Genomic DNA, 72,089 nt, shown 5'->3' on the forward strand with positions numbered 1-72,089 from the left:
TGTTCACTGTTTGTATTTGGATCTTCTATGGAACCTCTTTTGTGTTCCATTCATCTGTCTGTGTTTATGTATGACAACAGCACACTTTAGATTAGTATAAATTTATAACACTACTTTGCAATAAATATCTACTTTTTTCCACCAAAAAAAATCATTCTTTTGATTTTATTATTTTCTCAGAGTTATTTTGGCTATCCCAGATTCTTTGCATTTTCATTTGCACTTATATCAGCTTGTTACTTTAAAAATAACCAGGTTGCTAAATGAAAGATCTCTGTGAGTGAGATCCTAACGGAAAGAACAGACCATCAAAGAAGGAGATACCTTCCTCTGAAGGGAGGAGAGAACTTACCCTTCGATTATGGCCTTATCTAAATAAGGTCAGAATTTGTGAACTCAAGAGGCTTCCATAGCCTTGGCAGCTCATGACAAGAGCCTTGGGTGATTACTGACATCATAAATAAGACTGTCAAATTGTTAACAATGGGAATCACTGTACACCTGCTCCCCATGTAGGATCTCTGTCCTCAATGTGTTGTACTATGCGAATTAATGGTAAAACTACTACTCAGTCTGGTGTCGTGGTTTACTGGGCTGATCCTCTGCCTACGGCACCAGCAAACCAGGTTCTAATCCCAATTGGGGTGCTGGTTCTGTCCAGATTGCTCCTCTTCCAGTGCAGCTCCCTGCTGTGACCTGGGAGGGTGGTGGAGGATGGCCCATGTGCTGGGGCCCTGCACACTTGTGGGAGACCAGGGTGGGCACCTGGCTCCTGGCTTTGGATCAGCCCAGTGCACTGGCTGTAGCAGCCATTTGGGGGATGAACCAATGGAGGGAAGACCTTTCTCTCTCTCTCTCTCTCTCTCTCTCTCTCTCTCTCTCTCTCTGTCTAACCCCCCTGTCAAAAAAATAAAAAAAACTAAATTACTTTCTACTTTGTGTATCTGTGTGTGTGCAAACTGTTAAAATCTCTAATTATTATATACCAAGTTGATCTTATGTATATAAAGATAACTGAAAATAAATCATGATGAAGAATGGGTTGGGAAATTGAGTGGGAGATTGGATGGTCGCAGATGGGTGGGAGGGTATGGGGGGGAAAAGCCACTATAAAACAAAAGTTGTACTTTCAAAATTTATATTTATTAAATAAAAGTTTAAAAAAAGAAAAAAAAAGTACATCTCCTCCCTCTCTTATTCCCACTTTTATATTCAACATAGATCACTTTTCAGTTAAATTTAAACACCAAATAATAATTGTGTGTTAATTACAGAGTTCAACCAATAGTATTAAGTAGAACAAAAAAAATACTAAAAGAGATAAAGTATTAAGTTGTACATCAACATTCAGGGCAAGGGCCAATCAAGTCACTCTTTCTCATAGTGTCCATTTCATTTCAACATACAATTTGGGACATGCTCAAGCTGACTTGCCCCAAATGGTAGGGTAAGAAACATGCCAGGGGATTCCAATTCAATCCCATCAAGTTGGCATGTACCAATGCTATCTCACTAATCCAAGTGATCAATTTCAGTTCACAATTGATCTAAAAGTCAAAGGGATCACCTAAACAAGACTAGTGTCTGTTAATATTGACTGATAGAATCATAAAGGGAAAAAACAATCCAACATGGGAAGCGGGATACACAGCAGACTCATAGAATGGCAGATATCCTTAAGAGCACTCTGAACTCAAAATCAGCCCTTAAGGCATTCGGATCGGGCTGAAGAGCCCATAAGAGTATTTTAGGCATGGAAAGCTAAGACGCTCTGGAAAAAAAAAGAAGAAGACCTAAATGAAAGATCTCGGCGAGTGAGATCCCAGTGGAAAGAACAGGGCCATCAAAGAAGGAGGTACCTTTCTCCGAAGGGAGGAGAGAACTTCCACTTTGACTATGACCCTGTTGGAATAAGATCAAAGCCGGCAAACTCAAAAGGCTTCCATAGCCTTGGCAACTCATGACTAGAGCCTAGGGAGATTACCGACACCATAAACAAGAGGGTCAACTTGTTAAATCAACAACAGGAGTCTCATGTGAGATCTGTCCTTAATGTGTTGTCCAATGTGAAGTGAAGCTATAACTAGTACTAAAAAGTATTTTTATACTTTGTGTGTCTGTGTGCGTGCAAACTGATGAAATCTTTACTTAGCATATACTGAATCGATCTTCTGTATATAAAGATAATTGAAAATGAAAAAATAAAACTGGTGTTAAATTGGGAATTGCTTACAAAATTCATTAATTTTTTAAAAATATCATGTAGGATCTCTGTCTTTAATGTGCTGTACACTCTTATTTGAAGCTATAACTACTACTCCAACAGTATTTTTTCACTTTGTGTTGCTATATGGGGGCAAAGTGTTGAAATCTTTACTTAATATATACTAAATTGATCTTCTGTACAAAAAGAGAACTGAAAATGAATCTTGATGTGAATGGAAGGGGAGAGGGAGTGGGAAAGGGGAGGGTTGCGGGTGGGAGGGAAGTTATGGGGGGGCATTGTAATCCATAAGCTGTACTTTGGAAATTTATATTCATTAAATAAAAGTTTAAAAAAAAGAAAACTGTCCAATACTTACTAAGGTGTGATTCCACCAAAGAATTCTTCCAGACAAATTATATTTCAGGGACTTCTCACTATAATCTTGCTATGTTTTGTGGAAGTTTGCCTAATAATACAGGTATTTCCCTTAAATACAGTCATAGGATATTTTTTCTTACTGTGAGTTGTCAGGTAACCACTGAGAGGTAATGTATGGTACATGACTTTTCTATTCATGTAGGTTTTCTCATTTCTGAATCTCTTCATGTAAATTGACATTTTACTGTATGAATTCTCTGGTGTTTGTTGATGTTTAATTTCTTATTTTTTAAGATTTTTATTTATTTATTTGACACATAGAGTTACAGTGAGAGAGACAGAGAAAGGTCTTCCTTCTGTTGGTTCACTCCTCAAATGGCCACAATAGCCAGAGCTGCACTGATCTAAAGCCAGGAGCCAGGTGCGTCTTCCTGGTCTCCCATGTGGGTGCAGGGGCCAAGAACATGGGCTGTCTTCTACTGCTTTCCCAGGACACAGTAGAGAGCTGGATTGGAAGAGGGGCAGCTGGGACTAGAACTGGCACCCATATGGGATGCCAGCATCACAGGAGGAGGATTAACCTATTGTTCCACAGCAACAGCCTGATGTTTAATTTCTGGCTATGGTCTTTTCAGATCTACTGCACTTGAAGGATATCACCTTTTTTGAGTAGCATATTTATGCAAGCCTGAATTCCATGAAAATATACTTCCACATTCATTATACTCCTAAGAAACCCCTTGTGTGAATTCTGTGATGTATAATGATCGATTTCTGACAAATGGCTTTTTGTCACACTAATAATATTTCTGAACTTCTTCATTTTTTAATAATTTACTTTATTTATTTTAAAGAGTTACAGAGAGCCAGAGAAGCAGATAGAGGTCTTCCATCCACTGGTTCACTCCCTGGATGGATGCAATGGCTGGAGCTGCCACGATCCAAAGCCAGGAGTCAGGAACTTCTTCTGCGTCTCACACATGGGTGCAGAGCCATCTTCTACTGCTTTCCCAGTCCATAGCAGAGAGTTGGATCAGAAGAGGAGCAGCCGGGATTAGAACCAGTGCCCACATAGTATGTCAGCACATCAGGCCAGGGCTTTAACCTACTATGTCACAGTGCTGGTCCCAACCTTTCTTCCTTATGGGAGTGCCTATTATATGGGATGTAACTTCCAGCAAAAGGCTCTGTCACATGGTTATGTTAATTTTGGGAAATGTCCTTCACATTCATTATATTCTTAAATTCTCTCCCTTGTTTGAATTATGAGGTATTCTTTTTGACAAAAGGCTTTCCCACATTTATTACAAGATTTCCACCATGTAACAAATTCTCTGATGTTATATTGTGTGATTTTGGCAGAGTTTTCCAACACTCATTCCATTCATAAGGTTTCTCCCCCATGTGAATTCTGATGTTTTATGAGGTGTTACTTATGGATAAAGGCTTTTCCATATGCATTATATCCAAAGTGTTTTCCCCCATATGAATTAGATGATGTGCAATAAGGGCTAAATTATGGGAAAAAGCTTTCCAAGTCATTATGCTCAAAAGGTTTCTCTTCATGTGAATTTTCTGTTGCATTCTGAGATGTGTCTTATTGCCAAGGGCTTGTCTACAGTTATTGCATTCATGAAGTTTCTCTCCGGTATGGATTCTCTGGTGTGATATGAGCTATGATTTATGACATATGATTTATAAAGGCTTTTCCACACTCATTAGATTCATAAGGTTTTTGCCCTGTGTGAATTCTGTTTTGATATGAGGTATAACTTATAGAAAAAGGCTTTTCCGCAGTCATTACATTTATGATATTATTTCCCTGTGTGAATCCTCTGATGCATTTTGAGTTGGAACTTAAAATCAAAAGCTTTTCCACAGTCATTACACTCATGAAGTTTCAACACTGTGTGCATTCTCTGGGGCATTATGAGGTTTGACTTTTGTCCAAAGGATTTTCCACAGTCATTACATTCATAAGGTTTCTGCCCTGTGTGAATTCTCTGATGCACAATGAAGGTTGACTTATGGCTAAATGCTTTCCACAGTTATCACAATCATGAGTTTTTTACCCTTGTGAATTTTCTGCTGTGATAAGAGGTTTGTTTTTTGTCCAAAGGCTTTTCCAAAGTCCTTACATTCATGGGGTTTCTCCCCTGTGAGAATTCTCTAGTGTGATATGAGATGTGACTTTTATACAAAGGCTTTTCCACAGTCATTACATTCATGAGGTTTCTGCCCTGTGATTTCGCTGATGTATCATGAGGCCTAACTTATAGCCAAAGGCTTTTCCACAGTCATTACAATCATGAGGTTTCTGCCCCATGTGAATTCTCTGGTGTAATATGAGGCATGAATTTTGTCCAAAGGCTTTTCCACAGTCATTACACTTAAGAGGTTTATCTCCTGTGTGATTTCTCTGGTGTACGATGAGGTGTGACTTTTATGTAAAGGCTTTTCCACAGTCATTACATTCATAAGGTTTATGCCCTGTGTGAATTCTCTGGTGTACGATGAGGTGTGACTTTTGTGTAAAGGCTTTTCCACAGTCATTACATTCATGAGGTTTATGCCCTGTGTGAATTCTCTGGTGTATGAGGAGGTGTGACTTTCGTCCAAAGGCTTTTCCACAGTCATTACATTTATGAGGTTTCTCCCCTGTGTGAATTCTCTGGTGTACAATGAGATGTGACTTTTGTCCAAAGGTTTTTCCACAGTCATTACATTCAAAGAGTCTCTCCCCTGTGTGAATTCTCTGGTGCATTATGAGATCTGACTTTCGTCCAAAGGCTTTTCCACAGTCATTACATTTATGAGGTTTCTCTCCTGTGTGAATTCTCTGGTGCATTACAAGGTTTGACTTTCGTCCAAAGGCTTTTCCACAGTCATTACATTCAAAGGGTCTCTCCCCTGTGTGACTTCTCTGGTGTACTATGAGGCAAGACTTTCGTCCAAAGGCTTTTCCACAGTCATTACATTCAAAGGGTCTCTCCCCTGTGTGACTTCTCTGGTGTACTATGAGGCATGACTTTCTTCCAAAGGCTTTTCCACAGTCATTACATTTATGAGGTTTCTGCCCCATGTGAATTCTCTGGTGTACGATGAGGTGTGACTTTTGTGTAAAGGCTTTTCCACAGTCATTACATTCATGAGGTTTATGCCCTGTGTGAATTCTCTGGTGTATGAGGAGGTGTGACTTTCGTCCAAAGGCTTTTCCACAGTCATTACATTTATGAGGTTTCTCCCCTGTGTGAATTCTCTGGTGTACTATCAGCACTGACTTCCACAGAAAGCCTTTTCCACAATGAAGGCATTTATAAAGTTTCTCTTCTGTGTGAATTGGCTGATAGTTTATGAGGTGTGACTTTTGTCCAAAGGCTTTTTCACAGTCATTACATTCATAAGGTGAATTAAAACTGAGTGATTTTCCACAAGGTTTACATGTGTAGAGTTTTCCCCTAGTATTTACTCTGTCCTTTATTGCAATATGTGACTGGTGAATGACAGGTTCAACATACCTAATGTACTTATAAAATTTCTTTCTTGTGTGAGTTTGTTGATGCATATTGAGGTTAGAATTTTCATGGATAGCTTTTTCTATTTGAGTTACTTTTCCAAAAGTGACAGTTGATTTATTATGGTTTTCTGCCATATGAACCCTCTCAGATTTACAGAACATCTTCCTTGTGAAGACTTTTGCTTGTGCAGTGGGTCCAAATGGCTGCTTCGTGATGTGGATATTGTCATGCTGAGCAAGAGGCTCACAGAACTGGAGAGAATTTCCAAGTATCTTAGTGTTATGAAATTTCTCTCCAGCCTGTAGTTGATCAGGCCCACTGGGGGGATACACAGTGTGACATTTATTACATTCCTCAGGCTTCAATCCTGAATAGGTTCTCTTTTCAATAATCAGTGTTGGAATATGGCTTGAATTTAAACTAAGTGTTTTTCTTAATTCAACTCTCTTGAGAGCTGATGTCTTGTTATTTTTCATAGAATCCTGATTCAGATTTTTGTCCTGACTTTCCTGGTTGATCCTAATCAGGTCATCCCTTTTCATGACTACTGAAATGAGAAAAAAACAATCATGTCATGGAATCAAATGTAACTGTTTCTCCTGGCATACTCATGTAAAGGGAATGAAGTTATTTGTTATCCAAGTGGCATAAGATTTTCACAAAATCAGTATGTGTTACTTATTTATAACCATTATATGGTTTTTCTCCTTAATACATTAATATACCATGAGGTTTCCCAATGTTCAAACATGATCTTTTTTACTATGGTAATTTGTCAAGGATGGTAGAATGACATTTGTGCTATGATGTATGGGATGCCTGCATCTCAAAACAGTGTCAGTTTGAGCCCTGGCTACTCTGCTTTCATTACGGCTCTCTGCCTATGTAAACCAGAAGGAAGCAGATAGTGGTTCATGTGCCTGGGAACCTGTGAGACACCAGGGAAGACTAGATGAATTCTAGTGTTTTGGCTTCAGACTAATTAGACCTAAGTATTGCAGGCATCTGGGAAGTGAGCTAATAGAGGACCTCTTTCTCTCTCTCTCTCCTCTCACTATCACTCTGCCTTTCACAAAGATGAAATAACTATAAAACATTTTAAAGAATGGACAAATATTTAATAAAAATATTCACCCACTACCTAGCAACCATTTTCTCCCTGTCTTTTTTCTCCAGTTTATTTTTATAAAAATTGTGTGTTTTTTGCTTCTCTGATATTTCAACCATAAACATGAAAAAGTTTTACTGATCATTTACTTGCAGGTGGAGAAGAGTGAAATGTGCCTGTATTGTAAGCAGGACAATATTTAAGAAGTATGATTTGAATATATGATTGTCTCGTGTTCAGTTTTCCTAGGTAAACATCATTTGTGGGATTTTTCAAATGAAAAACTACTTTGTCTCTACTCTATGACAGCTTCCTCAAATTCCTAAGGACACCCAACACCTTTAGCTTCTCAGAAGTACAACAGGAACAGAAAAGTCTCAATATACCCAAACACTCCCAATCAGTTTGAAGAATTTGTTTCTGCAAACTGGGATATGCTCATCTTCTTTGAAAAGTGTTTTCTAGCTCATTCTGAAATCACCAGTGCTGGTTACCTCCTCTCAATTCTTTCTATAAACATTCCTGTGTGGTAATTTGAATTTTTGGAGGGTTTAGATCTGTTGCCTCCTATTTTCACTGAAAGCTTCATTTCCTATGTTTTTCTTATCATTTTATTTGGTTATTTTTCAATGATACTGAAAAATAAGAGAGAAATCATACTTCAAACTACTCCACCCTTAAAGAAATCTGAGCCACTCAACATAAACCCATGAGGCTACTTGACCTTGGGTCTCAAAATCTCATTACTTTTGTGGTGAGTCTAGGATGACTTATTTTCTTGTTTTATATAAGTGCATGCTTAGTTTATGATTTCCTTTTTTCAAAGATTTACTTTATTTATTTGAAAGCTAGAATTATAGAGAGAGATAGAGAGAAGTCTTCCATCTGCTGGTTCACTCCCCATATGGGCACAACCAATGCTGGGCTAAGATGAAGTTAGGAGCCAGGAGTTTCTTTCTCGTCTCCCACATGGGTACAGGGGGCCAAGGACTTGGGCCAACTTCTGCTCCTTTCTCAGGTGCATTAGCAGAGAGCTGGATTAGAAGAGGACCAGCTGGGACTTGAGCTGGCACCCATATGCAGTGCTAGTGCTGCAGGCTGGAGCTTTAACACACTGCACCACGGTGTCACTCCTAGCTTCATAATTTCTGATGTCATAGCACAGAGGCTTACTCATGACCATCTTTTTTTAAGATTTATTTATTTATTTGAAAGTCAGAGTTACACAGAGAGAGGAGAGGCAAAGAGAGAGGTCTTGCATCTACTGGTTCACTCCCCAATTGGCTACAATGGCTGGAACTGCACCAATCTGAAGCCAGGAACCAGGAATTTTCCTGGGTCTCCCTCGGGTGCAGGGTCCAAGGGCTTGGACCATCTTCTACTACTTTCCAAGGCCATAGCAGAGAGCTGGATTGGAAGTGGAGCAACTGGGTCTTGAACTGGTGCCCATATGGGATGCCGGCACTTCAGGTTAGGATGTTAATTCATTGCTCCACAGTGCTGGCCACATGACCATCTTTTAGCATTTACTTATTTACTTAATTGAGAGTCAGGGAGACAGAATGAGAGATAAAGACAGACTGAAACAGAGGTTTGCCAGCTATAAGATCACTCCTCAAATGTTTCCAACAGAATATAATTTTCTTATTTATTTGAGAGGCACAGAGGAAAAAAAAGAAACTTAAGAAAGAGAGAGTTCACATTTATTGATTCAGTCCTGAGAAAGTTCTATGCCTGGGCAAAATCATGAGTGGGAACTCAATCTGAGCAATGAGTTAGAATAAGTTTCCAGTGGCCAGCGTTTTGGCATAGCACATAAAGCCACCACCTGCAGTGCCAACATCACTTATGGGCACCAGTTTAAGTCCTTGCTGCTCCACTTCTGATCCAGCACTCTGCTATGGCCTGGGAAAGCAGTAGAAAATGGCCCAAGTCCTTGGACCCCTGTACCCATGTGGGAGACCTGGAAGAAGCTCCTGGCTCCTGGCTTCAGATCAGTGCAGCTCCAGCCATGACAGCCAATTGGGAAATGAACCAGTGGATGGAAGACCCCTCTCTCTCTCTTTCTCTCTCTGCCTCTCCTTCTACTCTCTCCCTGACTTTTGAATAAATAAATAAATAAATAAATAAATAAATAAATCTTTAAAATAACAGAAACATTAATCTTAAAAAATAAGTTTCTGTATGTTGCCTAATTAACAAGCACTGAAGGAACTAATAAGTGCATGAGGAAAAAGGTGTGAAAGTGTGGAGAAGGAGAAAGAGAAGTTAGAATTGGGGGAATGTATCACACCTAGATAAAAGCCTTAGTAACATCAGAAAATGACTGGATTTTTTTTTTAATCAAAGAGCATCTTCACTAACAACAAAAGTTAGAAAGATACTGGTATCTCTAAATGCCTGTGTCTGATGCACAAAACCAGCTGTCATCAGGAGTAAGGCTTGAGAAAAATTCATGGAAAGAACACAAGTCCACATCTTCACACTTTCTGCCTTGGCCTCCCTATCCCTTATGTGCAGACTGACCTGAAAGGCTCTGATTCAGGCATTCTTCCACCATCCATGGCTCTGCTCCTCGCTCCAACTGGAAGATCAAGTCAGGTTTGGTAGTACAGTTCCCTGTTAATGGAAACAATATAAGACTATGAAATCACTATCTTGGGCTATTTAAAGGGCTACAGCTTGGCCCAGGAGCTATGCAACAAATGTTCAAATTTGAATCTTTTGTAAGATGGTAGATATCAGATTATTCGTGGACTCAAATTCATACCTGCCCAATATTAAACATTATAAAGTGTTCCCTTAGTTGTCAAATAGCAATAAAATGTTATCTCTGGGCATGTGAGGGGTGTCACTCACCCAAGGAGAATAGACTGCTGTAGATCTCCAGCATCACATCTCTGTACAGGATTTTCTGAGCATTGTTCATTTTCTGCCATTCCTCCCATGTAAAGTACACAGCAAGGTCTTCAAATGTTATCATCACCTATGATATTACACTTCCAGTCAACATGTTAACTCTGTCACAAAATAAACACTGACAGTTGTGTGGATATGAAGGAAAAAAGGAAGGATATGGTTTCACATTAGACAAGTTGAGTGTTTAGAAAGCCACACAGAGCATTCAACAGAGTCAAACCCATGATCTACAGGCTGTGAGAAATGCCCAAGCTGGAGGGAAACAGGAGGTTCAAATCACAAAGGCCACATCTGTCAAGAGGAATTGCACAGCAGGCTAAAAGAGGGGCAATATTGACTCTTGAATGGGCAATGTTAAGGAGAAGTATGTAGAAGCATTGAGAAAAAAAGGCAAGAAACCATCAGTGAAACTATGATGGGAATGAACAGAAAATAATTTCCAGGAAAGCACCATGCATATCATTTCCAATATGTCAGGGAAAAATATATTAAAAGACGGGGCAGATATTTTGCTTAGTGTTTATGATGCCACCTCAGAGTGTCTGTTTGATTTCTAATGCCAGCTCTAGTTTTTAGCGCCCAGATAATGAAGACCTGGGGAAGCAGTGGTAATATCACCAATGAAGGAGGCCTAGATTCCATTCCTCAATCCTTGCTTCAGTCCTGCCCCAACTCTGTTTGGTATGGCTATCTAAGAAGTGAATTAATGTGTCAAAGCTCTCTATCTCTCAACTTTTTTCTCTATCAAGCTAATAAATATTTTTAAGTAAGAGAGAAAATACAGGTAAGACAAGGAATACAAATTAGCTTTTGCCCTTGTCTATGATTATTCTACTGATAAACAATTGAAATTACATTATTACTAATTAAAGTGAAAGCAATGTAAATACTTGCCCAAAACATTCAAATGATAAACACTTGAAATAACATTATACATAATTAAAGTGAAAGCAATGGAATTATTTGCCCAAAAAGAGAACCTGGGATTGTCTGCAGTACAATCTGCATTTGTGACTCACTGAGAAAAATGCTTAGAGATTTGTTTAATAACCTGCAAAAGTCACCAGAATTGTGATCCAGCAGGCTAAGCCTCCACCATCAATACTGGCATCCCATGTAAACAGGATTTGAGTCCTTGCTGCTCTTCTTCCAATCCAATTCCCTGCTAATCTGACTGAAAGAGCAGTGAAAATGGCTTGAGTATTTGGGCCCTTCCATCAGTTTGGGAGACCCATGGAGTTTCAGGCTCCTGGCTTTGGCCTGGTCCAGTCCCAGCCATTGCAGGCATTTGGGGAATTAAATAGTAGATAGAAGATATCTCCTTTTGTCTCCATGTCCCTCCCAATCTCTGTAAATCTGCTTTTCAAATAAATAATCTTAAAAAATAAATTAGCCTCTAATAGATTATTTTCTCCACACATTCTTTATCCTATTCCAGAATCCAATTCAGCTTCTCAACGGTATTAAGGACTCCACTACTCTAACAATTCAAAAACAAACTTAACTGATTTGTGTTTTAGCACTAGGTAACTCTTCTTCTTGCAGAATACTAAGTGTTTACTTCATAGGTAGCACTAAAACACTGCTCAGTACATCATCTATGTGTAGACTGTTTCAGACAACATGACCCCAAAAATGTAGCATATTGTGCTTAGTTTCAACTCAATTCATGTATCAAATATATATTTTGCCATAGAAACAGAAAGACAAGAGACCAAACTGCATTATTATAGATGACAGTAATGTTTCATAATCATGCCAAATTCATAATTCATTTCTGTATATTCCATGAGAACAAATTTTATGTTTATTTTTATATTTTAAAAATTATAAAGATTTATTTATTTATTTGAAAGTCAGAGTTACACAGAGAGAGGAGAGGCATAGAGACAGAGAGAGAGGCCTTCCATCTGCTGGTTCAGTCCCCAATTGTCTGCAATGGCTGGAACTGCACCAATCTGAAGGCAGGAACCAGGAGTTCTTCTGGGTCTTCCACATTGGTGAAGGGGCCCAAGGACCTGGGCCATCTTCCACTGCTTTCCCAGGCCATAGTAGAGAGCTGGAGCAGAAGTAGAGCAGCCAGGTCTCAAACCGGTGCCCATATGGAATGCTGATGCTTTAGACCAGGGCATTAACCCACTGAGTCACAGAGCTGGCCCCATATTTTCCATTTTAATTAACTAGTATACTGGGACTGGCACGGTGGCATAGCAGGTAAAGCCACTGCCTTCAGTGCTGGCATCCCATATTGGTGCCAGTTCAAGCCCCAGTGGCTTCACTTCCAATCCAGCTCTCTACTGTGGCCTGGGAATTCAGTAGAAGATGGCCTAAGTCCTTGGGCTCCTGAAACCATGTGGGAGACCCAGAAGAAGCTCTTCACTTCTAGCTTTGGATCAGTGCAACTTTGGCCGTTGTGGTAAACTGGGGAGTGAACTAGCAACAGATGGAAGACTCTCTCTCTCTCTCCCTCTGCCTCTCTGTAACTCTGACTTTCAAATAAATAAAAAAAATCTAAATAATAAGTAAACTAACATTAAACACCTAAAATGAGTACTGACAAGCTGGGGAATAATTAAAAAAACACTTAGAGGTGATATATTAATTTTCTTTCCTCTTAGAAACATGTGGAGGACCCAGAATCATACCTGGGAGAGAAGGTGAATGGCAGGAGTTCAAAGAAAACTCTGGAGGCCAATGTTGTGGCATAATCGGTAAAGCTGCTGCCTGCAGTTCCAGCATTCCATATGGGTGCTGGCTCGATTCTTGCCTGCTCGATGTACAATCTAGCTTTCTACTATGTCCGGAGAAAGCAGTGGAACATGGTCCAAGTCCTTGGGCCACTGCACGTGTGTGGGAGACCCAGAAGCTCTTGGGTCTTGGCTTTCGTTCAGCTCAGCTCTGGCCTTTGCAGTAATTTGGAGGGTGAGCCAGCAGATAGAAGACTTTCTCTCTCTCTCTCTGCAACTCTTTCAATAAATAAATGAAATCTTAAAAAAAAAAACCCTCTGGTTTCCTTCTGCACTGAACAGTGGGAAAAAAACCAATATGATAGAATTAATAAAGAATAATAAATACATTAACCAAGAAAACATCAGCTTCACTGTGGAGGAATAAGCCTCTAAAAATGGAAACACCTAGGAAAATGCACCCACCTATATTAAGTGGCAGAGATTAAACAGAAGTTATCATTGGTTTAACCAAAGCATTATGTACAAATTTTGTAAAATAATAGTGTAAAAGTAAAAAGAAATGTTGAGTATTCAAATAAATGAGGTTGTCAGAGATAAACATTATGCTGTTATTAAAGTTTATACTAAAGAGAGTTAACACATACACATAATACACACATATTTAATGCAGTGCACTTTACCAGTAATGATTCTAAATAGACCCTTTCCCTGTATTCATCCCTTCACAAAACCCTGGATTGGGGCTGGCACTGTGGCCTAGCAAGTAAAATTGCCGCCTGCAGACTGGCATCCCATTTGGGCACTGGATTGATTCCCAGCTGCTCCACTACTGATCCAGCTTTGTGCTATGGCCTGGGAAAGCAGTAGAAGATGGCCCAAGTCCTTGGGCCCCTTTACCCATGTGGGAGACCCAGAAGAAGCTCCTGGATCCTGGCTTTGGATTGGCACAACTCTGGTCATTGCAGCCAACTGGGAAGTGAACCAGCAGACGGAAGAGCTCTCTCTCTCTCTCTCTCTCTCTCTCTCTGCCTCTCCCTCTCTGTGTGTAACTCTTTCAAATAAATAAATATTTTTTTAAAAAAATACCCTGAATTTCACCATTTCACTTGATTTACCCCATGAGATACCGGGAAATGTGATAGAAATAGACAATTTGTTAAAGAATTTATTTATTTGAAAGAGTTACACAAAGAGAAGAGAGGCAGAGAAAAGAAAAGAGAGAGGGAGGGAGGGAGGGAGGGAGGGAGGGAGGGAGGGAGGGAGAAAGAGAGGTCTTCAAACCACAGATTCACTCCCCAGATGGCTGCAATGGCTGGAGCTGTGTAGATCCAAAGATATGAGCCAGAAGCTTCTTCCAGGTCTCCCACAAGGGAGCAGGGGCCAAAGGACTTGGGCCATCTTCTACTGTTTTCCCAGGCCATAGCAAAGAGCTGGATCAGAAGTGGAGCAGCCAAGTCATGGACTGACACCCATATGCAGGCAGTGTCTTTACCTGCTATGCCACAGAAATAGCCCCAGAAATAGACAATTTGTAAAGTATTTGACTTATAAGATTTTCTTTTTGTGACAGTTATCTTCCGAAAAACCCTGGGGCCTGCGTATTGAAGAGATAGTATGTAGGCTGGTGCCATGGCTCCCTAGGCTAATCCTCCACCTGCAGCACTGATACCCCAGGATCTAGTCTTGGTTGGGGCACCAGTTCTGAATGAGTTGCTCCTATTCCAGTCTAGCTCTCAGCTGTGGCCTGCGAAGGCAGTGGAGGATGGCCCAACTGCTTTGGCCCTGCACCCACATGGGAGACCAGGAGGAAGCACCTGTCTCCTAGCTTTGGATCAGCACAGCATGCTGGCCATAGCGGCCATTTATGGGGTGAACCAATGGAAGGAAGACCTTTCCATCTCTCTCTGTCACTAACTCTGTTAAAAAAAAAGAGATAATATATAGCCAAGATTCATCACAAACCCCAGGCACTTAAGTTAAGCCTCAATCAGTTCCCCAAATGACAAAACTCTCATTTCTGCTCCTGGACTGATCATAGGAACTGCCCAGCTGAGTGCAGCCCATAACACAGAGTCAGAACTGCAAATAAAATGGCTATTTGTTAAGCCGTTATGTTTTCTGAGTTGTCCTACATCAAATGCTGATATGTATCAGTAAGTATGGCAGAAAGTTGAATTACATGCAAACTACAATGCATACAACTTCAAAATTTCATTTAGAAGTTCACATAAAACAGGCCAGCATTGTCACATAGCAAGTAAACCTGTAGTCTGCAATACAAGCACTCCATATGAGCACTGGTTCATGTTCTGGCTGTTCTGCTTTTGATCCAGCTTCCTGCTGATGGCCTGAGAAAAGCAATGGAAGATTATCCAAATACTTGGGCAAATGCTACCAATGTGGGAGATCCAGATGAAGATCTTGGTTCCTGGCCTGATTCTGTCCTGGCCCTGCTCAATGTGGCAATCTGTGATGTGAATAAGCAGAAGGAAGATCTCTCTGGGTCTTTCCTCTATATACAGAAGATCAATTTAGTATAAAGATTTCAACAGTTTGCACCCACATAGAAACACAAAGTGAAACATACTGTTTGAGTACTAGTTATAGCATTAAATCAAAATGTACAGCACATTAAGGACAGAGATCCCACATGAGGAGCAAGTGCACAGTGGCTCCTGTTGTTGACCCAACAAATTGACACTCTAGTTTATGGCGCCAGTAACCATCCTAGGCTGTTGTCATGAGTTGCCAAGGCTATGGAAGCCTTCCAAGTTTGCCGACTCTGATCATATTTAGACAAGGTCATAAAAGACAGAGTGAGGATAGTAACCAATGATCCTAAGAGTGGCATTTACCAGGTTTGAACAATTATACAGCATTAAGTGGGGAGGAGGACCATCAGTACACACAGGTTGGGAGTAGATCATTGGTGGTAGAGTAGAGGTTATGATTACAAAGGAATGAGGCCCAAGTGCACCAGACAGGGCCTAGAACAAAGGACAGAGTCATTATTAGAGGAGCTAAGAAAGGTGCTGTCTAAGCTACAAGTAATTTTTCTGATTGAGAGGCAAATAGAACCTGATAGAAGGGGCTTGATAATAATCTGGTGGGCTTTAGGCCTTGTAAGTTAAGAGGCCCAGACCTATCTATCTCTTCACATGGGGTCCATCCTAAGGGAGGTGTGAACCTCCTAGGGGAAGGCACTCTGTTGACTTTCATTACTTGGCTGGCCTGGGAGGAGAGCTGGCCAGGTAAAGGCAGGTGGCATCTCTAACAGGAAATTTACAGTTCTGCCTGCAATGTTGCTGACCCTACTTGACCATCCCCTCAGCTGCAGTGGTCACTTTGGAAGCTGGGCTGAGTGAAGGGCTTTTCAGCTTAGAGCCAATAAGATCTGTGGCTCTGACCTGGGCATCCTTCGGCTCCAGGGCAGGTCCATTTCCAGTGATCCAACTCTTGGCAGAGCTGCCAGGGCTCTTCACAAGCTGACTTCTGCTGAAGCCCAGGCTTACCACATTGAAAGCCACTGCAGTGGACTGGCCTGTTGGGTCTCCTTGAGGGCAGATCACTGTACAGATCAGCCATTAATAGGCCTGCCACTCATTGCTTCTGATGCCTAGCTTTCTTTTCCTCCTGGTTTGTGTTAAAGCAGACCAGAGGATGCAAGTCAAGGGAGTACCCGTGTCCCATCTCTAATCTTCGGTGGCCTGAACTACAAGTCTATAGTCACAGGCATGTTCTGTAGTAGTTTTTTCTAAGGTAGACAATGCCCATGAGGAAAATTATATTCTCACTTTAAAACTTTCTTTCCCTTTGGTCTGAAAGGGAGGTTTTTTCTACTTACTGTATGCTTCGCTGATGGCGAAGTGAATCTAGCTATGAGATTATTATTTAAGTTCTTATTTTGGCTATGCTATTACAGAAAAATGTTAGCCATCTCTTTTATAAGGTCTAAAGATTAAATTGTGCGTCCTACAGATTCCTTCATAATAGAATTAGTTTCCTACCTTGAAGAGAATAGAGAAATGAAAGAATAAGTTGGGCTTAGAATAGAGAAATGAGGGAGCAAGTCCTAGATCGCTTGCTGACAATAGCAATATCACATGAATACTTAGCAAACAGTTTCAACCATTAGATAACAACTTAAGAAAACATTTACCAGAAGGTCCAATGCCTTCTATAAATTTTAAGAATCATGTATTTGAAAACACGTCTTAAATATCTAACATGGTGTAGTTTGTTTAACCAGTAAACTTAAGCACAACCATATAAAATGTTTTTAGTTTCTTTCTACCAACAAGTCTAAAACATATGATACACAGATTCAGGTCCCACGAATTAAAATGTATCTTTGATTGATTTTAGCAGCTTAAATTTATGGACAATCTATAAGCCATTTAAAATAAAACTCTTAATAAAATTTCCCCATGTGGACATACAATATGTACACACATATAATACAGCATAATAGACCAATATAGCAATTTTAATAATAGCTTTTAAAATCTTTAACTCTTTTTCTAGATTGCCAATGGATTTGAATTGCTTTTTCTTTTTAGTAACCTCTCAATGTTCTTATCAATTTTTTGAGATCCGCTTCTTGCATTTCTTCTATCTCATCATCTTCATAATCTTGAATTGGGGTGTCTTTTTCATTTGGGGGCGTCATAGTGTCTTCCTTGTTCTTGTTACCTCGGTTTTTGTGTTTGTTGTTTGGCATGTTGGAGATATTTGGTTTCTTCACTGTGGTGTTTTTTCTTGTTACACTATGGCTCTATATTAAGTGGACTGTCTGCTTTCAGTGGAGCCTTAGAGGCTTGAGATGAGTGTGGACTGAGAGCTGTGTTTGGTTCCTCAGGGTTGAGGGTGTGTCAAAGATGACACTCCCAGGTTAGGTGTGGTAAATCTCTCTTTCTTTTTTTGATTTAAAAGGGAAGTAATTCCGCACAGCTGAACGTAATTGGAGGTAGTTATAAGGCAAATGATATACCCACAGGAGCCAGAGATCTGAAGCTCTTTCCCAAGGACCACAAAGGGAATCTGTGCTGCCCTCAGTGTGGGCTCCAATTCTCCTGCAGTCTCCCACTGGGTTGCCAAGTAGATGCTAATCTCCTGTTATTTCACCCCTCCCCCCAGAGTCAGGTTTTTCTGCTAGGCTCAGGGCTGGTGCAGACCTGAGGTCGCCCTGCTTATGATGTATGTCCAAAATGGCGCCTGCTCTGTCTTGCTCGCCTTTGAGAGGTGAGTGGAGAGAGAGAAACTTGTGTCTGTATCAGTCACTTTTTTTATTTTTTTCCTATCTCTCTTCTAGTTAGCCTGGTGAACTTTTCCCCACGGAGTTTCAAGCCTCGTTCCCTCTAGCCTCCTCTTTCCGCTTGCCCGCTGGTATCTCGGGCTATTGAGGTTTGGCTCACCTCGCATTCCAGCGCTGGTGTATTGAGTCTGCCGCTGGTGTCCCGAACTTGGGCTCTCACGCTCTCCACGCAGGTCCACTGTGAATCACTAGTTCCGGAAGAATTTCCTCTGCTGTTTCATCCCCTACTCTTCCTTGACCCTGCAGTATCTCAACTTATATTAAACTTTCTCTCCCCCCGGACTAATAGTGTGCTCCCTGCCTATTCCGCCATCTTGCCCAGGAAGTCGCTATTTGCCTTCAATATATATACAATATTTTCAAATATTTTTTTAAAAAAAACTTAGAAAAAAGCTCCTATAAACACAATTATTGCCTATCAATTAGAACTTAGAAAAGCTGCTGATACTAAAAAAAAGTCCTGGTATTCAAACAAATAAATTATCTGGAGACCATAAGGTTGTTCTTCACATTCTGGCTTATATATGGTCATTGTGTTCTTTTGGTTTATATTTTAAAAAGCTTATTATCACATGATATCTAATTTAATATAATTTTACTATCTCACAAAGCAGGATAAAGGTTCACAGTAATTTTCTGTAGCTGCATGTGTACTGCATATTGTTCAAGAAGAAATTATTGAAAGGGGGGAAATTTTTATGATATGCTTTTTGGGTTTTTTTAAAGATTTATTTATTTATTTGAATGTCAAAGTTACATAGAGAGATGAGAGGCAGAGAGAGAGAGAGAGAGGTCTCCATCTGATGGCCCACTCTAAAAGGGCTGCAATGGCAGGAGCTGCACCAACCAAAGCCAGGACCCAGGAGCTTCTTCCAGGTCTCCCACATGAGTGCAGGGACCCAAGGACTTGAGCCATCTTCTTCTGCTTTCCCAGGCCATAGCAGAGAGCTGGATCAGAAAAGGAGCAACTGAGTCTTGAACCCGTGCTGATATGGGATGTGGGTGCTTCAGGCCAGGGTATTAATGTGCTGTGCCACAGCACCAGCCTCATCTTATGCTTTTTGAAAGTAATACACCCCAAACATAGCATTAGTAGCAAAAGGGAAGATGTGCTCCTGAAAGTTTTCTAAAGCAGTACTATTTAAACTGGTGACAATTTCTGAAATGGATCTGAAAAATAAATGTTTTTAATTAAGTGTGGCAAAATAGAGAACATTAGACAGAAGTTAGAGTGTGGGTATTTACAAATCACGTGACACTACACAAAGCACTTTTCTCCTGAAATACAATTTGTTTCATCTTTTTTAGAGATTCTGTCAAAACTTCCTTGCACTACCAGGAAGGACTACTAGAATACAGGGGACAGGAGTCCTCCAAGATGGCAGAATAGGGAGGGAGCACACTGATAGTCTGGGAAAAGATAGTTTAATAAAAGTGGAGATACTGTAGTTTCAGGGAAACTGCAGAGGAAACTCTTCTGCAACTAGTGGGACATGGTGGACCTATGTGGAGGGCACAGGTGCACACAGCTCGAGACCCCAGCTGCTGAGTCTACACACCAGTGCTGGAAAGGGAAGTGAGGCAAAACCTCAGTAGCCCAAGACACAGGTGGGGAAGTGACAGGAAGAGCCTAGAGGGAACGAAACTTGAAGGCCTGGAGGGGAAAGTTCACCAGGCACTCAAAAAAGAGAGAAATAAAATAAAATAAAAGGGACCAGTATGGACACAATTCTCTCTCTCCACTCACCTTACAAAGGCGAGCAAGACAAAGAGCAGGCACCATTTTGGACATACATAAAAGCTGCACCACCCCAGAACTGTGCCCACCCTCAGTTAAGCAGAAGAACCTGACTATGGTGGGGAGAGATAACAGGAGGATAGGACCTAGTGAATGTGTGGAGGCTATGAACTGTGACTGTGAAAAAAACAACTGAGTGTGTGTAGGAGAACTCATGGAGTGCCTGAGACATGAGTACTCTCAGGAGATGCTGCAAGCTTGGTAATTTTGGCAACCTGGTGGGAAATTGCAGGGAATCTGAGCTTACACTGAGGACTGCACAAATCCTTTGTGTGGTCCTTGGGACAGAGCAGATGAATATTATACCCACAAGGGCCAGAGCTCAGACACTGACTGCCTTCAATTCTGCTTAGCTGTGCAGAATTACTTCCCTTCTGAATCGAGAGAGAGAGAGAGAGAGAGAGAGAGAGAGAAAGCGAATAAATTTAATACATCTAACCTGGGTGTGTCACCCTTACCCCTAAAGAATCAAACAGAGCTCTCTGGCCACACCCATCACAAACATCTAAGGATCCATCAAAAGCAGACAGTACACTTAATACAGTCAGAGTATAACAAGAAAAACCACTACAGCAAAAAAAAAGAAGAAGAAGAATCCAAAGAATATCTCCACAATGCTAATCAACAAATGCAGAAACTGAGGAAATAAGGACAAGGAAGACATTATGATGCCCCCTGAATGAACAAGACACCCGATTCAAGATTATAAAGGTGATGAGATAGAAGAAATGCAAGATACAGATTTCAAAAAATTTATGGTAAGAACACTTAGAAGTTCTCAAAAACAAATTCTTGAACTACAAAATCCTTACTGGACAGGGTAGAAAATCTCTCTCAAGAAAATGAAATCTTAAAGAGGAATCAAAATGAAATGAAGAAACTAGTAGACCATGAAATTGTGAGAGTGAAAAGAAATCAAAATGAATTGAAGAATTCAATAGATCAAATGACAAACACATTGGAGAGCCTTAAAAACAGAGCCAGTGAAGCAGAAGAGAGAATATCAGACTTAGAAGACAGAGAACAGGAAAGGAACCCAGCAAACAAAGAAAAGAAGAGGAAATTAGAAATCTAAAATATATTGTTGGGAATCTACAGGATACTATTAAAAACCCCAACATTTGGGTTCTAGGAATTCCTGAATGCATTGAGAGAGAGAAAGGTCTTTTTAGTGAGATACTAGCAGAAAACTTCCCAGGTTTGGAGAAGGACAGAGGCATCTTAGTACAGGAAGCTCATAGAACCCCTAGTAAACATGACCAAAAGAGATCTTCACCATGACACGTTGTAATCAAAGTCACTACAGTGAAACATAAAGAAAAAATTCTAAAATGTACAAGAGAGAAACGTCAGATTACTCTCAGAGGATCTCCAATTAGACTCACAGCTGACTTCTCATCAGAAACCCTACAGGCTAGGATGGAATGGTGAGACATAGGCCAGGTACTAAGAGAGAAAAACTGCCAGCCCAGAATATTATATCCTGTAAAGCTCTCATTTGTGAATGAAGGGGAAAGAAAGACCTTTCATAGCAAACAGAAATTGAAAGAAGTTGTCACCACTTGCCAGCCATGCAAAGGACGCTTTAAGATGTATTACACACAGAAACACAGAAACAAGGCCATCAATATGAAAAAAGGTAAAGGAAGAAGACCTCCCAGTAAAAGGTCACAGGAAGTTCAAAGCATATATTAGAAATATCTTTGGGAAAATGGCAGGGCAAAGTTACTATGTACCAATAGCCACATTGAATGTTAATGGCCTCAACTCTCCAGTTAAAAGACACAGATGGCTGAATGGATTAAGGAACAAAACTCATCTATTTGTTGCTTATAAGAAACACATCTTTCCAACAAAGATGCATGCAGACTGAATGTGAAAGGTTGGAAAAATATATTCCATGCCATCAGAAATGAAAAAGAGCTGGTGTAGCCATCTTAATATCAGACAAAAGAAACTTTAACACAAAAACTGTTAAGAGACAGAGAGGGGCACTATATAATGATAAAGGGTTCCATTCAACAGGAAGATGTAACTATTATCAATGTATATGCACCTAATTACAGGGCAGCGGTTTATTTAACATATATGTTAAGGGACTTAACAGGGAGACATAGACTCCAATATAATAGTATGGGAGGACTTCAATACTCCACTCTCAGAAATAGATTAACCAGACAGAAGATCAACAAGGAAACAGCAGATTTAAAAGACAATATTGCCCAAATGCATCTAACAGATATCTACAGAACTTATAATCCTACACTTAAAGAATTTACATTTTTCTAAGCAGTGCATGGAACCTACTATAGGATTCACCACATACTAGGCCATAAAGCAAGTCTCAGCAAATTCAAAAGAATTAGAATCATACCATGCAACTTCTCAGACCACAGAGGAATGAAGTTGGAAATGAGCAACTCAGGAATCCCTAGAATATATGCAAACACATGGAGACTGAAAAACATGCTCCTGAATGAAAACTTGGTCACAGAAGAAATCAAAAGAGAAATCAAAAACTTTCTGGAAGTAAATGAGAATAACAACACAATATACCAAAAATTATGGAATACAGCAAAAACAGAGTTAAGAGTCAAGTTTATAGCAGTAGGTGCCTATATCAAGAAATTGGAAAGGCACCAAATAAATGAGCTTTCAATGCATCTCAAGGATCTAGAAAAACTGCAGCAAACCAGACCCAAATCTAGTAGGAGAAGAGAAATATTTAAAATCAGAGAAGAAATCAACAGGATTGTGTTAAAAAAATTTACAAAAGATCAGCCAAACAAAGGTCTGGTTTTTTTTGAAAAAATAAATAAAATTGGCACCGCATTAGCCCAAATAACTAAAAATAGAAAAGACCCAAGTAAATAAAATTAGAGATGAAAAAGGAAGCATAACAGCAGACATCACAGAAATAAAAAGAATCATCAGAAATTACTACAAGGACTTGTATGCCAGCAAACAGGGAAATCTATCAGAAATGGATAGATTCCTGGACACATACAACCTACCTAAATTGAACAATGAAAACATGGAAAACTTAAACAGACCTATAACAGAGACAGAAATAAAGGACCTCCCAAGAAAGAAAAGCCCAGGACCAGATGATTTCACCACTGAATTCTACCAGACATTTAAAGAAGAACTAACTCCAATTCTTCTCAAACTATACAGAATAATCGAAAAAGAGTGAATCCTCCCAAATTCTTTCCATGAAGCCAGCGTCCCCTTTTCCCCTAAGCCACAAAAAGATGTAACATTGAAAGAGAATTACAGACCAATATCCCTGATGAACATAGATGCAAAAATCCTCAATAAAATTCTGGCCAATAGAATGCAACAACACATAACAAAGATCATCCACCCAGACCAAGTGAGATTTATCCTTGGTATGCAGGGATGGTTCAATGCTCGCAAAACAATCAATGTGATACACCACATTAACAAACTGCAGAAGAAAAAACATATGATTCTCTCAATAGATGCAGAGAAAGCATTTGATAAAATACAACACCCTTTCATGATGAAAACTCCAAGCAAACTGGGTATGGAAGGCACATTCCTCAATAAATCAAAGCAATTTATGAAAAACACACGGCCAGTATCCTATTGAATGGGGAAAAGTTGGCAGCTTTTCCACTGAAATCTGGTACCAGACAGAAATGCCCACTTTCACCACTGCTCTTCGATGTACTTCTGGAAGTTTTAGCCAGAGCCATTATGCAAGAAAAAGAAAGCAAGGGATACAAATTAGGAAGGAAGAAGTCAAACTATCCCTCTTTGCAGATGATATGATTCTTTCTTTAGGGGATCCAAAGAACTCTACTAAGAGACTATTGGTGCTCATAGAGGAGTTTGGCAAAGTATCTGGACATAAAATCAATGCAAAAAATAAACTGCCTTTGTATACACACACAATGCCAGTGCTGAGAAGGAATTTCTAAGATCAATCCCATTCACAATCACCCAAAAACAATCAAATACCTTGGAATAAACTTAACCAAGCACGTTAAAGATCTCTAAGATGAGCATGACAAAATCTAAAAGAAAGAAATAGAAGAGGATAACGAAAAATGGAAAATCTTCCATGCTCATGCATTGGAAGAACCAACATCATCAAAATGTCCATTATCCCAAAAGCAATTTATAGATTCAATGTGATACCAATCAAAATACGAAAGACATTTTTCTCAGATCTGGAAAAAAATGATGCTGAAATTCTTATGGAGGCACAGAAGACCTCCATTAGCTAAAGCAATCTTGTACAACAAAAACAAGCTGGAAGTATCAAAATACCAGACTTCAAGACATACTATAGGGCAGTTGTAATCAAAACAGCATGGTACTGGTACAGAAACAGATGTATAGAGCAATGGAACAGAATAGAAACACCAGAAATCAATCCAAACATCTACAGCCAACTCATATTTGATCAAGGTTCTGAAAACAATTCCTGGAGTAAGAACAGTCTATTCAATAAATAGTTCTGGGAAAACTGGATTTCCACATGCAGAAGCATGATGGAAGGCCCCTACTTTATACCTTACACAAAAATCCACTCAACCTGGATTAAAGATCTGAATTTATGACCTGACAGCATCAAATTATTAGAGAACACTGGAGAAACCCTGCAAGATGTAAGCACAGGCAAGGACTTCTTGGAAAAGACCCTGGAGGCACAGTCAGTCAAAGGCCAAATTAACTATTGGGATTGCATCACACTGAGAAGTTTCTGTACTGCAAAAGAAACAGTCAGGAGAGTTTAGATGCAACCGACAGAATGGGAAAAACATTTGCAAACTATGCAACACATAAAGGGTTAACAACCAGAATCTACAAAGAAATCAAGAAAGTCCACAACAACAAAACAAACAACCCACTAAAGAGATGGGCCAAAGACTTCAATAGAAATTTTTCTGAAGAGGAAATCCAAATGGCCAACAGACACATGAAAAAATGTTCAGGATCACTAGCCATCAGGGAAATGTAAATCAAAACCACAATGAGGTTTCACCTCAACCCCATTAGCATGGCTCACATACAGAAATCTACCAACAACAGATGCTGGTGAGGATGTGGGGAAAAATGGACCCTAACCCACTGTTGGTGGGAATGCAAACTGTTAAAGCCACTATGGAAGTCAGTTTGGAGATTCCTCAGACACCTGAATATAACCCTTCCATACAACCCAGCCATCCTACACCTTGGGATTTACTCAAAGGAATTTAAATTGTCAAATAATACAGCTGTCTGCACCTTAATGTTTATTGCAGCTCAATTCACAATAGCTAAGTCCCGGAATCAACTTAAATGCACATCCACAGTAGACTGGATAAAGAAATTAGGGGACATGTTCTCTATAGAATACTATAAAGTAGTCAAAAACAATGATATCAGGTGATTTGCAACAAGATGGAAGAATCTGGAAAACATCATGCTGAGTGAAATAAGCCAGTCCCAAAGAGACAAATATCATATGTTCTCCCTGATCAGTGACAACTAACTAAGCACCTAAAAGGAAGCCTGTTGAAGTGAAATGGACACTATGAGAAATAGTGACTTGATCACACCGTTTCCTGACTGTTGATGAACAACTTAATATTTTATCACTTTCAGTATTTTTTTCTACTTAATACTGTTGGTTGACCTCTGTAACTAACACACAATTATTCTTAGGTGTTTAAATTTAACTGAAAAGTGGTCCTTGTTAAATTTAAGAGTGGGAATAAGAGACGCAGGAGATGTACAGTTTGGGACATGCCCAATCTGACTTTTCCAAATGGTAGAGTTAGAAATGTGCCAGGGAATTGCAATTCAATACCATCAAGGTGGCATGTACCAATGCCATCTCACTAGTCAAAGTGATCACTTTCAGTTAACAATTGATCATAATGATAGGATTAAGAGTTAAAGGGATCACACAAACAAGACTAGCGTCTGCTAATACTGACTAATAGAATTAAAAAAACAGAGAATGATCCAACATGGGAAGCGGGATACACAGCAGACTCATAGAATGGCAGATATCCAAAACAGCACTCTGGCCTCAGAATCAGCCCTTAAGGCATTCGGATCTGGCTGAAGAGCTCATGAGAGTATTTTAGGCATGGAAAGCCAAGATACCATGGAGAAGAAAAAAATAAAGAAGAAGACCTAAATGAAAGATCTCTGTGAGTGAGATCCCAGTGGAAAGAATAGTGCCATCAAAGAAGGAGGTACCTTTCTCTGAATGGAGGAAAGAACTTCTACTTTGACTATGACCTTGTAGAAATAAGATCAGAGTTGGTGAACTCAAAAGGCTTCCATAGCCTTGGAAACACATGACAAGAGCCTAGGGTGATTACTGATGCCATAAACAAGAGTGTCAATTGTTAAATCAACAACAGGAATCACTGTGCACTTACTCCCCATGTAGGATTTATGTCCTTAATATGTTGTTGAATGTGAATTAATGTTATAACTAGTACTCAAACAGTACTTTATACTTTGTGTTTCTGTGTGGGTGCAAACTGTTGAAATCTTTACTTAATATATACTAAATTGATCTACTGTATATAAATATAATTGAAAATGAATCTTGATGTGAATGGAAGGGGAGAGGGATCTGGAGATGGGAGGGTTGCAGGTTGGAAGGAATTTATGGTGGGGCTAAGCCATTGTAATCCAAAAGCTGTACTTTGGAAATTTATATTCATTAAATAAAAGTTAAAGAGAAAAAGAATACAGGAAACAGCAGCATAGCCCAGGTACAAAGTATATGACAGACTAGGTTTCACAGACCTCCATTTCTAGAGGTGCTGATAGTGGAATTAAGTAAGGGGCATGTGCTAGGAAGCAATGCAGATAGTGACTCTCAGATAGGAGAGGTTATCCCTCCACCCCAGGCTGCACCCTTAAGTCCACTGTCTTTCTAATCCATTCACAATTCTCTTTTGAATGATGGTCCAGAACTTCTATTACCACCAAGTCTTGGAAACTAATGGATGAGGTAAGCTAATATCAAGTATATCTTGTTCACTCTGGTCACTATGGTCCATAACTGCTTGGACCATGCAACTAGGATCTTTACTTTTTAATGACTCTGTCTCTGCTCTGATCCTTAAGTTGTTATCTCAGAGAGCATTAAGTTGTATTCTGTTAGAAAAGATTCCTACTTGTTGTGCTCTCTTCTTCAAATACCATAACAACTTCTCACTTCCAAAGGAAATGGGACTGTCCCCCAGTACCCAAACTGCCATGTTCCCAGAAACTAGCTATTGTATAAGTTCTGTCACCTCAAATGAGTAGCACTGGGCAGGATATACAGTGCAGGATAATAGAAACTTCATTTAAAGAAGATACACCAGACATCCCATAAAAGCAATTGCAACACAGTGTAAGTCAGCCTGCACACATCTCACAATAAGGACATTTCACTAGTATTACTGCTATACTCATCTTAAAGATGAGTAAACAGTGACAGAGGTGAAACCTACATTCAGCTCATACACAATTCAGCTCAAATGGTCTGAATACCCATCTCCATCCCACGGCCATCTTGTATGAGACTAGTTGTCTACAGAAATTTTAGAACCCCTTTCTGTATACCTGGAGACCCACTGGTCTTCTGCCAGACACATCATCTTCTTTTTAAAAATATTTATTTTTATTTATTTGACAGGCAGATTTACAGAGAGAGACAGAGACAGAGAGAGAGGTCTTCCATCTGCTGGTTCACTCTCCAGATGGCTATAATGGAGCTGTGCCGATCCAAAACCAGGAGCCAGGAGTTTCTTCCGGGTCTCCCACATGTGTGCAGGGGCCCAAGGACTTGGGCTATCTTCTACTGCTTTCCCAGGCCACAGCAGAGAGCTGGATCAGAAGAGGAGCAGCTGGGATTAGAACCGGTGCCCATACGGGATGCTGGCACTTCAGCCCAGGGCGTTAACCCACTGAACCATAACGCTAGACCCTCATATTCTGACAAAAAAAATCCTTGAAAATCCAACATTATTCATTCTTTCTATGGCTTTGGAACTGAGGATCTACCATTGGTATCCCTTCCTGAACCCACCAAGATCTATACGGTGTACCTGAATGAGAGATTATAATGCCTCCAATCTACAACTGCACCTGTGCCATCAAGAGACAGGAACCTGTCCTACTCTCCAAAGTTCTTTTTACCCCCACACTAACATTCACAGACATAGAAACCAATCACACTGTCCTTGAGCAATATGAGGGCAGATTCAGGACTAGAAATTCTCTAAAGATGGTGGGAGTGGTTGCAATGGCATATGCTGAGAAGGAAAACAAAGGAGACTTTCCATGATCTTTCCCTGTTGACATCACAGGCTGATGAAGCTACTTTCCCTGTAAAACAGTGCACACCTCCATTAGGAAGAAATTTGCTGGAAAATCCACCTCTTAGGATACAGCGGGGATACATAAAAACTTGTCTGCCCACATGAAGTGCTCACATAATATTCCAATTCCTCATTAATTCCTGGCTTGGCAAATACATTTAAAAGAAACATACTATAAGTTGGCCAGCACCATGGCTTGCTTGGCTAATCCTCCACCTGCAGTGCCAGCACCCTGAGTTCTAGTCCTGGTTGGGATGCTGGATTCTGTCCCAGTTGTTCCTCTTCCAGTCCAGCTCTCTTCTGTGGCCTGGGAGTGCAGTGGAAGATTGCCCAAGTGCTTGGGCCCTGCACCCACATGGGAGACCAGGAGGAAGCACCTGGCTCCTGGCTTTGGACCAGTGCAGCATGACAGCTGTGGCAGCCACTTGGGGTGTGAACCAATGGAAAAAGGAAGACCTTTCTCTCTGTCTCTCCCTCACTCTATCACAGTCTAACTCTGCCTGTCAAAAAAAAAAAAGAAAAGAAACATACTATCAATGGAGAAATTAAAATGTGGATAGAATTTTTGGAAATTGTCATTAAATATATTATTATTTTTTTAAATTCTGATAATTAAATTGTGGTTCTAAAACCTCAAATACTTCTACAGATATTTAGAAAAAAAACCTCCAAGGATTCTTTTTAACTTTAGTGTTTAAAGAAGAAAATAATATCCCTGAATAAATCATTTTTAATCCTTTAAACTGATGCTTGATCTATCCTACTAAAACAATTTGTGGATCACATTTCACAGAAAAATAGTAATAATTTGGTGGATTAATATGGCTGGAAAGCAGGGTAAAAGATTCAGTTATGGATAATATTTCATTTCTTAGGAGGTACCTTTCTCTGAAGGGAGGAGAGAACTTCCACTTTGACTATGACCCTATCGGAATAAGATCAAAGTCAGCGAACTCTAAAGGCTTCCATAGCCCTGGCAACTCATGACTAGAGCCTAGGGAGATTACTGATGCCATGAACAGGAGTGTCAAATTGTTAAATCAGCAACAGGAGTCACTGTGTACTTACACCCCATGTGGGATCTGTCCCTAATGTGTCGTCTAAAGCCAAGTGAAGCTATGACTGGTACTGAAACAGTATTTTTATACTTTGCGTTTCTGTGTGGGCACAAACTGATGAGGTCTTTACTAATTATATACTGAATTGATCTTCTCTATATAAAGAGAATTGGAAATGAAAAGAAAAACAACCTGGTGTTAAAATGGAAATGGCATAGAAAATTAATTAATTTGAAAAAAAATTATGTAGGATTTCTGTCTTTAATGTGCTGTACATTGCTATTTAATGCTATAATTAGTAATCCAATGGTAGTTTTTTCACTTTATGTTGCTATATGGGCAAAATGTTGAAATCTTTACCTAATATATACTAAACTGATCTTCTGTATACAAAGAGAATTGAAAATGAATCTTTACATGAAAGGAAGGAGAAAGGGAGCGGGAAAGGGGAGAGTTGCGGGCGGGAGGGAAGTTATGGGAGGGGGGAAGCCATTGTAATCCATAAGCTGTACTTTGGAAATTTATATTCATTAAATAAAAGTTTAATAAAAAATAGTTTTAAATGTGAAAATAAAAAAAAAAAAACTATAGCAGCAGACATCTGGAAGTGACTAAAATAGCAATGACTCCTAGCCTAGCCAAGGTTCTATTCAGTTTCCATGTCAGCACGCCCTGCTTTCCCTGTGGGAGCCCTCTCCCACCCCAAAATCTGACAGAGAAACCAGAGCCAGAGCCAAGTTTCGAATGAGCACAGAAAATTCCTATCCAGTTATAGGGTTCCATGCTTGTGTGTCATCTATTAAAACTCTATTTCTTTTCAAATGCTGCAGCTGGGCTAGTCCATAGTCATTGACCCACTTCTAAAAGAAAGAAAATGTTTTGATTATGTGGTCATTACAATCAACCCATGCATTTATTTATCTAATTGATACTTATAGAGAACTTAACTATTTACTAATACTATGCATGCATGGAATGAGACTAGATTATAGAAGACTTCAAAAGAGTTACAAATTCAAAATATCCATTTCAAAAGTACTCATTTCCAGAAATTATATTATAACTCCATCCCTTTGGGATTTCTCATGATTACCAACAAATACAGTGAAAGATAACACTCTATCCCCAGGATAGTAAATGAGTTTCTTGATCTTTAGCAACTCTTTTTAATTTGTAGTAACTGTCATACTATTATTTTGGGGAAAATCATCAAGTCAAAACCAGTGGAAAAAGAAAATACAGTTTATGAAGTATGTCCATTGACTGCACGCGATGGGGATGTAGTACCCTAGAAGTCAAGTCAGGATATACAATGATACTTCAAAAAGCTAGTGGGAAGATAGAATTAAAAGATGAGGTTTTTCTGGTGTGAGATTCAAATAAAATTTTTTTAATAATGTGCATTTCCTCCTTTTTGAAGATACCTTGTACATATGGATTTCAAAGTTTTTTTGTAAAAAAAAAAATCAAATAAACCTTTTAATTCCAAAAAAAAATCTTAAAAATCTAAAGAAGGAAAATGTATAATATACAAATTATAGTTGTATATAGGTATAAATTACTGAAAAGTACTTAGTTCATCATTTTAGACATCTAAAATTTATTTGTAAGTTATATAATTAAAAAAGATAAAAAGACATTGATTCTTATGTCTCTTCAGCTTAAGACATCAACTTTTCCAGGTTCTATATGCACGTATTCACAGAGTCTCATAGGTGTAATCAGTAATGAGACTCAAATAACATTCTTACCCAGGGGATCCCCCTAAATTTAAACAGGGTACTCAATAACATTTTATAAAAGTTCCAAAATATGTATCAGAAGATACAAACAATTTATTTGGTACATCTCATTTTAACTATAGTATTACATAAATTTCCAATATTCAGATGTACTCCAAAAATCCCACAGATGGGAGAGATGGCCTAACACAGCAAGTAATTATTAAAATAAAAATTGTAAGCTACAACTTAACTAGGGAAGATAGGAAGCCACAGGTCCCAAACTAAAATAATTAAGATGACATAATAAAAGGAAACTCAATGTCTTCATGCATTAAAAATTTATTACGTTAAACTTAATTTAAAAAAGGTGATTATTCCAGATGTTTCTCACTTGGCAGCCCAATTTTACCTGTTGAATCTGCAAAAAGTAAATGGCATCTCATGGCAGATTACTAAAATCTTAACACTATATGCCATCGGTTATGTCCACCACATTTTATATCTAATATTAACATATCTGATGCCTTTTAACAGATAAATGACCTGTCTCAATTATTACAAAAGTAGCAAATGCGTTTTGTTCAAAGTTTTTCCAACAGCTCCTCAGTCTAGTTTGCCTTCACTTTGAAAAGACACTTATAAGATCAATCCCATTCACAATAGCTACACAGATAATCAAATACCTTGGTATATACTTAACCAAGGACATTAAAGATCTCTACAATGAAAATTACAAAACCTTAAAGAAAGAAATAGAAGAGGATACCAAAAAAATGGAAAATCTTCCATGCTCATGCATTGGAAGAATCAATAACATCAAAATGTCCATTCTCCCAAAAGCAATTCACAGATTCAATGCAATATCAATCAAAATACCAAAGACATTCTTCTCAGATCTGGAAAAAATGATGCTGAAATTCATATGGAGACACAGGAGACCTCGAATAGCCAAAGCAATCTTGTACAACAAAAACAAAGCCTGAGGCATCACAATACCAGCTTTCAGGACATACTACAGGGCAGTAGTTATCAAAACAGCATGGTACTTGTTACAAAAACAGATGGATAGAGCAATGCAATAGAATAGAAACACCAGAAATCAATCCAAACATATACAGCCAACTTATATTTGATCAAGGATCTGAAAACAATCCCTGGAGTAAGGACAGTCTATTTAATAAATGGTGCTGGGAAAACTGCATTTCCACGTGCAGAATCATGAAGCAAGATCCCTACCTTTCACCTTACACAAAAATTCACTCAACATGGATTAAAGACTTAAATCTATGACCCATCAAATTAATAGAGAGCATTGGAGAAACCCTGCAAGATATAGGTACTGGCAAATACTTCTTGGAAAATACCCCAGAAGCACAGGCAGTAAAGCCAAAATTAACATTTGGGATTGCATCAAATTGAGAAGTTTCTGTACTGCAAAAGAAACAGTCAGGAAAGTAAAGAGGCAACTGACAGAATGGGAAAAATATTTGCAAACTATGCAACAGATAAAGGGTTGATAACCAGAATCTACAAAGAGATCAAGAAACTCCACAACATCAAAACAAACAACCCCCTTAAGAGATGGGCCAAGGACCTCAATAGATATTTTTCGAAAGAGGAAATCCAAATGGCCAACAGACACATGAAAAAATGTTCAGGATGACTAGCAATCAGGGAAATGCAAATCAAAACCACAATGAGGTTTCACCTCACCCTGGTTAGAATGGCTCACAGAAATCTACCAACAACAGATGCTGGAGTGGATGTGGGGAAAAAGGGACACTAACCCACTGTTGGTGGGAATGCAAACTGGTTAAGCCACTATGGAAGTCAGTCTGGAGATTCCTCAGAAACCTGAACATAACCCTACCATACAACCCAGCCATCCCACTCCTTGGAATTTACCCAAAGGAAATTAATTTGGCTAATAAAAAAGCCATCTGCACATTAATGCTTATTGCAGCTCAATTCACAATAGCTAAGACCTGGAACCAACCCAAATGCCCATCAACAGTAGACTGGATAAAGAAATTATGGGACATGTACTCCATAGAATACTATACAGCATTAAGAAAAAATGAAACCCGGTCATTTGCAAGAAGATGCAGGAATCTGGAAAACATCATGCTGAGTGAATTAAGCCAGTCCCAAAGAGACAAATATCATATGTTTTCCCTGATCGGCGACAACTAACTGAGCACCAAAGTGGAAACCTTTTGAAGTGAATTGGGCACTATGAGAAACAGTGACTTGATCAGCTCTTGTCCTAACCGTTCATGTACAATGTAAATCTTTATCCTTTTTAGTATTTGTTGTTGTTGTTGTTATTGTTCTAGTACTAGTGGCTGAACTCTGTAATTAACACACAATTATTCTTAGATGTTTAAATTGTAACTGAAAAGTTATCCCTGTTAAATTTCAGAGTGGAAAAAGAGAGGGAGGAGATGCACAATTTGGGACATGTTCAATAGGACTTGTCCCAAGTGGTTGAGTTAGAAATGTGCCAGGGGATTCCAATTCAATCCCATCAAGGTGGCATGTACCAATGCCATCTCATTATTCCAAGTGATCATCTTCAGTTCACAATTGATCACACTAATATGTCTAAGAGTCAAAGGGATCACACAAACAAGACTAGTGTCTGCTAATAATGACTGATAGAATCATAAAGGGAAAAAATGATCCAACATGGGAAGCGGGATACACAGCAGACTCATAGAATGTCTGATGTCCTAAATAGCACTCTGGCCTCAGAATCAGCCCTTAAGGCATTCAGATCGGGCTGAAGAGCCCATGAGAGAATTGTAGGCATGGAAAGCCAAGACACTCTGAAAAAAAAAAGAAGAAGACCTAAATGAAAGATCTCAGTGAGTGAGATCCCAGTGGAATGAACAGGGCCATCAAAGAAGGAGGTACCTTTCTCCGAAGAGAGGAGAGAACTTCCACTTTGACTAAAAAACCTGGTGTTAAATTGGAAATTGCATACAAAATTAATCAATTTTAAAAATAATATCATGTAGGATCTCTGTCTTTAATGTGCTGTACACTGTTATTTAATGCTATAACTACTACTCCAACAGTATTTTTTCACTTTGTGTTTCAATGTGGGGGAAAACTGTTGAAATCTTTACTTTATATATACTCAACTGATTTTCTGTATATAAAGAGAATTGAAAATGAATGGGATACACAGCAGACTCATAGAATGGCAGACGTCCTAAACAACACTCTGGCTTCAGAATCAGCCCTTAAGGCATTCGGATCTGGCTGAGGAGCCCATGAGAGTATTGTAGGCATGGAAAGCCAAGAGACCATGGGAAAAAAAAGACCTAAATGAAAGATCTCTGTGAGTGAGATCCCAGTGGAAAGAACGGGGCCATCAAAGAAGGAGGTACCTTTCTCCAAAGGGAGGAGAGAACTTCCACTTTGACTATGACCCAATCAGAATAAGATCAAAGTCAGCGAAATCTAAAGGCTTCCATAGCCCTGACAACTCATGACTAGAGCCTAGGGAGATTACTGACACCATGAACAGGAGTGTCAAATTGTTAAATCAGCAACAGAAGTCACTGTGTACTGACATCCCATGTGGGATCTCTCCCTAATGTGTCGTCGAATGTGAAGTGATGCTATAACTAGTACTGAAACAGTATTTTTATACTTTGTGTTTCTGTGTGGGTACAAACTGATGAGATCTTTACTAATTATATACTGGATTGATCTTCTGTATATAAAGATAATTGGAAATGAAAAAAAAAACAACCTGGTGTTAAATTGGAAATGGCATAGAAAATTAATTAATTTTAAAAAAAATTATGTAGGATCTCTGTCTTTAATGTGCTGTACACTGTTATTTAATGCTATAACTACTACTCCAACAGTATTTTTTCACTTTGTGTTGCTACATGGGGGCAAACTGTTGAAATCTTTACTTAATATATACTAAACTGATCTTCTGTATATAAAGAGAATTGAAAATGAATCTTGATGTGAATGAAAGGGGAGAGGGAGTGGGAAAGGGGAGGGAAGTTATGGGGGAGGGGAAAGCCATTGTAACCCATAAGCTGTACTTTGGAAATTTATATTCATGATATAAAAAAAGATTTGTTTATTTGAAAGGTAGAGAAAGGGCTGGTGTTGTGCTGCAGTATGCAAAGCTGCCATCTGTTATACTGGCATCCCATGTAGGCACCGTTTCAAGTCCCACTTGTTCCACTTCTGATTTAGTTTCATGCTAATGGTCTGATAAAGAGTGGAAGATGTCCCAAGTACTTGGGCTCCTCCCACCCCCATGGGTGACTCAGAAGAAGCTAGTGGTTTCAACCTGGCCCAACACTGGCCATTGGAGCCACCAGAGGAGTGAACCAGATAATGGAAGTTCTCTTTATGTCTCTCTCTCTCTCTCTGTACCTGTGACTTTTAAATAAAGAAGTAAATAACTTCTGAAATGATTTTAAAAAGGGCAGAGAAACACACAGAAAGTGGGTGGGGAGAGAGAGCCAGAGAGGTCTTCCATATGTTGGTTCACTCTCTAAATGTCTGCAACAGCTGTGGCTGAACCAGGGTCTCAGGTCCCCTAATAAGTAGTAGATCTTGCACTTAGGTGAAAGGAACTGAAGAATTTGAGCCACTACCCCATGATTCCCACAAATATTAAGCAGGAAACTGGTTTGGAAGTGGAGCACTGAAAACTTAGATTGGTACTGCAACATAGAATGTGGGCATCACATGCAATGGCCAACAAATTAGAAAACCTAGAAGAAATCAAGACACATGCTAGATAACAAAATTGAGTCATGAAGACATATAGAAAACCTAAACAAAGCAAAAACCAAGACAGAGATTGAATCAGTAACAAAAACCCTCCAAAGAAAAGCCCAAGACCAGATAGCTTCACTGCGAAATTCTACCAGACTTTCAAAACAGAACCAATTCCAATTCTTCTTAAGCTATTCAAAACAATTGAAAGAAAAGAGTATTCCCAAAGTCCTTCTATTTGGCCAGTGTAACCTTATTTTCTAAACCAGAAAATGATACAATAGAGAAAGAGAATTAAAGAACAATATCTCTGATAAGCACAGATGCAAAAGTTCTCAACAAAATACTAGCTAATAAAGTCCAACAACAGATCATAAAAATGATTTACCTGGACCAAGTGGAATGTACCCCTGGTATGCAGGGATGGTTCAATATATGCAAATCAATAAATGTGATATGTGACACTTGAAAATGAAAGAATAAAAACCACATGATGATCTCAATAGCTGAAGAGAAAGTATTTGATAAAAAACAAGCTTTCATTATAAAAACCTTAAGCAAGTTGGGTATAGAAGGAACGTTCCTTATCACAATCAAGGCAACATATGACAAATATTCAACCAACATCATATTGAATGGGAAATCTTGGAAGCATTTCATTAGGATCTGAAACCAAAGTTGCTCTCCATCACTACTAACAGTTTTAGCCATAGCAATAATTCAAGCAAGAGAAATTTAAAAAATTGGAAAGGAGAAAGCCCAATAACCTGTTTGCAGATGACATGATCCTATATATTGGAAAAACAAGGACTCCACCAAGAAATTATTGAAACTCCTGAGAGTTTGGTAAAGTTGTAACATTTAAAATCAACACACAAAAATCCATAACCACTATATTCACAAAAATGCCATGGCTGAAAAATAACTTATCAGATCAGTGCTATTCACAATAACCATAAAAATTTTTATTACCTTGGAATGAATTTAGTCAAGGGTATGAAAGATATCTACAAGAAAAATTACAAAACATTAAAGAAATACATGTTCATAAATTGAAAGAACTAATATCAAAATTCACATACTACCTAAAGAAATTGTTTTTAATTTTATTTTTGCAAGCATTTATTTATTTGAGGAGCAGTTATAGACACACACACACACACACACACAGAGAGAGAGAGAGAGAGAGAGAGAGAGAGAGAGAGAGACAGAAAGTGATGTCTTCTAAGTGCTGGTTAATTCTCCAAATGGCTGTAATGGCTGGTGTTGGGCTGATCTGAACCCAGGAGCTAGAAGCTTCCTCCTCATCACCTATGTGGATACAGGAACCCAAGCACTTGGGCCATCTTCCACTGCCTTCCCAGGCCATGAGCAGAGAGCTGGATCAGAGGAGCAGCTGGAACCTAAACTGGCACCCATGAGAGGCCAGTGCCACGGACAGTGGCTCAACTTACTATTCCACAGTGCCAGTCCCCCAAAAGCAATTTACAGATTCAATGTGATCTCAATCAAAATATCAACAACATTCTTCTCAGAGTTAGGAAAAAGAATGATGTTAAAATTGGGATGAAATGCCAAGGCAATCTTAATAAAAGCAAAGCTGGAGGCAACACACTTCCAGAATTCAAGATCTACTACAGGGCAGTTATAATAAAAATAGCTTGTTATTGGCATGCCAAAAGACATGTAGACCTATGAAACACAATAGAACCTCTGAAAATTAATCCACACATCTAAAACCAGTTAGTTTGTGACAAAAATGTAAAGCAATCTCTGGAGAAAGGACAATCTCTTCAAAAATAGTGCTGGGAAAATTTATTCTTCACAATTTAGTAGGAAACAAGATTCCCACTTTGCAACTTGTACAAAAACTAACTGTAATTGGATCAATCATCTAAATCTATGGGAAACTATCAGGGAAACTCTGCAAGACATTGTCATAGCCAAAGACTTTTGGAAAAAGACTCCATGAAGCACAGACAATAAAAGGAAAAATAGTCAAAGGAGATTATATCAAGCTAAGAAGCTTCTGAACTGCAACAAAGGAAGCAACTGACAGGATGGGAAGAAATATTCACAAACTATTTGTAAAAATCTCCAAAATCTCTACTAAGCTCAACAAATTCAACAACAAAACAAAGAATCCAGTTCAAAAATGGGCAATAGCCATTTTTCCTACTATATTTTTTTGACAGGCAGAGTGGATATGAGAGAGAGAGAGACAGAGAGAAAATTCTTCCTTTTTGCCATTGCTTCACCCTCCAATGGCTGCTGCGGCCAGCGCATCTCGCTGATCTGAAGCCAGGAGCCAGGTGCTTCTTCTGGTCTCCCATGCGGGTGCAGGGCCCAAAGACTTGGGCCATCCTCCATTGCCTTCCCGGGCCATAGCAGAGAGCTGGCCTGGAAGAGGGGAACATGCAGTTTTAATAAGCATTTCTCCAAGGAAGAAATTCAAATGGCTAACAGACACATGAAAAAATGTTCAGGATCACTAGCCATCAGGGAAATGCTAATAGACACCACAATGAGATTTCTACTCACCCCAGTTAGTATGGCTATTATACAGAAACCAAAAATCATTTTGGGGCAGGCACTGAGGCTTAGTGGGTTAAGCCACCGCCTGCAGTACTGGCATCCCATATGAGTGCTGGTTTGAGTCCTGGCTGCTCCACTTTTGATCCAGCTTTCTGCTAATGAGCCTGAGAAAGCAGTGGAGGATGGCTCACATGCTTGGATTCCTGTACCCATGTGGCAGACCTGGATGAAGTTCCTGGCTCCTGGCTTCAATCTAGCCCTACCTTGGCCATTGTGGTCATTTGGGGAGTGAACCAGCAGAGATCTCTCTCTTTCTGTAAATCTGTAATTCAAATAAATAAATAAATAAATCATTTTTTAAATCACAGAGTATTTTATTGAATAATTTTTAATGTTGTATGAGCAGATATCTACAATCATTGAATTATTTTTACAATAGTCTGGCTTAAACTGTTTTTCGGTGAATGCAAGGATATGTACTTGAAAAAAGTATAGGCTTGAGGAAGTGGTGTATGCTAGAGTGGAGATGGCAGAGCTTGCTCCAGTGCCCCCACTCCCCACAGTTTAAGAACATTCAGCATCACCTGATGGTTCAGGAGCATGACAAACAGGACTCTGTGGTGGCCAATTACTGAATAGTTGCTCAAGAATTGATCTGAGAGGTTGCTGGCAGCCATTGTTTGATCATTATGTATTTCACCAAAGAGGTCATTTATATGTCATGCAAACTAGAATGAAGATTTATAATAAAACTGTCATAAATTTTTATCAAAATTAATGGGTCAGTTAGAAGCTCTTAAGAAATAGTTCGGGGGATGGCACTATGGTACAGCAGGTTAAAGCCCTGGCCTTCAATGCTGACATCCCATATGTGCTCTAGTTCAAGTCCCAGCTGCTTCACTTCTGACCCAGCTCTCTGCTCTGGCCTGGGAAAGCAGTAGAAAGATGAGATGGCCCAAGTCCTTGGGCCCCTGCACCATGTGGGAGACCTGGAAGAATCTCTTGGCTCCTGACTTTAGATCAGCACAGTTCCAGTCATTGCAGCCATTTGGGGAGTGAATTAGCGGATGGCAGAGGCTGACTCTCTCTCTGTCTCTCTGCCTTTCTGTAACTCTGCCTTTCAAATAAATAAATAAATCTTAACAACAACAACAACTGTTAGACCAGACTCAGATGGGACTCAATTAACCTAATGAGAGACTTCAATGATGCAAAAGCAAAGAGGTTTATTATTCTAGCTCAACTAGGGTCCACTCCTCCAATCATCACAGTAGTCATCAGATGAGGACCCATCCCATTTCTTTGTGGGATTTACAAAGGGTTTTCAGAGACATTCTATACATTATAGCACCATTCAGCAAATCATCTTATTCTGAAGGAAATTAAAAGAACATCTCTTTTTTTATTAAATTTTTAATTAATGAATATAAATTTCCAAAGTACAGCTTATGGGTTACAATGGCTTCCCCCCTTCCAAAACTTCCATCCCACCCTCTACCCTCCCCTTTCCCGCTCCCTCTCCCCTTCCATGCACATTAAGATTCATTTTCAATTCTCTTTATATACAGAAGATCAGTTTAGTATATATTAAGTAAAGATTTCAACAGTTTGCCCCCATATAGCAACACAAAGTGAAAAAATACTGTTGGAGTAGTAGTTATAGCTTTAAATAACAGTGTACAGCACATTAAAGACAGAGATCCTACATGATATTTTTTAAAAATTAATTAATTTTCTATGCCATTTTCAATTTAACACCAGGATTGTATTTTTTTCCATTTCCAATTATCTTTATATACAGAAGATAGATTCTGTATATAATTAGTAAAGATTTCATCAGTTTGCACCCATGCAGAAACACAAAGTGTAAAAATACTGTTTCAGTACTAGTTATAGCATCACTTCACATTAGACAACACATTAAGGACAGATCCCACATGGGATGTCAGTACACAGTGACTTCTGTTGCTGACTTAACAATTTGACACTCTTGTTTATGGCGTCAGTAATCTCCCTAGGCTCTAGTCATGAGTTGCCAAGGCTATGGAAGCCTTTAGATTTCACTGACTTTGATCTTATTCCGAAAGGGTCATGGTCAAAGAGGAAGTTCTCTCCTGCCTTCTGAGAAAGGTACCTCCTTCTTTGAAGGCCCTGTTATTTCCACTGGGATCTCACTCGCAGAGATCTTTCATTTAGGTCTTCTTTTTTTTTTCTTTTCCATGGTGTCTTGGCTTTCCATGCCTACAATGCTCTCATGGGCTCTTCAGCCAGATCCGAATGCCTTAAGGGCTGATTCTGAGGCCAGAGTGTTTTTTAGGACATCTGCCATTCTATGAGTCTGCTGTGTATCCCGCTTCCCATGTTGGATCGTTCTCTCCCTTTTTGATTTTGTCAGTTAGTATTAGCAGACACTTGTCTTGTTTGTGTGATCCCTTTGACTCTTAGACCTATCAGAGTCATCAATTGTGAATTGAAAATGATCACCAGGACTAGTGAGGTGGCATTGCTACATGAAACCGTGATGGGATTGTATTGGAATCCCCTGGCACGTTTCTAACTCCACCATTTGGGGCAATTCCGATTGAGCATGCCCCAAATTGTACATCTCCTCCCTCTCTTTTTCCCACTCTTATATTTAACAGGGATCACTTTAGAGTTAAAATTTAAACACCTAAGAATAATTGTGTGTTACTTACAGAGTTCAACCACTAGTACTAGAACAACAACAACAACAAATACTAAAAAGGATAAAGATTTACATTGTACATCAACAGTCAGGACAAGAGTTGATCAGGTCATTGTTTCTTATAGTGTCCATTTCACTTCAACAGGTTTCCACTTTGGTGCTCAGTTGTCGCTGATCAAGGAAAACAAATGATATTTGTCTCTTTGGGACTGGCTTAATTCATTCAGCATGATGTTTTCCAGATTCCTCCATCGTGTTAAAAATGACTGGGTTTCATTTTTTCTTACTGCTGTATAGTATACTATAGAGTACATGTCCCATAATTTCTTTATCCAGTCTACTCTTTATGGGCATTTGGGTTAGTTCCAGGTCTTAGCTATTGTGAATTGAGCTGCAATAAACATTAATGTGCAGATGGCTTTTTATTTGCCAAATTAATTTCCTTTGGGTAAATTCCAAGGAGTGGGATGGCTGGGTTGTATGGTAGGGTTATGTTCAGGTTTCTGAGGAATCTCCAGACTGACTTCCATAGTGGCTTAACCAGTTTGCATTCCCACCAACAGTGAGTTAGTGTCCCTTTTTCCCCACATCCTCTCCAGCATCTATTGTTGGTACATTTCTGAATGTGAGCCATTCTCACCAGGGTGAGGTGAAACCTAAGAGTTTTACTTTAAATGGCTTATAGATAAGATTGTCCATAAATTTAAGCTGCTAAAATCAATCAAAGATACATTTTAATTCGTGGGACCTGAATCTGTGTATCATATGTTTTAAACTTGTTGGTAGAAAGAAACTAAAAACATTTTATATGGTTGTGCTTAAGTTTACTGGTTAAACAAACTACACCATGTTAGATATTTAAGACGTGTTTTCAAATACATGATTCTTAAAATTTATAGAAGGCATTGGACCTTCTGATAAATGTTTTCTGAAGTTGTTATCTAATGGTTGAAACTGTTTGCTAAGTATTCATGTGATATTGCTATTGTCAGCAAGCGATCTAGGACTTGCTCCCTCATTTCTCTATTCTAAGCCCAGCGTCTTCTTACATTTCTCTATTCTCTTCAAGGTAGGAAACTAATTCTATTATGAAGGAATCTGTAGGACGCACAATTTAATCTTTAGACCTTATAAAATTGATGGCTAACATTTTTCTGTAATAGCATAGCCAAAATAAGAACTTAAATAATAATCTCATAGCTAGATTTACTTTGCCATCAGCGAAGTATACAGTAAGTAGAAAAAACCTCCCTTTCAGACCAAAGGGAAAGAAAGTTTTAAAGTGAGAATATAATTTTCCTCATGGGCATTGTCTACCTTAGAAAAACTACTACAGAACATGCCTGTGACTATAGACTTGTAGTTCAGGACACCGAAGATTAGAGGTGGGACACGGGCACTCTCTTGACTTGCATCCTCTGGTCTGCTTTAACACAAACCAGGAGGAAAAGAAAGCTCGGCATCAGAAGCAATGGGTGGCAGGCCTATTAATGGCTGATCTGTACAGTGATCTGCCCTCAAGGAGACCCAACAGGCCAGTCCACTGCAGTGGCTTTCAATGTGGTAAGCCTGGGCTTCAGCAGAAGTCAGCTTGTGAAGAGCCCTGGCAGCTCTGCCAAGAGTTGGATCACTGGAAATGGACCTGCCCTGGAGTCGAAGGATGCCCAGGTTAGAGCCACAGATCTTATTGGCTCTAAGCTGAAAAGCCCTTCACTCAGCCCGACTTCCAAAGTGACCACCTGTTGCCATTGAATTCTCTACAATGTTGCAGTGGGTTTGTTTCTGAGAAGAGCAGCGTTGTGGGGGCAAGAGGCGCGGAGTCAACACACAGACCCCGGGAGTCGGGTGAAAGCAGGATTGAGGCGAGCAGCCGGCAGACTCATTTATTACCGTTGGTACAACAGCTTATATAGCCAAGACCAGCCAATCTGGTCAAGGGGCGGTTTATACCCCAACCAATCACAGCCTGTCGCCAGGCAGTTTCCAATCCATCCAATCACAGCCTGTTGCCAGGCAGTTTCCAGAGCCATCCAAACACAGCCTGTCGCCAGGCAGTTTCAAATCCATCCAATCACAGCCTATTGCCAGGCAGTTTCCAGAGCCAGGTGGGTTTCAAAGCCATTCCTGACTAACTGATGCTCGCTTGGCAGTGGCCACCTTCACATAGACTTCTCATTCCACTACAACCACTGCAGCGGAGGGGATGGTCAAGTAGGGTCAGCAACATTGCAGGCAGAACTGTAAATTTCTTGTTAGAGATGCCACCTGCCTTTACCTGGCCAGCTCTCCTCCCAGGCCAGCCAAGTAATGAAAGTCAACAGAGTGCCTTCCCCTAGGAGGTTCACACCTCCCTTAGGATATACCCCATGTGAAGAGATAAGTAGGTCTGGGCCTCTTAACTTACAAGGCCTAAAGCCCACCAGATTATTATCAAGCCCCTTCTATCAGGTTCTATTTGCCTCTCAATCAGAAAACTTAATTGTACCTTCGACAGCACCTTTCTTAGCTCCTCTAACAATGACTCTGTCCTTTCTTCTAGACCCTGTCTAGCACACTTGGGCCTCATTCCTTTGTAATCATAACCTCTACTCTACCACCAATGGCTCTACTCCCAACCTGTTTTTACTGATGCTCTTCTTCCCCACTTAATGCTGTATAATTGTTCAAACCTGGTTAATGCCACTCTTAGGATCATTGGTTACTATCCTCACTCTGTCTTTTATGACCTTGTCCAAATATGATCAGAGTCGGCAAACTTGGAAGGCTTCCATAGCCTTGGCAACTCATGACGACAGCCAAGGGTGGTTACTGGCGCCATAAACTAGAGTGTCAATTTGTTGGGTCAACAACAGGAGCCACTGTGCACTTGCTCCTCATGTGGGATCTCTGTCTTAAATGTGCTGTACATTGTGATTTAATGCTATAACTAGTACTCCAACAGTATGTTTTACTTTGTGTTTCTATGTGGGTGCAAACTGTTGAAATCTTTATACTAAATTGATCTTCTGTATATAAAGAGAATTGAAAATGAATCTTGATGGAAATGGAAGGGGAGAGGGAGCAGGAGAGGGGAGGGTTGCGGGTGTGAGCTAAGTTATGGGAGGGGGAAGCCATTGTAATCCATAAGCTGTACACTGGAAATTTATATTCATTAAATAAAAGTTAAAAAAATTAAAAAATAAAAAAAGAATCATATCATCTGCAAAGAGGGATAGTTTGAATTCATCCTTCCCAATTTGTATCCCTTTAATTTCTTTTTCTTGCCTAATACCTCAGGCCAAAACTTCCAGAACTATATTGATAGCAGTGGTGAGAGTGGGCATCCCTGTCTGGTACAAGATCTCAGTGGAAATGCTTCCAACTTTTCCCCATTCAATAGGATGTTGGCCTTGGGTTTTTCATATATTGCTTTGATTGTATTGAGGAATGTTCCTTCCATACCCAGTTTGCTTAGAGTTTTCATCATGAAAGGGTGTTGTATTTTATCAAATGCTTTCTCTGCATCTATTGAGATAATCATATGTTTTTTCTTCTGCAGTCTGTTAATGTGGTGTATCATGTTGATTGTTTTATGAACGTTGAACCGTCCCTGCATACCAGGGATAAATCCCACTTGGTCTGGGTGGATGATCTTTCTGATGTGTTGTTGCATTCTATTGGCCAGAATTTTATTGAGGATTTTTGCATCTATGTTCATCAGGGATATTGGTCTGTAATTATCTTTTAATGGTGTATCTTTACCACAAAAACTGTTAGGGAGACAAAGAGGGGCACTATATAATGATTAAGGAATCCATTCAACAGGAAGATATAGCGATTATTATGTATATGCACCTAATTACAGGGCACCAGTTTATTTAATAGACTTGTTAAGGGACTTGAAGGGAGACTTAGACCCCAATACGATAGTTCTGGGGGACTTCAATACTCCACTCCAGAGATAGACAGATCAACAGGACAGAAGATCAACAAGGAGACAGTAGATTTAAACGACACTATAGCCCAAATAGATCTAACAGATATATACAGAACTTTTCATCCTACACATAAAGAATTTACATTCTTCTCAGCAGTATATGGAACCTTCTCTAGGATTGACCACATGCTAGGCCATAAAGCAAGTCTCAGCAAATTCAAAAGAATTAGAATCATACCGTGCAGCTTCTCAGACCACAAAGCAATGAAATTGGAAATTAACAACTCGGGAATCCCTAGAGCATATGTAAACACATGGAGATTGAACAACATGCTCCTGAATGAACAATGGGTCATAGAAGAAATTAAAAGAGAACTCAAAAATTTTCTGGAAGTAAATGAGGATAACAGCACAACATACCAAAACCTATGGGATACAGCAAAAGCAGTGTTAAGAGGAAAGTTTATATCAATAGGTGCCTACATCAAGTAATTGGAAAGACACCAAATAGATGAGCTTTCAAGTCATCTCAGGGATCTAGAAAATCTGCAGCAAACCAAACCCAAACCCAGTAGGAGAAGAGAAATAATTGTAATCAGAGAAGAAATCAACAGAATTGAATGCAAAAAAAAAAAATTACAAAAAAATCAACCAAACGAGGAGCTGGTTTTTTGAAAAAATAAACAAAATTGACACCCCTTTGGCCCATCTAACTAAATAAAGAAGAGAAAACAACCAAATCAATACAATCAGAGATGAAAAAGGAAACATAACAACAGACACCACAGAAATAAAAAGAATCATCAGAAATTACCTCAAGGACTTGTATGCCAGCAAATAGGGAAATCTATCAGAAATGGATAGATTCCTGGACACATACAACCTACCTAAATTGAACCAGGAAGACAAAGAAAACCTAAACAGACCCATAACTGACACAGAAATTGAAACAGTAATAAAGGCCCTCCCAACAAAGAAAAGCCCAGGACCAGATGGATTCACTGCTGAGTTGTACCAGACATTTAGGGAAGAACTAACTGCAATTCTTCTCAAAGTATTCAGAACAATCGAAAAAGAGGGAATCCTCCCAAATTCTTTCTATGAAGCCATCATCACCTTAATTCCTAAAGAACATCTCTTAAAATTGATTAGTAAATCCAGTGGCCGGAATGGACCTAGTAAAGGTGTTTGAATGGCTTTGGTGTTGATGCTTTTTTAAATGATCAAGTTCTTCTATACTGCAAGTCTTTTAATAGATGTCATATCCATGTTTGACATAACACTGATAAAAATGTAAAATACAGAAAATATACAAGGTGGAAGGCAACATATATCCATAATTGCTTAAACAATGAGGAGACTCCTCAAGCAGGCCCTATTGCAATTGAGGAAGATACTGATGGTGAAGAAAATTAAGATGCCGTAGTAGCATCTCTGCCTACTCAGCACACCTCAGCCATCATCATCTTCAGCATTTGACACAGGCAGCATATAGCTGCCACACAGATAGCTATAGTTGAATACAGATTCCTCTTGGTGCACATGTCCCAGCCAATACACCAGCGAAAGTGCCTCATAGCATGGGTGTACCAAGGAATACTATTCAACCTACTCTATTGACTATTCCAGTCATTGATCCTGCACTTTTCAGTACAGTTTCCCAAGGTGATATCCACCTCACCCCGGAGGACTTTGTGAGAGCTCAGAAATACTGCAAATATGCTGACAGGGCTTTGCAATATGAAGATGTAAGCACTGCTATTCAGAATCTACAGAAAGCCCTCAAGTTACTGATGACTAACAGAGAATGAAGCCTTTGTACAACAGATCCATGTATCTTTGGCGTAAAGAACTAACTCCATTACTCTGTATTCAGCCTATCAAGAGTAAAATTTTAAGAAATACTTCAGTTGAGTTGAATATGACAATAAAATCTGTGTGTATCTGATTCCTTTTGAAGCATTCATCAGTAGCCTCAACCAGTTTTTATTTTCCATTTAATGGCTCTGGTAATTTATGTATACATAGGGCTGATGTTGGCAAGATCCTAAAAACACCATTTGAACCCTGCTTCAGCAAATGAAAATACAGAAAATACATATTGGAATAAGCTTTATTAATTTACATACATGAAGAGAATTTTTAAAAGCCATAATATTTGGACTAGCAGATTGTATTACTTTGTTGTAAAATTCTAAATCTAATAAAAAATTAGAGATAAACTTTTTGTTTTCCTTAAGACTTACAAAACAAATACAAGTGCCCTAAAGTATTAGATTGACCTGAGAAAATTATGTTCAAAACAAAATTTTTATTCATTAGAGTTTAAAGTTGACAGAAGGAAAAGTCATTCAGTCAAGAGGTAGGAATGCTTTCAGACTTAATATTAATAATGTTGGTTTCCCAAATGCTTTCTTTTATACATTGAAGCTTAAGGTAAATTGGTATTTGCTGCATCAGCAGTCTGAGTGCATGTCTTAGAGAATGAAAAAGATCTGTAGAGATGCCTGAAGACTTAATGCTTTTAAGTTAAGATTCTTCTCAGCTGCTGAGGAATACATTCCATTGAGTGCATAACTATGAATGATTCAGAAGATTTATAAGACTTAAGATTCTCAGTTGTTAAGTTAATGAATTTTGTGGGAAATTATGGACTTACTGCGTCACCTGAACTTGCTGTGTTAAAAAAATAAATACAAAGATTCTTTTTAAATAAAACTTAAAAAGTATAAGCTTGCATTGAACAAGATGTATCTAAACTTCATAAAGTGCTTTTATTTTAATGCAAAACATACATAAGCCTATGTTTTAAACAAAAATAATTGATTATAAAATCTTGTGTTTCTACTCAAATACACTTGTGAAAAGAAATTACAATTTATCCACAAAATAATCTAGAATTTCCTACAGTATCTAACTTAAATAATGAAGTAAAACATCCTAAAACATCTTTTGTTTGTGTGAATTTAATTAAAGTACCTTAAATTAGCATTTTGCATCCCAAAGGTTATTAAAAGTTTTGAAAGGGAGATAAACTCCATGAAATTGGTAGATTTTCTGTTCTAAATTCTTCATGTACTTGGGGCTGGTGCTGCAGTACAGTAGGTTAATCCTCTGCCTGTGGGGCCGGAATCCCATATGGGTGCTGGTTTTAGTCCTGGCTGCCCCTCTTCCAGTCCAGTTCTCTGCCATGGCCTGGAAAAGCAGTAGCAGATGGCCCAAGTGCTTGGGCCCCTGCACCTGCATGGGAGACCAGGAAGAAGCAGCTGGCTCTTGGCTTTAGATGGGTGCAGCACTGGCCATTGCAGCCATCTGGGGCATGAACCAATGGAAGTAAAACCTTTCTCTCTGTCTGTAATTCTACCTCAAATAAATAAATAAAATCTTAAAAAATATACTCTTTATATACTCATATTAATAACAACCTCTTATTTTAGAAAAATGAGGGTTAATGGTTTATGACTTCTGCTAGTCTGTGAATGTTTCAAAGTGAAACTTCTAGTCAAGGTATGAATTTGTAAACTCCTTATCTGCAATCAAATTACTGTAACAAAAATTGTGGTACTAAGTTAATAGTCTTTAAATAAATACAAACTAGGAGAATATTTAGCAACTTAAAAACACCTGGCTATCAAAATTATTCTGATTGAGAAAAGATAAGATTACTTGTGGGGTAACCACATGCTGAATTTCTGGTTTATTTACATGTCTCACTGTCACAGGCTGAACAGCAACAGAACACAGTATGAGAATGATGAGCACTCCTCTAATTCTAGAGACATATGTGCCCTGTCAGGACTTCATTGGCCTAACTGTAGATGTTAACAATGCAAGTCCTTTTAAGAAACTAGTCATAGAAAATAATCAAAGGACAAAAGAGAACTCCAAAAGAAATCAGACATCATCTTCTCATAAATATATGAAAAGTAAAATACTCAGGAATAAATGTTTGTGTTTTCAAGAGAATTGTGGGGCCAGTGCCATGGTGCAGTAGGTTAATCCTCCACCTGCAGCACCAGAATCCCATATGGGCACTGATTCTAGTCCCAGCTGCTCCTCTTTCAATCCAGCTCTCTGCTATGGCCTGGGAAAGCAGTATATGATGGCCCAAGTGCTTGGGCCCCTGCACCCATGGGAGACTGGAAAGAACCACCTGGCTCCTGGATTTGGATCGAGCAGCTCTGGCTATTGCAGCCATTTGGGGAGTGAACCAATGGGTGGAAAACTTTTTTCTCTGTCCTACCTCTCACTGTCTATAACTCTACCTCTCAATTCAATAAATAAAATCTTTCAAAAAATCTGTTAAAGTGAATTGCAAACACTATTTTATGTTTTCTTTCATGACTTCAAGTGGACATAGCTCATAAAATAAAATGAATCATGATTTCATAAACACTAAAGCTTATCATAGACAATTAGTACCAATGAATAGCTTCTTTCATAGTCTCTCTATATAAATGATAAACCAATTATTTTCTTCCTACTCTGCAAAGCCAATCAATGTAATTGATTTCAAAGTTAGAATTTTCATATCATCCAGAAATGCACAATGTTAGTGCTTTTGGAGTTTATAAGAGCACTTTTTAACATTAGAGAGTTCTAAGACATTAAATGGTATTTTTTTTCTTTCTAACCCATGTAAGACTAACACTGTGCAGAAAAAAATATGAAGATTTTTGTTCTGAAGATAAATAATTGTGCTTTGCCTAGAATTATGCTTCAACTTTGGTTATTTTTTCTCTCCAGTGAAGCCAGGAAGAAGAGAGTCCTATGAAACTAATAAAATGCCCCTGGTGTTCTTAAATGATTACTTTTTGGACAGGAACTTCAAGAAACAACACCACAGTCATAGTGAACTTTTCCTGTGGTTGGAATCTTCTCTTTGTTTTCAGGAGACCAAGAGAAGCCACCTGGAGATCTCAGGGAAAGGCCACATGGGAATGGAGAGGCATGCATCTCCTCTGGAAGCAGTTGTGTTTGTGAAATTTTTTGCTTATAGTAAATTTGACAGGTCTCTATCCATTGATAAAGAAGAGACTCATCATAAAAATTAGTAATGCAGAAAAAATAATCATTGAAATCTCTTTTTTTTTCTGCCACAGGCAAGAGGAACAACATCTCTCACAGTAAAACAGACTGTAAAGAGTCTATCCAATATCTCTGGATCTCCTCACATTCTAAGGACAGACTTTGCAGAACTTCCAGCTGCCTCTTCCAGAAAGGTAAATCAATAAATAAATTGTTAATAAAAAGGAGGTAACATTTTTTATGTATTTCTGGATAGGATTCCTGTCTTTGAATCAATATCTCATGATTTTTATTCATTTTTCCTTCTTTGGAATTGGGGTAGGAGTAGGCAAAACATGCATGAAAGAATGGGGAAAAGCTTAAAGTACCAGGTTGTAAAGTAGAACAAATGGACAGGAAAGCTGGAGGTGAAGGGGCAAAGACTATGTTAGGGAAAAAAGCCAGCTTATTAAATCCTTAAAAAGAGAAAGGAAGAAAAGAGGAGGAAATAGAGAAGTATGATTATGTTCTTCTGGAATTATTCTAATGCAATCTGTTCTTTTTGTATTAATAAAAATAAAAATGTTTAACCATTGAAAATGTATTCCGGCCGGTGCCGTGGCTCAACAGGCTAATCCTCCGCCTTGCGGCGCTGGCACACCGGGTTCTAGTCCCGGTCAGGGCACCGATCCTGTCCCGGTTGCCCCTCTTCCAGGCCAGCTCTCTGCTGTGACCAGGGAGTGCAGTGGAGGATGGCCCAAGTGTTTGGGCTCTGCACCCCATGGGAGACCAGGAGAAGCACCTGGCTCCTGCCATCGGATCAGCGCGGTGCGCCGGCCGCAGCGCGCTACCGCGGCGGCCATTGGAGGGTGAACCAACGGCAAAGGAAGACCTTTCTCTCTGTCTCTCTCTCTCTCTCACTGTCCACTCTGCCTGTCAAAAATTAAAAAAAAAAAGAAAATGTATTCCTTTATTGAATCTCTACTGCCTCATTCTAACACTCTATAAAAACAGAATCCAAAGGCAGGCATAGGTTGCAGGGTGGGGCACAGTGAAGTGGCAGTGATAGCCCTATTTCTCTAATTTCAACTTCTGCACCACAACTTCTACTCCAGCAAAGTTCTACACATCACCCAGAATCAATTGCATAAAATAAACCACTTGGGGCAAATGCTCAGAGAAAATCAATGTTCCCATTATTCTTTGCCTGGGAAGTACTCATAAAAATTAGCATGCTGCTAAAGAAAATGAGATTATGGCCAAGCTATGTATAAAGAACACAGGCATGCAAAGTCAGGAGGCAATTTGGTGTTTTATGAGCACCCAAAGTGAACTGCAGATGATGGAAGGGGATGCATTACAGAATGGAAACTCAGTAGGCCACCCAGCCAGCAGTGATCACCAAGCCTTTAACCTAAGATCTATGAGTATTTGTGAAGTGTACAAATGAGTTCTACCTATAACAACAGTAATTACTTTTTCCTTAGGACACAAGGCAAAACACAATTTTTTCCCAATTTTTATCTGTTTTTCATTTTATTTGAGATGGAGAGGGAGAGAGATTTCTTCCATTTTCTGGTACATCCTCAAATGCTCACAACAGCAGGCAATGTTCAGCCTGAAGCCAGGATCCCAGAACTCTATCCAGGCCTGGGTGAGTTCAGTTAATTCTGAGGATGATACACAGTCTTCAGTGACACTTGTCTTTATAAAGACACATCTCAATACAAAATAAAACTCCCTACTCAGGACTTTTGAGATCCAAGAGAAATATTTCAAATATTTTACAGATGAGTGCAAAACAGAAATCCATAGACTTCTGTGAGCCAACAAGTTCCCTGCCTACCTGAGAATCAGCCTGGTCACCAAGGGCCAAGCAAAGCCACTTGGGACCTGGGCCCAGAGTCTTATCTCTTGAGTGAGCATAAAGACAGCCCAGTCATTGGTCATTGGCAGTTTTGGACCACCTTAATCCTGAAGTGGGTACACAAACTAGTCAACTCCAATTTGGGCTGAGTTATCAGACTGGAAGTCTGGTCAAAGATTGTCACCCATTAAGGAATCTGGACAGAGAAATGGCCAAAAAAGAACCATTAGGAGATACTCACAATAGGAGTCAGAGAACTAAGTGGGTAATAAATGCACAGATCCTAGACCAAGGCAACAGGCAATGCCAACCTTCTCTTTTGTTGCAAAATTTTCTTATTTTACCTTAAAGGCCTGGAGAAACAGATCTGTAGACATCTCATGTGTAAGACAAACATGGATCATTCATAATTGGCCTGTAAATATTAGCATTCTTGCCCTGATCAATGAACCTCAGGACCTAGCTCAGGGAGGGGCAAATGAAGGGAATCACTTCAGTCTCATTTCTAGGGAAGTATACATCCTCCATGAACTGCTTCTTGCAAAATATTTCTCCAATGTTGCAGGAGAAATACATCAACTCTGAAGTGGCCACTTTTTTTTTTCCATAGAGCCCAATACCTGTCTTGGGAATCACCTGTGATGCCAGGTAGATGGATAAGAAAGACAATTGGAATCATCTACTAGAAGACAGGATACTTTTCCCAAATCACCATATTTCACTCTACAAAAAATGCCAAAGGAATCATAAAGAACTCCAGTTGATCAATCTCCTGGTTTAAGCAAAGGGCATATTTGCATTACTCCAGATATGCAGGCCACTTTCTGTTGTACCGTCATGTGAACTATCTGCATAGGGATACAGAGTGTGAGGGGGAGGCTGCAGCAGTAAAAATGGTCAATGTTTCAATTATAAAACTAATTTTTGATTATCTCAAATTCAGTCATAAAAATTCTGCTCTAAGCAAGACACATAAAGCCAAGCTCATCCCTTTCTCAACAAAAATTTAATGCTAACTGTATATTTAGCAGTGTACTATTGCATTTAATTACAGTACTTCTCTACATCTTATTTTTTAAGATTTTATTTATTTGAGAGGTTGAATTATAGACAGTGAGAGGAAGAGACAGAGATAAAGGTCTTCCATCTGCTGGTTCACTCCCCAAATGGCTATAACAGATGGAGCTGCACTGATCTGAAGCCAAGAACCAGGAGCTTCTTCTTTGTCCCTCCTTGGGTGAAGGGGCCTAAGCACTTGAGCCATCTTCTACTTTTTTCCCAGGCCATAGCTGAGAGCCAGATCAGAAGAGCAGCAGCTGGGACTAGAACTGGTGCCCATATGGGGTGCCAGTGCCACAGTACCAGCCCCTCTACATCTTATAAGCGCATTGTATCTGTAAGAAGAAAACTGAAAAGTGAGTCAAGTATATCACAAATAATATTAGAGATTATTTCTAATTTAAATAAAAAAGGAAAACCCTAAAATAGAAATGGATAATTTTGGCAATCTTCACAAATGACCTGTGTCCTATTACTTTATCCTTTGCAATACTTTTCAAGGTTTCTTCTGGCCTTCCTGTCTTCCCTTGTTCCTCATACCCTTTCAATATCACTGCCTCTCTGTCCCTGCAGCTCTCTACCTTTGGAAACAGTCTTATAGACTGTCAATCATTATTTCAAAATGTTTTGTAGGGAGGGCCTACGTGGTCAATCATTATTTCAAAATGTTTTGTAGGAAGGGCCTGAATGGCCTTCTAATATCCCTTAAATATATATATTTCCATAAAACAGACAATAGAGGGTCTGGTACTGTGTCCCAGCAGGGAAAGCTGCTGCCTGCATTGCCGACATCCCTTATGGGAGCTGGTTTGAGTCTCGGTTGCTCCATTTCTGATCCAGCTCTCCTCTAAGGTCTGGGGAATCAGTAGAGGATGACCCAAGTCCTTGGGCCCCTGCACCCATGTGGGATAACTGGAAGAGGCTCCCAGCTCTTGGCTTCAGTTTGGGGTAGCTCCAGCCATTGCAGCCATTTGAGGAGTAAACCAGAAGATGGAAAACCTTTCTCCCTCTCTCTCTGCCTCTGCATCTCTCTAATTTAAATAAAGAAAAATAAAATAAATAAAAATAATAATAAATAAAAATAATAAAAAACAGACAGTAGAGCATAGTGTGAAAGCCATTGCCTGTGATGCTGGTATTCTGTATTGTGCATGACTTCATGTCCCACCTGCTCTATTTCTGATCCATCTCCTTCATGTGCCTAGGAAAGCTGCAAAGGATGGTGCTTGTGCTCCTACTCCCACATGGGAAATGAGGAAGATACTGGCTCCTGACTTTAATCCAGTTCCAACCCCAGCTGCTGTGGCCATTAGGGGTGTGAAATAGTGGATAAATGATTTACATCTCTCTCTTCTTTGTAACTCTGCCTTTCAAATAAATAAATATTGGCTGGCGTGGTGGCTCAATAGGCTAATCCTCCTCCTGTGGCACCGGCACCCCGGGTTCTAGTCCTGGTCGGGGCAATGGATTCTGTCCCGGTTGTACCTCTTCCACTCCAGCTCTCTGCTGTGGCCCAAGAATGCAATGGAGGATGGCCCAAGTGCTTGGGCCCTGCACCCACATGGGAGACCAGGAGAAGCACCTGGCTGCTGGCTTCAGATCAGCACAGTGCACTGGCTGCAGTGCACCAGCCACAGTGGCCATTGGGGGGTGGGGTGAACCAATGGAAAAAGGAAGACCTTTTCACTGTCCACTCTGCCTGTCAAAAAAACCCAAATAAATAAATATTTTTAATTTTTTTAAAAAATTTAACAAAAGGACCTAAATATTCTGACTCATCTTGACATGTAACAGGAGCCAAGAAAGTTGCTGCTGACTTTATGTAGTGCCTCCTCAATCTGTTCTATAAGAAAAAAAATATGTATTTCTTTTGCTATCCAAGGACTCAAATCTAAAAGAAATAATACCACCCAGTACAGCTCTGTTTAAGGCTGCTCTTGCACTGAAGAAAAGTAAAGGAGCAAGGGGCCCAAACCCTGTGTGGCAGAGTGACAGTCCCCTCCTTACTCTGCATCTGAGTTTCTGGTTAGAGATGGAGACAAAGGCAAGTCCAGATACTGCAGTGGTACACAAACAGCCTCAATCACAGACATGCCTTGTATGTGTGCAACAGAAGGAGTGCATGGAGCACTATGTAAGGGAGGAATACATTGAACACAAAAGGAAAGGATGTGAATGGACATAGCTAAGAATTTCCCCACTCTGCTGATCATGATCTCAAGGATGTCCAGGCCAGAATTCATTTCACTTTGGAAAACCCACTCCATAAAGTTTTCTCCACCTAGGTGTACTCTTCTGTGAGGAATCAGTCTTCCTGTGAGAGATGGCACCACCACAAACTGAAAACCAGTCAAAAAGAAGAGTGATGGCTTTAATTGTCAGAGGTGAATGCACAACCACATCTATGAATTCTGCCTTGAAAAATAAGCTTCCTTCTGCTCTAGGAATCTGATATAGGTTAGGGCTAAAATGAGAAACACAGAGACCAGTTGGGTCTGTTAGGTAAGAAAAATGGAAGCCTGATTTCCAGTTGTTACTTTGTAGCATGTTAGTTTTGAGAGGATTTCATTTTCCATTTCTATTTGAAGAAATGGAAAGGTAGAATCAGTGCCAGCCTAACACACAGCAGCTTTAGCCACTGATGACATCACAGCTTGCTATCCAAAAGTGGCAGCCAAAATAAACTCACCAAATGAGAACCAAAATAAAACAGAAGAGTCTAACATAATACCAACATTTGTTCAGCAGATATTACCAAGATCTTGACACACAAGTCATCAGAAGGATAACTGGTGGGCCTGGCTTTGTGTCACAGTGGATTAAGCCACCACCAAATAAAATGCTGGGATCCAATATGTGTGTCTACCCTTTAAAAAAGATTTATTTTTTTGAAAGAGTTTTGGGGGTCGGTGCTGTGACACAGCTGGTTGAGGCCCTGGCCTGCATCCCATAAGGTCCCTGGTTTGGGTCTTGGCTGCTCCACTTCCAATCCAGCTCCCTGCTAATGTGCTTGAGAAAGTGGCACAGTATAGCCCAAGTACTTGGCCCCCTATATCCACATTGGAGATCCAGAAGAAGCTACAGGCTCCTGGCTTCAGATCAGCTCAGATCTGGCCACTACAGCCATTTGGGGAGTGAACCAGCAGACTGAAGACCTCTCTATCTGTCTCTGTCTCTATCAATAACTCTGTCAAATAAATAAAATAAATCTTAAAAAAAAGTGTCAGAGTTATGGAGAGGAGGGAGAGTCAGATGGGATGGCATCATGGATTAGGAGGTAAAGCTGCTGCCTGCAATGCTGGCATCCCATATAAGCACCAGTTAATGTCCTGGCTGCTCCACTTCTGACCCAGATCTCTGCTAGTGACCTTGGAAAAGTAGAAGATGGCCCAATACCTGGGTCCTTGCCACCCAACTGGGAGACCTGAATGAAGCTCTTGGTGTCTGGCTCGGGCCTGGCCCAATTCTGGTCATTGCAGCCATGTAGGGAGTAGACCAGCAGATGAAAAATCTCTTTCTCATTCTCTCCCTTTTTCTATCTTTGCCTTGAAAATAAATAAATGCTAAAAAAAGGAGAGATCTTCCATCTGAGATGGCTGCAATGACCAGGGCTGAACCACACAGAAACCAGGAGCCAGGCACTCCATCTGGTTCTCTCACATGGGTTACAATGGCCCAAACACTTGAGTCATCCTCTGCTGCTTTTCTCAGGCCATCAGCAGGGAGCTAGGTTAGAAGTGGAGCAACTGGGACGTGAACTGCTGCTCATCTGGGAAGCTGGCATTGCAGATGGTGGCTTTCCCTATTGTGCTACAATGCCAGCCCCATGAGTGCCAGTTTGAGTCACAGCTGCTCCACTTCTGATCCAGCTCCCTGCTAATGCAACTGGGGAAGCAGAAACAGATGACACAAGTACTTGGGTCCTTGCACCAACATGTGACACTTGGTTGAACTTCCAGGCTGGGCCAGCATTATTCGTTGCAGGCTCTTGAGTGAACCAGCAGATGCAAAATCCCCATCCTTCTGTCTCTGCCTCTTTCTCTGTAACTCTGCCTTTAAAATAAAAATTTTAAATCTTAATAAAATAAAGAGAAAGGGTGAGAGAGTAGCCACAGTTAAAAAAAAAAAAAAACAGAGCAAAGCTACAGTTGTGCTGTCCCTCAGCAGCCTTCTGCCTTAAGTGGGAAATCTCTGGCTTACAGACACTGACATAAAAGACACATTCACAACACATTTCAAAACAAGAGATGAGAGGTTTACAAAGCATATTGACTTTATGATGACTTTCATTCATTAGGTACACTGGGTTTAGATATATGCCTTTAAGTGCAGCCAAGTTAACCCAGGGTCTAATACAAAGAGACGTACTACATAAGATGTGTTGCCAGGGGAGAGAGCTGCAATGTCCCATTGCTTTTTAGCATAATAAAGAGAAGGAAAATGTATACTCATGTCCATGGTTATAAGGACAGAAGCACAAAAATTTCAGAAGGGGGGAGCAAATTACAAATATAGCTATTTTAAGAAAACAAAATGAAGTAAATTTCAGAATATAATAGGGGATAGAAACACACCATCAGTTCATCAATTCTCACAGGGATCTAGAAAACTGCCCTGCTTACCCATAGACCAAATGTTTCAAAAAACATTTTCTGATTAAATTCAGAAGATTACAGGAATTAGCACTTTGGGTGTTCAAATGACAAATTAAGTTTTAGTTTCCAATATGGGCAAATGTAGCCTAATCACTCAGAACATGAGAAAAACTTTTCCATAAGAAGAAACATGAAATATTCAGTCACGCAGAATAACTGTGCTTAGTGCTCAAAGTGAACCCCAGGATAAGCACCCAGAAAACCTGTTAGGTCTTGGGCCCAGCACTGTGATGTAGCATGTAAAAATTTATTTATTTATTTAAAAGGCATAATTACAGAGAGGCAGAGGCAGAGAGAGAGGTATTCCATGCACTGATTCACTCCAAAAGTGGCTGCAATAGCCAGAGCTGGATCTATCTGAATCCAGAAGCCTCTGTCAGGTCTCCCATGCGGGTGCAGAACCCAAGAACTTGCGCCATCTTCCACTGCTTTCCCAGGCCATGGCAGAAAGCTGGATCTCAAAAAAGCACCCGTAAGGGATGCCAACACTGTAGGTGGCAGCCTCACCTGCCATGCCACAGTGCCAGCCCTAAAAATAAACCTGTTTTCAAAAGCATTTTAAATGAGGAATGGGAGAGAGTTTGTTTATCCAAAGAAAGGATGACATAAGATAACTACTACACAGAAGAAGTTCCTGGCTCATAGCTTTGGATCGGCACAGCTCTGACCACTGTACCCAATTGGGGAGTGAACCAGCAGATGGAACACTTCTCTCTCTCTCTGCCTCTCCTTCTCTCTGTGTGTAACTCTGACTTTCAAGTAAAATAAATAAATCTTAAAAAAAACTACTAGTACTCGTTAACTTCAAAAATATAGAAATTTAATGAAACTCAAAATATAACCAAAATCATCATCTACTACAAATTATAATCTTTATTTTGAGTCATATTAGAAAAAAATTAACCCTCCCCCCTTTGAAAAAATGCACATGGGACTGGTGTAGTAGGTTAAGCAGACCCTGGCAGTGCCAGCACCCCACATGGGCAATGGTTCAAGAACTGGCTGCTACATTTCCAATATAGTTCCCTTCTAATTCACCTGGGAAAGCAGAGGATGATGGCCCAAGTGTTTGTGCCCCTGAAATCAAGTGTGAGAACCAGAAGAAGCTCCTAGCTTCTGGGTTCACCTGGCCCAGCCCAAATCATTGTAGCCATTTGAGGAGTGAACCAATAGATCAAAGACCTCTCTTTCAATCTCTGTAAATCTGCCTTTTGAGTAAATAAAATGAATCTAAAAAATGCACTGTATACAATGTAGTATTTTGGTTATTCCCTCATACAAAGAAAGCTCAGATAAACTAGATGAATCCTCCTGGCTTGATCAATTCAGGTGGAGGATTGCCTTCTGCAACCCTGTGCTAGACATCAATGAAAGTCATTAATGGGAAGATGAATGGACACCATCAGACTGCTTCCTCACATGGCACCTTTTCTTAAAGACATCACTGCTACATTACCAGATTATGTCTCTCGTGTGAAACATGTCTCCCCTAAAAATTTTAAAGAACTTACCAGAAACTTATAGCAGAGCAGGGAATGATGTGCGAAGAATAGTCAGTTAGCCTGAGTAGTCTAGGAATCCTGTTCTTGGCTGTTTTCAAGTTTGTATTAATGTACACAACATAGTTGCTGAGAAAGTGGTCTTACAGTTGTTTCATGGGTGTGAAGCAACTCTTTTCAGCAGAAACACATAACTGCTTGTCCACTCACAAGCACTGTGATAGAGTGTGCATGGGAGAAAAGGTCAAAAACACACTGGGTTTGACAGGAAGAATGCTGTTACCCTAACAACCTCTATCCAGGATTCCCTTTCTATTTTTACTTCCTAGGTAACATTACTATGCTAAATGAGTTTCACAGATTAGTAATCTGGTGACAATAGGACTCTAACAGAATCTATGAATCACTCAGTTAACCCAGTGAAAACTTCACTATACTGAAAGTTAGTCTATATCAATAGTTCTCAAGGCCACATCTCTCTTTTTTTAAAAGATGTTTTATTTATTTATTTGAGAGGTAGAGTTACATATAGTGAGAGGGATAGACAGAGAGAAAGGTCTTCCTTCTGCTGGTTCACTCCCTAGTTGGCCAAAATGGCCAGAAGAACTGCACTGATCTAAAGCCAGGAGCCAGAGATTCTTCTGGGTCTCCCACATGGGTGCAGAGGCCCAAGCACTTGGGCCATCTTCCACTGCCTTCCCAGGCCATAGCAGAGAACTGGATCTGAGGAGGAGCAGCTGGGTCTCAAACAGGTGCCCATATGGGATGCTGGCAACACAGGCAGAGGATTAACCTACTGAATCACAGTGCCAGCCCAAAGCCACATCTTTTACTGTACTGTGTGTGCATCTCTGTGGGGGGAGGGGGCATATTTTCTCTTTTCTTCCATACCCCTCCTCACATTGACACCTTGTATAAAGGCGTCCACAGACCACAGTCATTATGAATATCTATCACTAATATCCTCCCATGTTCAAAATGCCATGGGGTTAAACACAGAACCCAGAATAAGAAAAGTTACTTGAGGCTGGTGTTGTGGCTGAGTGATTAAAACCATAAGGGTGATGGTTCGAGACCTGGCTGCTCCATTTCTGATCCAGTTCTCTGGTATGGCCTGGGAAAACACTGGAAGATGGCGCAAGTGCTTGGTCCCCTGCATCTGTGTGGGAGACCTGGAAGAAGTTCCTGGCTCCTGACTTCAGATCCATGCAGTTCTGGCCATTGTAACCATCTGGGGAGTGAACCAGCAGATGGGAGACCTCTCTCTCTCTTTCTCTCTTTGTGCCTTTGCCTCTCTGTAACTCTGCCTTTCAAATAAATAAATTTAAAATATTGTTTTAAAAAATAACTGGCCGTCTTAATTAAAACCAAGTGGACTGTAAGATAATCAGCTTGGGGGAACATTGGGTGACTGTAAAGAACTAGAAGAGAACAATTGCTACTTTTCTGTATTTATGTTTTCATTGCTCTCCACTTTATGAAAATCCATATTAAAGTAGTTCATTATTAACTCACATAGTAGATTTGCATTAATTTCAGTTCACTTCTCACTTTGCAAAGGACTAGTAGCAGGTAAAAATAGTTGACATAAGAAAGAAGGGTTGAAGACAGAAATCGAAAAGCAGGAAAATAAATCAGCTACATGTCCATGGCCTCAAGCTCCAGATTGAAAAAGGGTCTGTTAATTAAACATGGAGGAGAGATAATCCACAAAGCTACTGAACAAGCTCCATGTTGCTGCTGGGAAATACATCCAAACACAAGGCGCCCCAGCTGTCAAATATGTCCATGGGGTCCAGGATGGGGGCCAGGAGCCAGATCCTACTCAGATCTTCCATCTCCACCTCTCCACTGCCTCGGGCTCCCAGCTGAAGTCAACCAAGCCCTGCCCAGCTGGAACTACCATGGCATATAGCCGGAGGCCCAGCCAGAGGCATTCTTTGACCCACCCAAAGTGAGAACTGGGCTTACTTAAAATAGGGAATGGGACTCCTTCCTTTGCCCGTGCTGTCAACTGCCCTGCTTGTGCCATTCCTCGTTCAGTGTACTTTAAGGAGAATTTGAGCGAGGCAGCCCATGGGATTGGCCGAGCGTTGGGAGACTGGGAAGCGGCGGTGGGAGACAACACCTGGGTTCCAGCCTTGACTCTGCCAGAGAAGCTCCTAGGATCACTGAGAAGCAAGTGATTGAAGTCTGGGAGCCGCCACCCACCATCGAACCCACCCCTCGCCCACACACGCATAGATGCCCCTTCCGGTTCTCCATACTTGCCGTGGAAAATCTCCAGAGCACGTCCCCTTTCTTTGGGGCACACGGGGAGCAAAGCGGAGAGTGTGGGACAGAAGAAGTCGCTGGAACTTGGGACCCAGGTGTGGCAGATGCAGAAGCACAGAAGCAGCGGGCAGCAGGTGTGGGGTGTGTGCTCCCAAACTGCCTGCAATTGCACTTCCAGAGCAAGACTCCCCAGTGAATGTGGGAGAAGGAGCAGCGCAGCCTCTCAGGGCACACTCTGATCAGTAAATGAACTTCATCTGTTCCCAACCCCGAGCCACAGAGAAAGGCACGCGCATGCCCAGTTCTCTCACATTCACAGGCACAGGTGGTCGGAGCACCGAGAGCGTTACAGCACCAGGTGACTCTGGGAAATGCAGTCCAGGCCAGGACATTCCTAGATACTTACTGGTCCTCTCCTAGGGCTTCAGTGTGGGGTTGGTGGAGACAGGCTGGGAACCAGAAGGCATTTGTTTTTGTTTACATCCCTCCTTCCCTTCCTTCCCACCCCAAATCTCAAGGGTCAGGTGATGTTCTACCTTTCTTGAACAAAAGATTAAGAAGTGACAGCCACTGCTGCTGAGTCCAAAATCATGGTTCCCTCACACACACTGTTTCCATCAGAAAAATACTACAGCTGCTTTATTCCTGGACAGCTTCTCCCAAGTAATAAGTGACACTGATTTCAATGTAACTCTCAGCACAGGTGTAGACGGCACAGTTTAACATCTAGATTTGGGAACACGATTTTTTTTTTTTTTGACATGGAGACATTCTTTAATGAGCCCCAACTACATAGCTTGTTGAAAGTGTCTGCTTGATATAACAAAAATGCCATAGGTTACCTAAAATAGCTGGATTTTTTTTATATATACAGAAGATCAGTTTAGTATATATTAGGTAACGATTTCAACAGTTTGCCCCCATATAGCAACAAAAAGTGAAAAAAAAAATACTGTTGGAGTACTAGTTATAGCATTAAATAAGAGTGTATAGCACATTAAAGAGATCCTACATAATATTTTTTTAACTTTTATTTAATGAATATAAATTTCCAGTGTACAGCTTATGGATTACAATGGCTTCCCCCTCCCATAACTTCCCTCCCACCCGCAACCCTCCCCTCTCCTGCTCCCTCTCCCCTTCCATTCACATCAAGATTCATTTTCAATTCTCTTTATATACAGAAGATCAATTTAGTATAAAGATTTAAACAGTTTGCACCCACATAGAAACACAAAGTGAAACATACTGTTGGAGTACTAGTTATAGCATTAAGTCACAATGTACAGCACATTAAGGACAGAGATCCCACATGAGGAGCAAGTGCACAGTGGCTCCTGTTGTTGACCCAACAAATTGACACTCTAGTTTATGGTGCCAGTAACCACCCTAGGCTGTCGTCATGAGTTGCCAAGGCTATGGAAGCCTTCCAAGTTTGCCGATTCTGATCATATTTAGACAAGGTCATAAAAGACAGAGTAAGGATAGTAACCAATGATCCTAAGAGTGGCATTTACCAGGTTTGAACAATTATACAGCATTAAGTGGGGAAGAGAACCATCAGTACACACAGGTTGGGAGTAGAGCCATTGGTGGTAGAGTAGAGGTTATGATTACAAAGGAATGAGGCCCAAGTGTGCTAGACAGGGTCTAGAAGAAAGGACAGAGTCATTGTTAGAGGAGCTAAGAAAGGTGCTGTCTAAGCTACAATTAAGTTTTCTGATTGAGAGGCAAATAGAACCTGATAGAAGGGGCTTGATAATAATCTGGTGGGCTTTAGGCCTTGTAAGTTAAGAGGCCCAGACCTATCTATCTCTTCACATGGGGTATATCCTAAGGGAGGTGTGAACCTCCTAGGGGAAGGCACTCTGTTGACTTTCATTACTTGGCTGGCCTGGGAGGAGAGCTGGCCAGGTAAAGGCAGGTGGCATCTCTAACAAGAAATTTACAGTTCTGCCTGCAATGTTGCTGACCCTACTTGACCATCCCCTCAGCTGCAGTGGTCACTTTGGAAGTCGGGCTGAGTGAAGGGCTTTTCAGCTTAGAGCCAATAAGATCTGTGGCTCTGATCTGGGCATCCTTCGACTCCAGGGCAGGTCCATTTCCAGTGATCCAACTCTTGGCAGAGCTGCCAGGGCTCTTCACAAGCTGACTTCTGCTGAAGCCCAGGCTTACCACATTGAAAGCCACTGCAGTGGACTGGCCTGTTGGGTCTCCTTGAGGGCAGATCACTGTACAGATCAGCCATTAATAGGCCTGCCACCCATTGCTTCTGATGCCGAGCTTTCTTTTCCTCCTGGTTTGTGTTCAAGCAGACCAGAGGATGCAAGTCAAGGGAGTACCTGTGTCCCATCTCTAATCTTCGGTGGCCTGAACTACAAGTCTATAGTCACAGGCATGTTCTGTAGTAGTTTTTCTAAGGTAGACAATGCCAATGAGGACAATTATATTCTCATTTTAAAACTTTCTTTCCCTTTGGTCTGAAAGGGAGTTTTTTCTACTTACTGTATACGTCGCTGATGGCGAAGTAAATCTAGCTATGAGATTATTATTTAAGTTCTTATTTTGGCTATGCTATTACAGAAAAATGTTAGCCATCTCTTTTATAAGGTCTAAAGATTAAATTGTGCATCCTACAGATTCCTTCATAATAGAATTAGTTTCCTACCTTGAAGAGAATAGAGAGATGAAAGAACAAGTTGGGCTTATAATAGAGAAATGAGGGAGCGAGTCCTAGATCGCTTGCTGACAATAGCAATATCACATGAATACTTAGCAAACAGTTTCAACCATTAGATAACAACTTAAGAAAACATTTACCAGAAGGTTCAATGCCTTCTATAAATTTTAAGAATCATGTATTTGAAAACACCTCTTAAATATCTAACATGGTGTAGTTTGTTTAACCAGTAAACTTAAGCACAACCATATAAAATTGTTTTTAGTTTCTTTCTACCAACAAGTTTAAAACATGATACACAGATTCAGGTCACACAAATTAAAATGTATCTTTGATTGATTTTAGAGCTTAAATTTATGGACAATCTTATCTATAAGCCATTTAAAATAAAACTCTTAATAAAATTTCCTATGTGGACATACAATATGTACACACATATAACATAGCATAATAGACCAATATAGCAATTTTAATAATAGCTTTTAAAATCTTTAACTCTTTTTGTAGATTGCCAATTGATTTGAATTGCTTTTTGTTTTTAGATTACTTTAACACATTGCTTTAACAGAGCATCAGAGTTTAATTCTATGTCAAAGAGAAATCGAGCTTCCTGTGATCTTTTGCTGTGAGGTTTCCTTCCTTACCTTCTTTTATATTGGTGACCATGTTTCTGTGTTTCTGTGTGTAACACATCTTTAAGCATCTTTTGCAGGGCAGGAGGAGAGGCAACAAATTTTTTCTGTTTCTGTTTGCTATGAAAAGTCTTAATTTCACCTTCATTCACAAATGAGAGCTTTGCAGGATATAATATTCTGGGCTGGCAGTTTTTCTCTCTTAGTACCTGGGCTATATCTCGCCATTCCCTTCTAGCTTGTAGGGTTTCTGATGAGAAGTCAGCTGTGAATCTGATTGGAGATCCTCTAAGAGTAATCTGACGTTTCTCTCTTGCACCTTTTAGAATCTTTTCTTTCTGTTTCACTGTGGTGAGTTTGATTACAACATGTCGTGGTGAGGATCTCTTTTGGTCATGTTTACTAGGGGTTCTATAAGCTTCCTGTACTAAGATGCCTCTGTCCTTCTCCAAACCTGGGAAAGTTTCTGCTAGGATCTCACTGAAAATGCCTTCTAATCCTTTCTCTCTCTCCATGCCTTCAGGAACTCCTAGAACCCGAATGTTGGGTTTTTTAATAGTATCCTGTAGATTCCCGACAATATTTTTTAGATTTCTAATTTCTTCTTCTTTTCTTTGGTTTGCCTGTTTCCTTTCCTGTTCTCTGTCTTCTAAGTCTGATATTCTCTCTTCTGCTTCGCCCACTCTGTTTTTAAGGCTCTCTAATGTGTTTGTCATTTGATCTATTGAATTCTTCATTTCATTGTGGTTTTTTGTCACTATCATAGTTTAATGTTCTACTAGTTGTTTCATTTCATTTTGATTCCTCCTTAATAGTTCATTTTCACGAGAGAGATTTTCTATCTTGTCCATTAAGGATTTCTGTAGTTCAAGAATTTGTTTTTGAGAACTTCTTAATGTTCTTATCAATTTGTTGAGATCCGCTTCTTGCATTTCTTCGATCTCATCATCTTCATAATCTTGAATTGGGGTGTCTTGTTCATTTGGGGGTGTCATAGTGTCTTCCTTGTTCTTGTTACCTTGGTTTTTGCGTTTGTTGTATGGCATGTTGGAGATATTTGGTTTCTTCACTGTGGTGTTTTTTCTTGTTACACTATGGCTCTATATTAAGTGGACTGTCTGCTTTCAGAGGAGCCTTAGAGGCTTCAGATAAGTGTGGACTGAGAGCTGTGTTTGGTTCCTCAGGGTTGAGGGTGTGTCAAAGATGACACTCCCAGGTTAGGTGTGGTAAATCTCTCTTTCTTTTTTTTTGATTCAAAGGAGAAGTAATTTCACACAGCTGAACGTAATTGGAGGTAGTTAGCAGGTGAATGATATACCCACAGGAGCCAGAGATTGGAAGCTCTTTCCCAAGGACCACACAGGGAATCTCTGCTGCCCTCAGTGTGGGCTCCAATTCTCCTGCAGTCTCCTACTGGATTGCCAAGTTAGATGCTAATCTCCTGTTATTTCACCCCTCCCCCCAGAGTCAGGTTTTTCTGCTAGCCTCAGGGCCGGTGCAGACCTGAGGTCGCCCTGCTTATGATGTATGTCCAAAATGGCACCTGCTCTTTGTCTTGCTCGCCTTTGAGGGGTGAGCAGAGACAGAGAAACTTGTGTCCATATCGGTCACTTTTTTTTTTTTCCTCTCTCTCTTCTAGTTAGCCTGGTGAATTTTTCCCCACGGAGTGTCAAGCCTCGTTCCCTCTAGTCTCCTCTTTCCGCTTGCCCGCTGGTGTTTCGGGCTATTGAGGTTCGGCTCACCTCGCGTTCCAGCGCTGGTGTGTTGAGTCTGCCGCTGGCGTCCCGAACTTGGGCTCCCACGCTCTCAACGCAGGTCCACTGTGAATCACTAATTCTGGAAGAGTTTCTGCTGCTGTTTCTTCCCCTACTCTTCCTTGACCCTACAGTATCTCCACTTTTATTAACCTGTGTGTCTTGCTGAACTATCAGTGTGCTCCCTTCCTATTCCACCATCTTGCCGCTCCTCTATATTTTTTTAAAATTAATTAATTTTCTATGCCATTTCCAATTAACACCAGGTTTTTTTTTTCATTTCCAATTATCTTTATATACAGAAGATCGATTCAGTATATAATGAGTAAAGATCTCATCAGTTTGTACCCACGCAGAAACACAAAGTGTAAAAATACTGTTTCAGTACTAGTTATAGCATCACTTCACATTGGACAACACATTAAGGACAGATCTCACATGGGATGTAAGTACACAGTGACTCCTGTTGCTGACAACAATTTGACACTCCTGTTCATGGCTTCAGTAATCTCCCTAGGCTCTTGTCATGAGTTGCCAGGGCTATGGAAGCTTTTAGAGGGAACACAATTTTTTATGTGTCTTGTTGATGTTTATTGTTCATTTCAAATTATTTTACACCACCCTGTAATTCACCAAGTACAAAAAAAAAAAAACAAAAAACACAGGAGAACTGGATACAGAACTAACATTGCCAAGTATCTTCCAGGGGCCAGATTAATGGAGTAAATGCCTTATTTTGTATCAATTATACCTTAGATTAATTGATTAATTCTAGAGACAGTATTATCAATTTACAAAGAGAAAGCTGAGGAGGAAAGAGTTTAGAATTGAATTTGCCCATGAAAATATTGTTAAAACATCTAGGTTAAAGGCCAACCAAAGTGAAATAGTGGTTTAAGAAATCTTTCGGGACCAGCACTGTGGCATAATGGGCTAAGCCTCTGTCTTCAGCACCGGTATTCTATATGGGTGCTGGTTCAAGTTCCTGCTGCTCCACTATCAATCCAGCTTTCTGCTCTAGCCTACGAAAGCAGTAGAAGATGGCCCAAACACCTGGACCCTACATCCACAATGGAAACCCAGAAATTCCAGGCTCCTGGCTTTGGATCAGCTTAACTATGGCCATTGTAGCAATTGGGAGTGAATCAGTGGATAGAATACTTCTCTCTCTCTTTGCCTATCTGTAACTGCCTTTCAAGTAAAAAAAATCTTCTTTAAAAAAGGAAATATTTCTTTTATCTTGGGGCTCAGTTTCTAAAACCCCAGGTTTCTCATCTCTAAAATAAAAAGTGAGGGAGAGGAAGAGTATCTATAATGCTAATCTTCACTGTAGAGAAACACATAGGATCATAACTTGTCTGAAAAAGAAAGGAGACTCAAAGGTGCTATTGCTGCATGGTCATTTTTCTCATATTTAATATCAAAATACCATGTAAATATGCATTCTTAGGTATACGTATGGTGTTTGATTTTTAAGATTTTAAGTAGAAATGTAAATGGAAGCAGGATGATATGGAGTTCTGTTTGTGATTACTTCTCTCAATTATAATTCATGGGATTAGAATTGCTGGATTAGGAATGCTTAAATGTATCCATTCATTTTACAATAACATTTATTATATCAGGCAATACTCTTTGTGTAGACTGCTTTTTCTTGCCAAATTGAAAATTCAGGAGGGCAAGAAACATGTTTGCTTTGACATTAAAACTCAGCATCTTGATAGAGTCATTCTTTTAGTTGAAAGAATAAATGAGTATATAAAAAGTAACTGACTACAATTTCTTTTTTAACTATTATTTAATACATATAAATTTCCAGAGTATAGATTATGGATCACAATGGCTTCCCACCCCATAACTTCCCTCTCACCTGCAACCCTCCCCTTTCATGCTCCCTCTCCCCTTCCATTCACATCAAGATTCATTTTCAATTCTCTTTATATACAGAAGATCAGTTTAGTATATATTAAGTAAAGATTTCAACAGTTTGCCCTCACATAACAACACAAAGTGAAAAATACTGTTGGGGTACAGGTTATAGCATTAAATCACAATGTACAGCACATTAAGGACAGATATCCTACATGATTTTTTAAAAAATTGATTAATTTTCTATGACATTTCCAATATAACACCAAGTTTTTTTTTTCATTTTCAATTATCTTTATATACAGAAGATTGATACAGTATATACTAAGTAAAGATTTCCCCAGTTTGCACCCACACAGAAACACAAGGTGTAAAAATAGTGTTTCAGTACTAGTTATAGCATTACTTCACATGGACAACACATTAAGGACAGATCCCACAATTTCTTTATCCAGTCTACTGTTGATGGGCATTTGGGTTGGTTCCAGGTCTTAGCTATTGTGAATTGAGCTGCAATAAACATTAATGTGCAGATGGCTTTTTTATTTGCAAAATTACTTTCCTTTGGGTAAATTCCAAGGAGTGGGATGGCTGGGTTTTATGGTAGGGTTATGTTCAGGTTTCTGAGGAATCTCCAGACTGACTTCCATAGTGGCTTAACCAGTTTGCATTCCCACCAACAGTGGGTTAGTGTCCCTTTCTCCCCACATCCACTCCAGCATCTATTGTTGGTAGATTTCTGAATGTGAGCCATTCTAACCAGGGTGAGGTGAAACCTCATTGTGGTTTTGATTTGCATTTCCCTGATTGCTAGTCATCCTGAACATTTTTTCATGTGTCTGTTGGCCATTTGGATTTCCTCTTTTGAAAAATGTCTGTTGAGGTTTTTGGCCCATCTCTTAAGTGGATTGTTTGTTTTGATGTTGTGGAGTTTCATGATTTCTTTGTAGATTCTGGTTATTAACCCTTTATCTGTTGCATAGTTTGCAAATATTTTTTCCCATTCTGTTGGTTGCCTCTTCACTTTCCTGTTTCTTTTGAAGTACAGAAACTTCTCAATTTGATGCAATCCCAAATGTTAATTTTGGCTTTGACTGCCTGTGCTTCTGGGGTATTTTCCAAGAAGTCTTTTCCTTTACCTATATCTTGCAGGGTTTCTCCAATTTTCTATATTAATTTGATGGTGTTGGGTCATAGATTTAAGTCTTTAATCCATGTTCAGTGAATTTTTGTGTAAGGTGAAAGGTAGGGATCTTGCTTCAAGCTTCTGCACGTGGAAATCCAGTTTTCCCAGCACCATTTATCAAATAGACTGTCCTTACTTCAGGGATTGGTTTTGGATCCTTGATCAAATATGAGTTGGCTGTAGATGTTTGGATTAATTTCTGGTGTTTCTATTCTTTTCCATTGCTCTATACATCTGTTTCTGTACCAGTACCATGCTGTTTTGATAACTACTGCTCTGTAGTATGTCCTGAAATCTGGTATTATGATGCCTACAGCTTTGTTTTTGTTGTACAAGCTTGCTTTGTCTATTCGAGGTCTCCTGTGTCTCCATATGAATTTCAGCATCATTTTTTCCAGATCTGAGAAGAATGTCTTTAGTATTTTGATTGGTATTGGATTGAATCTATATATTGCTTTTGGGATAATGGACATTTTGATGTTATTGATTCTTCCAAAGCATGAGCATGGAAGATTTCTCCATTTTTTGGTATCCTCTTCTATTTCTTTTTTAAAGGTTTTGTAATTTTCATCATAGAGATCTTTAAAGTACTTGGTTAAGTGTATTCCAAGGTATTTGATTGTTTTTGTAGCTATTGTGAATGAGATTGATCTTAGAAGTTCTTCCTCAGCCGTGGCATTGCCTGTATATACAAAGGCTGTTGGTGTTTGTGCATTGATTTTATATCCTGCTACTTTGCCAAACTCTTCGATGAGTTCCAATAGTCTCTTAGTAGAGTTCTTTGGGTCACCTAAATAAAGAATCATATCATCTGCAATGAGGGATAGTTTGAATTCTTCCTTCCCAATTTGTATCCCTTTAATTTCTTTTTCTTCCCTAATAGCTCTGGCTAAGACTTCCAGATTTATATTGAATAGCAGTAGTGAGAGTGGGCATCCCTGTCTGGTCCCAGATCTCAGTGCAAATGCTTCCAACTTTTCCCCATTCAGTAGGATACTGGCCGTGTGTTTTTCATAAATTGCTTTGATTGTATTGAGGAATGTTCCTCCATATCCAGTTTGCTTAGGGTTTTCATCATGAAAGTGTGTTGTATTTTATCAAATGCTTTCTGTGCATCTATTGAGATAATCATAAGGTTTTTCTTCTGTAGTCTGTTAATGTGGTGTATCACATTGATTGATTTGTGCACATTTATCAATCCCTGCACCAGGGATACATCCCACTTGGTCTGGGAGGATGATCTTTCTGATGTGTTGTTGCATTTTGTTGGCCAGAATTTTATTGAGGATTTTTGCATCTATGTTCATCAGGATATTGTTCTGTAATAGTCTTTCAATGCTGCATCTTTTTCTGGTTTAGGAATTTAGGTGATGATGGCTTCATAGAAAGAATTTGGGAGGATTCCCTCTTCTTCAATTGTTCTGAATAGTTTGAGAAGGATTGGAGTTAGTTCTTCTCTAAATGTCTGGTACAACTCAGCAGTGAATCCATCTGGTCCTGGGCTTTTCTTTCTTGGGAGGGCCTTTATTACTGTTTCAATTTCTGTGTCAGTTATGGGTCTGTTTAGGTTTTCTTTGTCTTCCTGGTTCAATTTAGGTAGGTTGTATTTGTCCAGGAATCTATTCATTTCGGATAGATTTCCCTGTTTGCTGGCATACAAGTCCTTGTGGTAATTTGTGCTGATTCTTTTTATTTCTGTGGTGCCTGTTGTTATGTTTTCTTTTTCATCTCTGATTGTATTGATTTGGTTGTTTTCTCTTCTTTATTTAGTTAGTTGGGCCAATGGGGTGTCAATTTTGTTTATTTATTTTTTCAAAAAACCAGCTCCTTGTTTGATTGATTGTTTGTAATTTTTTTTGGATTCAATCCTGTTGGTGTCTTCTTTGATTTTAATTATTTCTCTTCTCCTACTGGGTTTTGCTTCGGTTTGCTGCAGATTTTTTAGATCCTTGAGATGAACTGAAAGCTCATCTACTTGGTGCCTTTCCAATTTCTTGATGTAGGCACCTATTGATATAAACTTTCCTCTTAACACTGCTTTTGCTGTATCCCATAGTTTTGTTATGATGTGCTGTTATACTTATTTAATTCTAGGAAATTTCTGATTTCTCTTTTAATTTCTTCTATGACCCATTGTTCATTCAGGAGCATGTTCTTCAATCTCCATGTGTTTGCACGTGCTCTAGGGATTCCTGAGTTTCTCAATTCCAACTTCATTCCTCTGTGGTCTGAGAAGCTGCATGGTATGATTCTAATTCTTTTGAATTTGCTGAGACATACTTTATGGCCTAGTATGTGGTCAATCCTAGAGAAGGTTCCATGTACTGCTGAGAAGAATGTAAATGCTTTCTGTGTAGGATGGAAAGTTCTGTAGATATCTATTAGATCCATTTGGGCTATAGTGTCATTTAAATCTACTGTCTCCTTGTTGATCTTCTGTCCTGTTGATCTGTCTATCTCTGGAATGGAGTATTGAAGTCCCCCAGTACTATTGTATTGGGGTCTAAGTCTCCCTTTAAGTCCCTTAACAAGTCTTTTAAATAAGCTGGTGCCCTGTAATTAGATGCATATACATTGATAATTGTTACATCTTCCTGTTGAATGGATCCATTAATCATTATATAGTGCCCCTATTTGTCTCTCCTAATAGT

At 39.7% G+C, this 72,089-nt stretch overlaps 1 protein-coding gene and 1 pseudogene across 1 annotated transcript; one reads left to right on the plus strand and one right to left on the minus strand.

The window, feature by feature from the left end:
* Positions 1–4,265: 4,265 nt before the first annotated feature.
* LOC133764008 (zinc finger protein OZF-like) lies at positions 4,266–12,835 on the minus strand. Its single transcript, XM_062197664.1, is given in 5 exon segments — positions 4,266–4,335; positions 4,906–5,948; positions 6,195–6,469; positions 9,737–9,829; positions 12,775–12,835. Coding segments are annotated over 5 exon segments (1,542 nt in total).
* Positions 12,836–46,175: 33,340 nt separating this feature from the next.
* On the plus strand, positions 46,176–46,767 carry LOC133764800 (vacuolar protein sorting-associated protein VTA1 homolog; annotated as a pseudogene).
* Positions 46,768–72,089: the final 25,322 nt, after the last annotated feature.

This window comes from Lepus europaeus, chromosome 7, assembly GCF_033115175.1.
Source record: "Lepus europaeus isolate LE1 chromosome 7, mLepTim1.pri, whole genome shotgun sequence".
In the NCBI taxonomy this organism is placed as follows: Eukaryota; Metazoa; Chordata; class Mammalia; order Lagomorpha; family Leporidae; genus Lepus; species Lepus europaeus.